We start from the raw sequence: 72,089 nt of genomic DNA, 5'->3' as shown, positions 1-72,089 counted from the left end.
TTGATATAATCCCTCTTGTTGGGATATTTACCATTTATAATAGATGCCATTTGTCCTTAAATAACAAGGGAATTAAAGTAATGCATGATGTTACATGGCATACATCAAAATAAGCAATTTTCAAAATGAAAAACAAGCTATAGCTACATGATGTATGTATGACATGACATGATATTTTTGTATTTTTCATAATAAAATATGAATGCTAAATATAAATATGATGTCATGACATATGATAGGCAAACAAAACATGGCAAGTTAGCATAAATAAAATTTACCTAGATTACCTATCTAAGTATTCTTAACCCTAGCTAACTCAAAATTTAACCCTAAATTGCCCATGATTTTCCATGAAAATGCCGAAACCCAATTTTGACATTTATTTTTCCTTTCTAAATTTGTGTCATTTTAACTTAAACAAATTTCTCAAAGTATGGCACATTTTACTCTTTCCAAGAGTAAATGAAATCAAAATAAAACTTAGATTTGCCTTTCACCTTTTAAGAAAATATCAAAATCCCAACTTGGCATTTCTTATCCTTTTCTAAATGTGTCAATTTAAATTAAGTTCAAAACCTCAAAGTTTGACACATTTCACTCTTCCAAAGAGTGAACATCTTACATTATGACCTAGATTTTTCTTTAATTACTCTAAGAAGATACCAAAATCCCAATTTGGTATTTCTTATGTTTTTTCACATTGCGCCAATTTAATTTAAACATAATTCCTTAAGATTTGCCACATGTTACTCTTTTCCAAGGGTGACAATTTGGATTAAGGTTTACATTTCCCTTAATTCCATAAGAAAATGTCGAATTCCAAATTTGGCATTACTTTTGCTTCTCTCTAGTGTGTCAATTTAAATTAGATTTAACTCCTCAAATTTTGACACATTTTACTCTTTCAAAAAGTAACACTTATCATCCTTTTCATTTTCTAAGGTTAACAATCACCTTGAAAATGCTCTCAAGTGTCAACTTTCCCAAGGTTGGGTTAACTACCTTTCCAATTGGAGTTGACACTCTCTAAACCCATCTAGGGTGTAGAGAATATGTTCCTAGGAACCCAATACCTATTGGTGCTCCTTGGATGCTCTAGGTACTCACTAGGGATGACTTCCCTAGATACCTTCCTAAGGACCTTTCTTGGCTTCTTAGAAGCCTTGGTCACTTCCACTAGGTCACTTCTAGGGTTAACTCCCTTTGTAACCTTATTTGTGACTTTATTAGGCCTTTTTGGAGCCTTAGTCACCTTTATTAGATCAACTTTAGGGATGACCTCCCTTGTGACATTCTTTGTGACTTTGTTGGACTTCTTAGAAGTCTTAGTCACATTGGTCTTGCCAAAAATACTCTTAGGGATTTCTTCCCTAGTATCTTTAACTTGACCTCTAAACCTAGGGTTGGTCCCATAATTATATGGAACCCTATGAAAGGAAGTCACATCCTTCTTGGCTTTAGGTTTGTATCCCAAACCTCTATAGCCATTGGATGACTCTTGTCTAGGTTTTCCTAGGTTATGCTCATTTTGACCCCTAAGAATATTTTCCATTCTTGTTAAGGTCCTTTCTAAATTATCAAGTCTTGTCCTCAAGACTTGATTTTCACCTCATAAATCCCTAGATTTTGGTTTTTCATTGAATCCTTGAGCATTTCTATTTTTAGGCATATATCTAAAATCCTTGGTGTTATTGCCTAAGTTGTTATTTACCTTCCTAACCTTAGGTGTGGCAAATCTAGCATGAGGAGGAATATATTTATCCTTAAGGTTATCATGCCTCCTATTCTCATGATAAATAACATTAAGATGATAAGAGTTGTTTCTAGCATGCTTTTTATCATGTGTCAACGGAATGAATTCATTAAATGATACCTTGGTTTTTACCTTGGAAGCTCCCTTCTTCTCCCACTTCTTCAAGTACGCCAATTTCATGAGCTCTCCTTTCCTTGGGCACTTTGTGTGGTAGTGACCCCACTCACCACATGTAAAGCACCTAATGTGCTTCTTTTCCTTCTTCTTCTTCCTACAACTCACATTAGTTTCTAAATTAGCTTTAGTGAGTTTAGGGTTTACCTCCTTTACCTTCTTGAGTGAAGGACACCTACTCTTGTAGTGCCCCATCTTACCACACTCAAAACATTTGATGCGGTCCTTTGTGCTCTTCTTGGTAGTTGAGGTGGAGGGTTGAGCTTCCAAGATCTCCTCTTCCTCGGATTTCTCTTCTTCCTCGTCACTTGAAGATGTGGATGATTCCACTTCTTCCTCCCTTGAAGATGTGGATGATACCTCCTCATCTTCCTTCTCCTCCTCGAATGTTGAACTTATGTCAACATTCGATTGGTCCTTCTCTTCTTGGACCAATGAGCCCTTCTCCTTGGGCTTCTCCTCTTCTTGGATTTGTGTAGGGTTCTCATGATGGACAATGATCTTTTTCCAAAGATCACATGCACTTGTGTATTCACCTACACTCAAAAGGATGTTAGAAGGTAATATATTTAACAAGATTTTTGTTACCTTCTTATCGGCCTCCGCTTGTTCCTGTTGCTCTTCGGTCCAATGCCGAGGTCGGAGGCGTTTACCCTTCTTGTCCGTAGGAGCTTCAAATGGGTCACTCAAGACAACCCATTGGTTCCAATCCATTTGGAACCATGTCTCCAACCGCTTCCTCCAATAATTGAAGTCTTCTTTGTCGTACGGAGGTGGAATTCGGATATCCCATCCGAGCGGTCCTTCGGACTCCATCTTCTTCTTCCTCTAGCTTCTTGCTCTCTTGGCGGTTAGTCCGTAGAAGAGCGCCCTCGCTCTGATACCAATTGTTAGGACCGATGTGCCCGCTAGAGGGGGGTGAATAGCGGCTCGCCCAAATCGTTCGCTTCCTACGTTGTTAGCTTGCGCAGCGGAATAATACAAAAATAAACAAGCTAAACAAAATACAAGCCAAGAAAGAATGCAAATCAAGCTACACGATCATTTACGTGGTTCGGAGATAAAGCTCCTACTCCACTGCGTGTCCGTAAGGTGGACGATCCCTATCCGTCGGTGGATTACTCCCCGGAAGACCTCCGGCTAGCTCAAACTCCTTGTGGGTGGAGAAACCTCACCACAAACTCACCAAGACCTCTTGGACACAAGGAAAACTCTTGAGCACTTATAGACTACTAATTAGACCTTAACCAAGTCTAATTTCGTCAGCTCAAACCAAGCTCCCAATCTTTGGTTTTATAGCCCGCGGGTTGAAAACCCCGCCTACCAGTCGACTGCTAAAACATGCAGTCGACTGCCCTCTGTAGAAATTTGACCATTACACCCCAACGGCTCGATTTCACACATTCTGTTCGCTGCCAGTCGACTGCCCCAGTCGACTGCTAAAACATGCAGTCGACTGCTATAGTAACGCTACAGTACTAGTACAGTAAACCCTAATTTTTGAGATTTTACCCCGAGTACATTCACTCAGCACTTGTTCTCACCCGACCAACCTAGACCTAGCCTTCTAGCCTCCTCCATCAGCTTTGCGTCCCTCGGATGTCTCCCCATCCTTCACGTCTTGCCTTCTGGAGCTTCCATCGGCCTTGTCATTATTGTCGGGTCTTTCTTTGCCAAGAGGTCGTGCCTCCGGGACTTCATCCATTGCCAAGTCATACTTGGACTTACGTTGCCAAGACTACATGCTTGGACTTACACCGCCAAGACTCATCCTTGGACTTTCCTCCTTTGCCAAGATCACACTTGGACTTACGTTGCCAAGACTACATGCTTGGACTTACACCGCCAAGACTCACCCTTGGACTTTCCTTGTTGTACCTGTATCCTGCACACTTACAATGCATATCAAATAGAACAATAAATCTAACTTAAACCTTTGCCCAAACATCAAAACCTAGGGTCACTAGATTGCTCCAACAGAAGCAAGGAAGAAGGAAGACATTAAAGGCAACGTGGTCCGAGTTATTAGAAGAGTCAGACAAAGAAGGACATGAAGAAGTGAGATTCCTTGCCCTACCGGTACAAGCTTACGTTGCCGAAACCGAGTTCGAGTCTGAAATTAGAACTGAATATGAAACCGAGTTCGAAGGAAGCCACGGATCCGCATCTAATTCAGAAGGCTCCCAAACCAATGTGAGTATCTCTTTAATTAGACCACATAACTTAATTTCTTATTTGTCGAGAAAGCTAGCTAAGTCCAATCTCCAGGTCAAATCACTCCAAGAGGAGGTCAAAGCCCTTAACCCAAGCTCCTTGACTGAATCGAGTCAGATTGGAACTTCTCTCAAGTCCAAAAGCTTGAGGAAGAAAATTCCAGCCTAAAAAGTCAAGTCAAGGAACTGAAAGATATATTGGAATGGTTCACCTTGGGTTCTAAAAATCTTGATCTGATTCTTGGAAAATAAAAAGTCATATACAATCGATCTGGACTTAGATATAAGGCTAACCATAAGTTTAGATCTTATCTATCGCTTATTAATTGAACATATAGAAGAACAGTCCAAGCATGGGTCCCAAAGTCGATCTAATCTGACTAATCAAGTTGGACTTGGTCAATATTGGATCTCGAAGGATCAAATTCATTACCTTGATAGACCTTATCGAGGCTATGATCCAGGGGAAGCCAATAAAAGAACCATTTTTATCATAAAATAAAATTTTCTGATGTTTGATTTATTACTTTTTATTATTCATGCTTAGACTAGGGTAGATAAGGACTTAGGCTCGATCTACGCTTGACTAATTAGACCTAGGATTTTTCAGGAAAAAAAAATTAAATATTCAATTTCTTTAAAAGACTTTGTCTAGAAGTGGTTGATAATCCAATACCCAAGAATGTCTAATGCCTCGCCACAGCCTAGAAGCTAATTATTAAATAAATATTTAATTGACTAACTGTTAAACCTTAGTCTAACTCAAATGTTAATCAATTCTTAGATTGGAATTTAAATTGAAGATTGAATTAACCATCTCACAAAATTATTAAGATCCCCTGATTGAAAATCTAGAAAAGAGTAAGATGGATCTAGGTTTAAAGTAGTTAACTAAACCTAAATTAATTAAATTAAAGCTAACTCAATTAAAGTTCTTAATTAATTTGAAATTCATAATTAATTAAAAATCATAATTAATTTCAAAATTTAATTAATTATAAAATCATAATTAATTTTAAAATCTAATTAATTACAAAAGTCTAATTAATTTTAAAATATAATTAATTACAAAATCTTAATTAATTTTAAAATGTAATTATTTACAAAAGTTTAATTAATTTTTAAATCATAATTAATTTTCAAATCATGATCAATTTTTAAAAATATAATTAATTTCAAATTCTAAATTTCAAACTTAATTAATTTTCAATATGTTAATGTTAATTAATTTTCAAATTATAATTAATCTTCAAAATTTTAATATTTTAATCTTCAAAATTTTCCTTTGCCTAACCCCTAGTTAGGACCTTACCCTTACCTAACCCTCTAGCTAGGACTTTGCCCGTCAAATAACCAGTCCTTCATGACCTACTTGACTTCTCTCTCACACATTGTCAAGTATCCGATCAACCTTGATCTACTTGACCTATTCTCACATATTGTCCACAATATATTGTCCAAACATTGAAACTCAAATCCAATCCACTTGAGCTTAGTCAAATTGGTCAACTTTGATGTAAGGACAATTGCACCAACAATCTTCTAACAAAAGGTTATGAATTGATTGAGATAATTGATTCAGGCTTCAACAATCATTTGAGGCCTTTTTCGCAAGAGAACAGAAAGTGCGGGAATCGATTGGGAAATCAATTAGGTAACTTTTTCTCTCACGAACAGAAGCTTCGGAATTGATTGACTTAATCAATTGGAAGTTGGTAATCGATTGTTGTAACTCACCAATCTATTAGACGGGCAAAAAAAGAGCCTTTCTGGATATTTTGAATGGTTGATCTGGCGTGACAAATAATTAGAAGTAAGACTAATCGATTGGGAGACATTTTCTAGCCTGAGAAAAACTTTAGAAAAGGGGGCTTCACAATGTTTTTAAAATGCCAATTCTTGAGAGTTTTAGAACAAAGTATTGTTGTATTTTCATCTACCAAGAGGCAATTCAAAGCAAGAAAAGAGCAAGCAATGTAAGATTTCTTATTGTAAACCCTAAAGTCATTCTCAATTGTGTTTTGTATTTACGTTCTTGTTTTTTTGGTGTATTCTTGTGTTCGAGATTATGCGAAATTTCTTCACCTCCAAAAGGAGGTTTTCATAGTGAAGCCGTGAGTAAGGAGTGTACCCCTTGGATTAGTTACCTGAAAGAGGTGGATACTGTTGAGAAACTTCGAGAGCTAGAGGGGAGTGATTAGCCCTAGTCGCTTTGTTGATGATTATTTGTAGTGAAAAACTTGAAGTAATGCTAACACTCTTGATTTTACTTAGTATCCACCTCCTTAGGGTGACTAATTTAAGGGTCTACTCTCCTCACTCATAGTACACTTTGAAAACCTCCTTCTAGGAGGTGGAGAAGTCTCGTACAAGAAAATATGAGAAATGTAACAAGAAATACAATAAGAAGAAGGAAATAAATATACCAATAAAGGACCTTTGCTTTTAATCTCTTGTTGTTGTTGATTACCTCTTGATGTTTGGAAATACAGCATCACTTTGCTTTAAGAATCACCAAGAATCAATAGTGAAGAGGTGTCAATTTGAATCTTTATGAAACCTTATATCCTGTGGATTAGGGCTCTCAATTAATTGGCTTTACCCCCAATCAATTGTCATGTCAGATCGGAGCACATTCATCCGTACAAATCTCGCAACGACTCTTTTCTTCTTCTCTCAATCAATTACCTAATTGATTAAGAGATTTTAATTGATCAGCTGATCGATTACGAAGTTCACTGTGCATCGCGAAGAACTCCCCTTAATCGATTGAGGATGCTTAAGATCCATTGTCCAATCGATCCAGCGGTTTACTGTTCTTCACGAAAAACTCCTCCCAATTAATTAGCTAATCGATTAGAGAGTGCTGAATCGATTGTCCAATCGATTCAGTACCTCTTTGTGCTCGCGATTTAGGCTCTCAATCGATTACCTAATATATTGAACTTAGGTTAATCGATTACCCATTCGATTGCCCCAATCCTAACTTACCTAATCTGAGTCTAGAGCTTCCTTACCCAACATCCGGTTAACTGTGACATGTTGAGACTTTTTATCTCGTGTCAACTTTCCGTTAGACTTCTGATCATCAAGTGCAGTCCTCCTTGACTCACTTAGATTTTCCTCTTGCCTAACCGCAGTTAGAACTTTTCTCTTGCCAACATGTGGTCCTCCTTGATCCACTTGGACTTTCCTTTGCATAATCGCACTTAGGATTTTCCTTTGCCAACGTGCATTCCTCCTTGACCTACTTAGACTTTTCATTACCTAACCATAGCTAGGATTTTCCTTTTCCAATGTGTGGTCCTCTTTGATCCACTTGGACTTCCCTTTGTCTAACCCTAGAGTTAGGACTTTGTCTTGCCTAAGCTTCAAGTTAGGAGTTTACCAGTCAAGTATCCGGTCCTTCTATGACCTACTTCACTTTTATTTCACATATCATCAAATATCCGATCAATCTTGATCTACTTAATATCTTTTATATATTTTTCAAATATATTATCTAAACATCGAAATTCAAACTCGAATCCACTGTATCTTAATCAAACTGATCAATCTTGATCTAGGGATGATTATAACAATAGTCTCCCAATAAATATCAAGTAAAATTAAAGATATTAATATTATGGAATATTTACTTTAAGTTTTTGCTATAAATCAAGTTTAAAAAAGTAAAATAAACTATTCACTTGCTGACTCATATGTGTCCTAACAAAAACTTGAGTGGAATGAATATTATCTTAAAGATAGATGGTCTAATCCTCACTACAACCTTAGGACTCACTTGAAAGAGTATTCGGAATACCCAAAATTAAGAATCTGTTGGCCAAGTCGCATAACTATATTCTAGAATAACTAGCCCTATAGCGGTGTGTAGACCACCCAAAGGGACATGTCAACTAAGTTTAATGACTATGCATCCAAGATGATGACCTTGTACATATGTACATTGTTATGCATATCGATTTTGTCCTTTAAGAACCATGATATTCGATGGGCTTAACCCCTTCAAGTGCATTAACCAAAGTCTAGACTTTTCGAATATACATGAAGTCCATCTACCATAGGTTTTATGTTTTCTTTCCATTTCTTAAAATTGATTTCTAATATCGCTTTCTTATAGGTCATAGGTTCATTATCCTCTAAGAGAAGCACATCACTATGTGAGAATATTCGAGAGACATATATCTCTTAGGCTTTCGGCGAACCCATCAAGACCCTATGTGGTCCTTGTATCTCCAAATAGTGAGTTTGCCATAATTGCTTGTGACTATTCCTCAATGCATTAAGATAGGGACGAAGTTAAGATTTAAAATTACCTGAAGTTAATCGTCGGTGTTGGTGTTCCAGTGACGATGATTGCAGTCGAGTCATGATGATAGGACGGAGTCGACGTCGCTTGTGACAGAGAGAGCAATGATGACAAAACTATTAATGGGGGATAGTAATGAATGTGATGCTGTGGTGATCAAGGAGGAAGGTAGCGACGGTAGGATTGGGGATGGTGGCTGCAACAATGTTCCACGAATACAGTGTGTTATAGGGAGAAGGTTTGCTGGGGTTATATATGCTAGTCAACTCGTGGCTAAACGCATGCGAGGAGGGACAAGAAAGGCGGCCATGCGTGCTGCTCGTGCGGCAGATAGATCAATATGTGTAGGCAAGTGAAGTAACAAATAAGGAAAAATTTAGGATTAATTAAAATTTTTGACAATCCGATAGAGAGAAATAAGGATTAAAATAAAATTATTATGAATAATATGGGTTAAAATAAAATGACGATACAACTGAAATAAAATTTAAATTATAATTTTTTAAAAATGAGTGTGGCTAGAGCTCACCCTACCCAGGTGGCATTCGCCCATTAAGACCTATTCATCACAATTCCATCGCAAGTTTTAGCAAATCGTGATGGAAAAAATTGCAATGTGTAATAACCATATGATACCTCTATCTAAAATATACCATTATAAAGATCTTCTCAGACGTCGTGAGCTACGATGGTATTCATGAGAATAAAAGTAAGAACAAGCACTTAAAGAAATTGGCGTCTACCTTATAAGATAAAATTAGTGCATTTGCACCTCCGTACACATTAAGACTATATTTGATAGGGTATAATCTATCTTGTAATATAATCAGGATTACATTACAAAGTTGATTATTTTATTTGGTTTAATTTTAAATTTGTAATGTAATGTAATTTGGATTACAAAAAGTAGTGAAGTTTTGTAATCTGAATTATAAAGCAAATACTATGTAATCCGATTACATTACGAGGTCACCGTTTAACTAAAATTTAAATACTGAATATACCCCTAGTCCATCGCGGCCGTCGTCGCCCACCATCGTCGGTCGCCGCCGCACACCGTCGTTGATCACCGCCGTTGATTGCCGCCACTGGTTGTCGGTGGCCGGCAGTTGCCAGTGGCGGCAACTGGCAGTTGCCGGTGGCGGCGGTCGGCTGTCGGCGGAGGAGGTCAACGGCGGTGACCGCTGGTTGCCGTAAGCTCCGGCGGTCGTCGGTAGAGGTTGTAGGATATTTTTATCATTTTATAATAATACGAATTACATTACTTATAAAAAATAATGGACACGAAACAAAAGAATGTAATCACCGTTTAATCAAAGATTACATACATTACATTACTAAACGTAGTAATGTAATTAAAATTACATTACATTACAAATTAAATTACATTACACCAACCAAACGTACCCTTAAGGTTTTATATGCTATTTTTGATTATTTTCGATTAACATGTCATGTTTAAGTATCATGATTGCTTGTCTTTTGTCATCTCAGGGTGGTACGGTGGTTAAGATATAGGATGTTGCCACATGAGATATTTGGGATGAAAACTCAGCGTGTCTGAGTATGCCTCTCCCCCATGTCTTGTCACTTGTACTAATAGTTAGTAGTTACTTATGATTTATCTTCTTTGTATTGGTATAGAGATAAATTGACGGGGATGTTGGGACGATCAAATCACCTTTTTGCCACATGATTACTTGTCTTTGTGTTTTAAATATCCCCATGTCTTGTCACTTGTACTAATAGTTAGTAGTTACTTATGATTTATCTTCTTTGTATTGGTATAGAGATAAATTGACGGGGATGTTGGGACGATCAAATCACCTTTTTGCCACATGATTACTTGTCTTTGTGTTTTAAATATCTATTTGCATAAAATTAAGATGATCTATATGTTAGACATACTATTTACGACAAGACCTTCAAACATATCACATTAAACATTGGATACATTATTAATCATCTAATAAGACACAGATGATAAGTGTGAGATGCTAGGATGGTTTTTTGTTAAACACATTATGGCACATAAAATCAAGCCTATCATAATCTAAGTTGAATTAGTAGCAAAGTGATGATTTGATAACACTTAGAGATAAATTTTATTATTTAATTGATTGATTAAGCAAAAGTAATTTTTTAATGAAAAACCATCCTATTATTCAATTGTGGCAGAAAATTCAAAAGAAATATAACGTTCAATTATTTAGCAAGCAATTTAAGTATTATATATGCATCTATGTGTGAATTTTGAATTTGCCTATTCTTGATGATTATTAGATCATTATATGTCACTTAGAATATTGCCACAACATGTATGGACTCATCTTTATCATTTATACCATGATTAATTTGAATTTTTGACACAATATATCAACGAGAATTGGTTTATAAGACCTAATATTGTGATAGATACAAATTGATTATCTTCCTAAGATGCTCATCAACAAGTAATGCATGCAATTAAGTGTTAAAAAGATACAATCATAGGCAAATATAAAATATCAATCATCATAAATAAAAACAAATTAAATGTTAGCATGATAGAGACAATCATGCCAATATGACAAGAGGAAGCTAAACCTTTTACAACTCTCCTTTGACAAACAACGACACAAATGAATAATAGAAGTATCAATCAGATAATATGATAGGATAAAGACAAGAAGTACACAAATGATCATCCCAAGTTATTAGGATTGTGAAGGGGCCTTGCTCTGCCTTGTATGAAGGAGTGGTTTATATATAATAGATTTGTAGTAGTGATTAACCTAACTAATTAATTGGTCATGATGATGATGCGATGATTAAGTTTTTAAGAGATTCCACTTGGCTAATTTTGATCGTCAAATGCACCATTATATATCTCAATTATCTTGTTCCACACATTTTTGCCACTTTCATAACCTCGAGTCCACCGATATCCTCTCAAGCTCCAAATCTACTTGACCCAAGCCTACAAGGCTACAGCCCTCTAATCCATCGAGCTCTCTCAAGCTCTAAGTCCATTCAATTCAACTTCTAACCCTTGAGTCCGTTGAACTCCACCCGAGGTCAATCCCTACTCAATGTTGGCCTCCTCGCCCTCAAGGCACCAATAATCTCCAAGTTAAAATTAATCATATTTGATGAAATCACATTAAATACACACCTAAATTACGTTATAATATCAAAATTATCTAAACAATATTATGAAATCTATTCAGAAATCATTTTCCTAACACCTTTAACGCTCCCACCTTCCTCAAGATCCCTGAGGATAATTTTATCAACTATCTTGACGTATGTTTTTTTAGGTGGCTGAGTGTCCAAGTAATTTAACTCTTCAAATATAATATGTCTTAAGTGAAATTTTAACTCTCATTGTTTAGGAAGTCTGTCTCATTGCTTATAGTCTTGGGGGCATCACCATGTGTTTATTGGTGCAATCGAACTCGGATCAATATTGACCATATTGATAAGTTTGGATTGATTCGAACATGAGTTTTGATGTTTGATCTATATGTGAAAGAGAAAAGTCCAAGTGGATCAAGAAAGATCGGACATTTGGTGATCGGAAGTCCAACGAAAAGTTGACGAGAGGAAAGTCAAGTGGGTCAAAGGTTGACCAAATACTTGATGATCAAAAGTCCAACGGAAAGTTAGCAAGAGGAAAGTCCAAGTAGATCAAGGAGGACTGGACACTTGATGATCGAAGTCCAACAAGGAGTTAGTAAGAAAAAAGTCTAAGTGGGGCAAGGAAGACCAGACATGCACTAAGTGATCGGAAGTCCAAAAAAAATTAGCAATAGTAAAATCCAAGTGAGTCAAGGAGGAACGTACACTTGGTATGATTGAGGAAGTCTTGGCAGGTTAAGTTTGACCGAATGCTAAGCACTAATAAAGTCCCAATAAGCCAAAGTTGATCAGATATCGGGCAATAGAAAATTTTGACAAGTCAAGGATGACCAAATATTGAGCAAAGGAAGTTTTGGTAGGTTGAGGTCAACTAAATTCCAAAAAAGATATGAATTTGGCCTTAAAAAGGTTGAAATCAAGGTTAGCAATCGATTGGTAGAAAGTGTCAACCGATTGGCAAATACTTTAAATCCCGAATTCCAAGTTTATTGTGTGGTCAATCGATTAGCTAAAGATGGTCAGTGAATAAAAGAGTTAAAAATAGATTGAGGCAATCAATTGACAATACTTGTTCCTCGAGCGAATAGAAGGATATAAAGTTGATTGAGGCAATCGATTGACATCCAACAATCGATAAGGCAATCAGTTAGAAGTGTTTTCTTGAGCAAACAAAAGGATGCAAAATCGATTGAGGCAATCGATTGACATCCAACAATCAATTGGTCAGGCGAAAAATAGATGTTCTCCAGGTTTGAATGGTCTGATCTAATGTAACAATTGATTGATGAGTAAAGTCAATTGATTGCTATATAAGCGAAAATCAGCCTAAATAACATCCATAAAGAGTGAATTTCAAGGAGGATTCTCATAACCAATTCTTAAGGGTTTTAGAGCAAAGTATTGCTACATTTCTAGACCTACAAAAATCATTTCCAAGCAACAAGAGATCAAGCAAAGCAAGGTTTTGATTGTAAAATCATTTTCAATTCTATTTGTCTTTGTATTCTCATTTCTTGTTGTATTCTTGTGCTTAAGCTTGTAAGAGGCTTCTTCGCCTCCGAAAGATTTCCGAAAAGAAGGAAGTTCTTAGTGGAAGTGGTGAGCTAGAAGTTGATCCTTGGATTAGTCTCCTAAAAAAGGCACATACTAAGTAAAATCGAAGTGTTGTGCATGTGACGTCCAAGTTGATTGAATTTCCATTGTGCATTCAACAATGAGCACAAAACGAAGCCAAGAAGTGATCGAAGTTATTCACCCCTTCCCTTTAGCTCACATGAGTCCTAACTGTTGGATCGAGACCGCGCTAGAGGGGGGGGGGAGAATAGCGCTCGTGGCTATTTCGTTACGTTTCGTAAAACTATCGGAGTAAAATACGCAGCGGAAAATGTAAATAAACACAAACACAGAGACACGGTCGTTGACTTCGTTCGGAGCCTAAGACGACTCCTACTCGAAGGCCCGCGATCCTTGATCGCTTCCGGTGGGCAACAACTATAAGCTCGATAAAAGATTACAAGTTGAAGTACAATAAACGACAATAAATAATTATACCAATGACAAAGAAATGAAGATTCGGAGCTCCTGGTCGTCGGGCACAAGTAGCAGCACTTCGGAATGTCGTTTGGAGCAGCACGTAGCACTTGAATCACTTAAGACTTGATGTTCTGAGATGCTGGTCGAAACCCCCTTATAAAGGGTGTTCAAGGCGCCTTGAAGGCTGTCCAAGGCGCCTCCATGCTGCCTAGTCTTCCGCGTGGATCAGATCTGAACTGGTCGAACTTCATCCCTTGGAGGCGCCTTATACCCTGCTCAAGGCGCCTTATACTCCCTTCAAGGCGCCTTCGATGAACTTTCGCAGCCAGCTCAGCTTTTGCACCCGAGGCGCCTCCAAGTTCCATGGAGGCGCCTCAGACACTGTTCATCCGAGGCTTTAGGTTGCTCCTTTGCACCTGCAAGATACGTTAGTCCCAAACAATATCCTGCAACACAAAGTTAGCACAATAAACATGATAAATGAAGTATAGACAGTCTCCGGACTGTCCGAGTCTGACTTCGGATTTCCTACCGGAAACCCTAGGTCGACCCGACGCCTACTATTCCCTCTACGGGGAACGCGTCCTCACCTACTCCACTCAGGAGATTTACCTGTTGCCAGTCGATCCTCCAGATCGACTGGACTTTTGCTCAGCACTCGATGCTTCCGGACTTTCTGCTGGACATCCGCTTCCCGGCTAGTCCAGACTTTCACCTGGTTCGCGACACCAGGACTTTCCACCTAGGGTTACCACCCCCTAGGACTTTTGCCTGAACCCATCGACTTGCCAAGACTTTCCGCATAGGGTTACCACCCCCTATGACCTAGGGTTACCACCCCCTAGGGTTACCACCCCCTAGGGTTTTCCCTTTGCCTAACCGCAGCTAGGACTTTTCTCCACCTAGGGTTACCACCCCCTAGGATTTTCACCTGCCTAACTGCAGTTAGGACTTTCCTGAAACACTCATTCAACATGTTAGATAACAGAGAATCTTAACTTTGAATCTCTTTGCCATTATCAAAACTTAAGTTCGATCGTCGGATGCTTCCTGCACCAACACTAACAAGTGATATCAGGGTGAGACCACTCTTCATTGGACTAATCGCTGTAAGAAGTATGAGCTAGAGGAAGAAGAAGAAATTAAAAGTTTGAGCCCTAAATATCAACATGTGAAAGGACTAATCATTGAAGGAGCTCAACTTCAAAATGAAACTCCAAGATGGCTTTGTTGGTGCGGGAAGCAACCGATGATCGAATCCAAGTTTTGATAATGGCAAAGGGATTCAAAGTTAAGATCACTTGTTTTCTAACATGCTTGAATGAGGTTTCAGGAAAGTCCTAACTGCGGTTAGACAGGTGGAAAATCCTAAGGGGTGGTAACCTTAGGTCCTAGGGGGTGGTAACCCTAGGTGGAGGAAAACCCTAAGGGGCGGCAACCTTAGGTCCTAGGGGATGGTAACCCTAGGTGGAGGAAAATCCTAAGGGGGGGGGGGGGGTAACATTAGGTCCTAGGGGATGGTAACCCTAGGTGGAGAAAACCCTTAGGGGGCGGTAACCCTAGGTTCTAGGGGGTGGTAACCCTAGGCAGAAAGTCTAGTCGGTCTGGAGGACCGGACTGGCATCAGGTAAATCTCTTGAGTGGAGTAGGTGAGGACGCGTTCCTCGTAGAGGGAATAGTAGGCGTCGGGTCAACCTAGGATTTCTGGTTGGAAATCTGAAGTCAGACCCGGACAGTCCGATGACTGTCGACTATCATTTGTTATATCGTTTCTGTGCTAACTTTGTTTTGCAGGGTATGTGTTTGAGACTAACACATTTTGCAGGAACAAAGAAGCAACTTTGACCTCGGATGAACAGTGTCTGAGGCGCCTCCATGGTGCTTGGAGGTGCCTCGGGTGCGAGCTAGTAGAAATCTGCGCAGAAGACTTGGAGGCACCTCGAACGTCGCTGGAAGCGTCTTGGACCAGGCGTTGAATGCGCCTTCAAAGGGATAAGGCGCGACCGGATCAGCGCTTTTCACCGCGGCGGACTCGGGGCTTGGAGGCACCTCGGATAGGCTTGGAGGCGCCTCTAGCACTGTATAAAAGAGGGATTCAAGCAGCACCTTTTTACGACAATTAAAAAGAGTTATTCCTCCTGTGCGCTGCTTACGTAACGACCTCGACGTGTTGTTTCAAGTTTCCGACAATCCGGAGCTTCGGTATTCTAGATTCTGTTGTTCGGTATCATTTTCATTATTACACACATTGTAACTCATATTCTGTACTATTGTTTCGAGCTTATAGTTGTTGCCCACCGGAAGCGATCAACGATCGCGGGCCTTGGAGTAGGAGTCGCCACAGGCTCCGAACCAAGTAACTCCTCATGTCTTTGTGTGTTATTTTGTCTTCTTTACTTTATTCCGCTGCTTTAACTCGTACGATTTACAAATTTGAAAATAGTGAAAGCCACGAGTACTATTCACCCCCCTCTAGCGCATCTCGATCCAACAGGCTTCAGATATGACATTCGAGCACCTCCACCTTTCATATTAGGAGGCTTTGATATTTGAAAATCAAGAATGGATAATTTCTTAATGATGAATATAGAGCAATGGTTTATTCTAATGGAAGAATCTGAAACTCCTAAAGATAAAAAGGGAGAACCTCTTCGAAAGAGCAAATGGACCGAGAAGCAAGTCAAGAGATCCGAGACTCATGATAGCGTAAACAAAATTTTGATTAATTTGTTGCCTAACAATATCATGTGCAAAATAGGTGAATATCAAGATGCCAAGGAATTGTGGACAAAATTAACAAAGCTTCATAAAGATACAATTTCAATGCAAAGTGAAGACAAATTCAAAGAGTGAGACTCTTTGGATCAAGAACAAGAGGACTCGGAAGTTGAGAAGTATTCAACATCTAAGGAAAAATTGAAGAAGTATCCATTTCAAGGATTGAGGGGGAGTATGAGTCATTGACACTGGAACGAGAAGAAGTCTCTACATCCGGAACCAATGAAGAAAAAATATGTCACCTCTACGAGTGAAGGTATAATAATTTTAATTGTTAAAAATAAAAATCATATTATTTACTTCGAGTGTAAGGAAAAACGACACTACAAGAGAAAGTGTCCTAAAATAATGAAAAAGAATGTTCAAGTGACATCTAAGGTGAAAAAGGACCAAGAAAAGCTAGCCCCATAATATGAAAGGATAAAGAGCACATTCTATGCTTTTTGTGCTATAAAAAAGGACATTATCAAAATTAATGTTCAAAGAGGAGACTTTCAAAGAAAAATAAAGGAGAAAGTTCAAATCAAGGGGAGCTTCTAAGAGCAAACCTAAAGTACCATTAGTTAATGGTATTTCTTTATATCATAATAACAAGTATGCTAGAAATAAGTTTTATGATTTTAGTGTTTATTATCATGAAAATAGAAAGCATGAAAATTCTAAGAATAACTACCGATTATATCATGCTAGAACAACCATATCTAAAGACAAAAAGGTAGAAAATGATCTAGATAATGTGTCCCTGGTGCACAATATGTAACCTAAGGTTTTGATATATGACTAATGTTAAAGTTAAGTTAATTGTAAATTTGTAATCTAACTAGTTGTGTCAAGTATGCAAGTGCAGGATACTTGGCAGGTGTTAAAGTCCTGGTTGTCAACTAGGTAGTGATCAAGTCCTAGTGGATCTAGGCATAAGTTAAGTCTTGGTTGGGACCAAATAGACAAATTTCTAGTGGAAGCTAGATGAATCAAGTCCAAGTGGCTAAGACTTGGCAGACAAATTTCTAGCTAGAAGCTAGGTGAATCAAGTCCAAGTGATTAAAACATGACAGATAAATTCCTAGCTGGAAGCTAGGTGAATCAAGTCCAAGTAATTAAGGCTTGACAGATAAAACTCCTATCTAGAACTAGGTAAATCAAAACTAAGTGATTAAAGCTTGGCAAATAAAATTCTTAGCTAGGTGCTAGGTGACTTAAGTTTAAGTGTATGGAATCAGCTAGAGGATGATTGCTTGGAAAAAAAAGTCTAAGTGAGTCGAAATAGTTGGAGGCTAGTTGCTTGGCACAAGTCCAAGTGTGTGGAATTAGCAGGAGACTGATTGCTTGATAATATCAAACTAGACGGGGTAATCTAGTCAAGTAAATGTGAGTAACTTAATATTCTATATCATAGTCATTACGTGTAACAACTGTAGGAAAGCATGCTCGACGATTCCAAGCAACCAGATGGAGTCTGGAAGCGATTAACTTGTGATAACTCTCGACGAAGGGATTTGAGAGGATCTAGACGAGCGTATGGGTCCAGGCGACCGGGTATAATGGGCAACTAAGCAACTTTCAGGCGACCATGAAGCAATGTTATCAGCAACCCGAACATAATGGTCAAGATGAAGTTTGGCCCATGCCCAGGCGATTGGGTGGTACACGAACAATTGGGAAGCTTCATTAATGTTATCTTATGTATAGAAGTTACAACCACCTCAGCACTTGTACATGCAACCGAGAGGGATACAAGCGACTGAGAGAGTACTATATAAAGAGTTTCAAGATAGAGCTTTCAAATCATTCCTTGCTTAATTATCTAGTTCTGTCTAGTGCTCTTTTCACTTTTTATGTTGTTACATGCGCCTCATTATGCAAGGTTTTTTCACCTAGAAGAAATTATAAACAAGAATTAATTTTTTTAAACTATTGCTTGTATTCTTAAACCTATTCACCCCCCTTTCCCCCTTTAGCGTCGATCTCGATCCTATAATTTGGTATCAAATGGGTTGAGCTGATAGAAACTAGGAAAGCTTGGATAATTGCATGTCTAGGCTAGGTTTCCCTACCTAGTGTTTCGAGTCAAGTGGAATTAGAAGCAATTATTCTACCTCACTTTAAACCAGTTAGACCAAAGTTTTATATTAAAGTCAATTTATCTCATGATTCTTAAAAAGACTTTGTCTAGAAAGTGGTTGACCTTGTGTTTCAGCATGACTTGGAAGTCAATTTTTGAAACTTTTACTAAACTTACCCAAAGCAAAACTTGAATATAATCTAGGTCGAAATTTATACTCATAATAAGGGACAAACAATTAAATTAATTAATAATCTCAGCATAGCCCATACTTAAATCCAAACCCTAATTATAACTATACCAAACATAAACCAAACTCATATCTTGTCCTAAGCCTTAATACAACTTGAATAAATACTTCTTTGTAGATATGTCTTTGCAGGAAGGATTCAGCACAATTCACCCGTTGCTTTTCAATGGTGATAATTTCTCCTATTGAAAAAAAATAGAATGGAATACTATCTGATGAATGATATAGAAAATTATTTTATCATCAAGATAAGCTTTAAGCTGCCCAAAACTCTAGATGACACACCAATTCTTTTTAAAAACTAGACAAGTGATGATAAGAAAATGACTCAAGTCAATGTTAGAGTCATAGCTACATTGAAATGCATGCCAACATAGGAACAACTGACCAAAGTTGACCAATTTAGCAATGCTAAAAAACTTTGAGAGAAAATAATTAAATTACATGAAGGTTCAGCTGACTCAAGAATGGCTAAAAAGGACTTATTACTAAGTCAACTCCAAAACATCTAGATGAAAGAAGGCAAAACGGTAAGTCAGCTACACAACCTCTTTAAAAAGATACTAAACGACATCCATGGAATTGATAAACATGGTAGACAACCGTGATTTAATCAAGTATACACTTAAGGCATTTCCAATGACCACCATGTGGGCATCTATGGTTGATGCGTATAAAGTGTCTAAGGCTACTATTAAACTAGATGAATTCTTTTGTAATTTTGAACTGTATCAATAACCTAATCTTGATCAGAATGAGAAGGGTATAACTTTAATTGCAGAAAAATCCAAACCAAGATCCAAATCTAAAGAAGAGACCGAATCAGAAATTGAACCCGAATCAACATCCGACGAAGATGATATCTTTTTAAAAGACACAAACTTGGTTAAAAGTACGATCCAACAGAAGAAATTCACTCGAACATTTATGAAAAAGGAGATTCTGAAGAAGGAAGTTAGGTTAATAAGTTAGCTTAACATAAACATATTATCAAACATAAAAAAGGGAGAGATTATTGGTGTAATTAACCTCAGATCAAGGTTGGCCATGTTGACCAAATTCAGGTCGACCTAAGCTTGGGTTTTGATGCTTGATCAATATGTGAAAGAGAAAAGTCCAAGTGGATCAAGGAGGACCGGACACTTGGTGATCGAAAATCTAACGGGAAGTTAGCAAGAGGAAAGTCTAAGTGGATCAAGGAGGACCGAACACTTGGTGATCGAAAATCTAACGGGAAGTTAGCAAGAGGAAATTCCAAGTTAGTCAAAGGTTAACTTGACACTTAGTGATAGAAAGTCCAATGGAAAGTTGGTATAAAGAAAGTCCAAGTGGATCAAGGAGAACCATCCACTTGGTGATCGGAAGTTCAATGAGAAGTTAATAAAAGGAAATTCTAAGTGAATGTGCTGAAATTTCGTTCTGTTTAAATTTCCCTGTATAAAAATTGTACAAGTACAGAACTTTTCTTAACAATCTGCATGTTCGATCAGACATGTGTTTGATCAATCAAGCAAGTTCTTGACGGATCAAAGCACACCTTGATCGAAATATAAAATCGCTGACCTCTTGTATTGGTATTCAAAATTGATACAAAGAAAACTAAACTAATTACGTAACGGAATTAAAGAACTAGTTGTATCTTTCCTTTGTAGCTAAAGATCTCTTGATCTTCTGTTGTATTCCTCTCTTCTTCTTGGACGTCGTGTGAACGACAATCTACCAAGATAACAAACACCCTTCCTTTCGTTGTTTCCAAATCACAAACCACCAAGAGAATAACTAGGATGGGGTACCTTCTTCTCTTCTTCTTATTTTCCAAGCCGCCGCCCACCAATGAAAGCAAGAGCCGCCGACCCTAGCAAGGAGGAGGAGCCACCGACCTTAGCAAGGTGGAGGAACCGCCAGCTCTATCAAGGTGGAGGTTGCACCGACCCTAACAAGGGATGAAGGTGGCGCTGACACTAGGAAAGGAGGGAGGTGACGCCGTCCCTAGGAAAGGAGGGAGGTGGCGCCGACCCTAGGAAAGAAGGTGGCGCCGAAAACCAAAAACACACCTCCTTTGGATGGGTGGATGCGAGATTTTATATAGAGGCTACAACATGGACCTAGAGGAGGAATTGGTTTAGGCCTCCTGATGAGCTTGTGCTTTCTGTGTTTGGCCCGAACACCCAACTCAAGTTCATCAATAATAACTCATACCACTAAAGGGTTATTATTGAACTACCGCACCAATCCCATATTATAATATGGGCTTCTTCTTATCATGAGTGCGTTAATATCCCTGTGTTTAAAATATCGTATGTCCGTTAACTAAATGAGTTACTGACAACTCAATTAATTAACATCTGATTCCAAGAGTAGTACCACTCAACTTTATTATCATGCCGGACTAAGTCCACCTGCAGGATTTATATGATAATCCTTATGAGCTCCTCAAGATGGCATCATCAGCCTAAATAATTAAAACACAGATTTCTTCTATAATAAATAACACACTATATAAATAGTATTATCTTCCAACTCATCGGGTCTATTGATTTAACGAATAAATCTCATCCATTGATAAGTTAAAGAAATAAATACTAAGTATACGTGCTTGTTATTATATAGGGATTAAGAGAATGCACATCCATAATATCAGAGGTTCTGTTCTTTTATGTAGTCAGTATAAATCGAACAACCTCAAATGGTCCTGCTCAATACACACATAGTGTACTAGTATAATTTTATAATTAAGACAGACTAATACCAAATTACACTATAATCGTTCAATGGTTTATCCCAATGCATCTTGGTTGTGAGCTACTATTTATAATTTATAAGGAACCAATAACATGATCTTCTGTGTGACACCACACACCATGCTATCTATAATATAAATTAAATGGACAACTGTTGACATATATAAAATGCAAACATTTGCCAAAGTGATTCTCATTTCAAAATATTTCAAAAACAGATGTTCATACTGTTGGTGCGGTTAGCACTAACGATTTAACCCAGGTTTTGATGAATGACAAATCAGGTTAAGTTAGTTTGTTATTGTCTGACACTTTGATCAAGTGTGCAGGAGAAGTCCAGACAGGTCGACGGGCTGACCGGATGTCTGGCACGAAGTCCAGCTAAGTCGACGGGCTGACTGGATAGCTGGCAAGAAGTCCAAGCGGGTCGACGGGCTGACCGGACGCTTGGCGAGAAGTCCAGCTAGGTCGACGGGCTGACCGGATAGCTGGCGAGAAGTCCAAGCGGGTCGACGGGCTGACCGGACGCTTGGCGAGAAGTCCAGCTAGGTCGACGGGCTGACCGGATAGTTGGCGAGAAGTCCAGACGGGACGAAGGGTTGACCGGACGTCTGGCAGGTAAGTAAGGTAAGTCACTGGAGGGGAGTGACTGCGAGGACGCGTTCCCGGGAAGGAAACATTAGGCGTCGATCCGGCTTAGATCCATTTCGGATATCTAAGTCGAGATCGTGACTAGATTCCGGTCTCGGAAAGACGGAATCTAAGTCATACTATTTTTGCTAATTCATACTCACTTTGCTTTTGCTAACAATCTGTGTTGCAGGGTAAATTTGCCTCCGGACTAACGTTTTGCAGGACGGATTCTGCGGGAAAATAGGGTCCGGGCGCCCGGAAGGGATCCGAGCGGATCCGAGCGCCCGGGAGGGAAATTTCATCCTGATCGCGCGTCGCCACGTGGAGCTCGCTGGTTGGACTTGCGACGTCTCACCAGGGCGCCCGGAAGGCATCCAGGGCGCCCCGAGCCTCATATAAAAGAAGGGTCAGAGGAGAGCTTCAGAACAACAACGAAAGGAAAAGTCTTCCACTGCTCTGCACTTCTGCGACGCTAACAAAGCTCCGACACTACGCTCCTTTCTTGTCTTTATTGTCGGTATTTGCTTTTCATTTTCATTAGCATTCATTGTACTATTTTTTGTAATCATTATTTCGAACTGCTAGTGAATTGCCCAACGAAAGTACTCACGGAGTACGGGCCTTCGAGTAGGAGTCGTCACAGGCTCCGAACGAAGTAAAAACAACTGTGTCTATTTTACTTTTCCGCTGCGTTTATACTCTAAATTTTCGAATCGATATTCACCCCCCCTCTATCGAATCTAACGGTCCTACAAGTGGTATCAGAGCAGGTACCGCTCTGATTTGGTGCAACCACCAATCAGGCAAAGGGGGGACTTTTTGAAAGAAAAATTAGATATCGTTTGACTTTTAAATAAAACCTTACGCCTTTCGTTTTTTTCCCTCCAAAACTGTTTTTGAAAAACACATCATCATCTTTTCACCGTTGCTTAGTATTGATAAAATATTACATTTTCAAAATTTTGGAATAATATTTTTTTATTAATATTTTAATAATATTTTATTATTTTTTTTTCAAAAATAGTGAAATATTATTTTTTCAGCACTGCTAATCCAAGACCAAGTCTTGGGATTTTTTTTCTATTTCTCTGTGTGCAAGAATAATGACTCTTCAAGAAGGACGGAACCCCCACGAACCACCACCATACGATCAAGATTTCAACTATTAGAAGCGATTAATGGAATGCTTCTTAGGAAGCGTAAACTTTGATTATTGGCTGATATTGAGAAAACATTCTCAGAACTCAGAACTAAACACAAATGTAAGTAAAATCATTTGTAATGTTTTACCTAACAATGTTTTATGCAGAGTAAAAAAGTACAAAGATGCACATGAGCTTTGGACCCAATTGATCAAACTTCACGAGGAGCCGATGGAGCTTGAGGATCAAGTAAAAATCGAATCTGAACTCGGGTTAGATCCAATCGAAAAGCCTACTGAATTAGGGGTTGCGCTCAAGGTTAGTGATATTTACCAAAATACCCCTGCTGATAGTAGTTTAGAAAATATGAGCATTGATCTGGTTATTTCTGAAAATATATGTGAAAACAATGTAGTTGACAATAATTACAAAAATACCCCTAAGATATTATCTGATAAAACAAATCCAATTAATATAAAAAATTCAAACTTGAACCTAAACAAATCTGAAAACTCAAATGATAGAGAGGACAAGGTGAATATTGATCTAGATAAAATTAATAAATTATTTAATAATCTAGACAATATTAATCTAGAAAATCCTATCCAAACCCAAGATAATTTAATTAATAAAAAATTAAATTTTAATGATAAGAATAATCTAATAAATTCCACTAATTATATCAACTTAAAAAATAAAGAAAATATAAGAATAAAATCAAACACTTTGATAAAATCAAAACTAAATTTAACAAAATTAAAATTAAATGTTAAGAATAACATATTAAATAAAGATAATCTGAAAAATTCAAAATTAACAATTAATAAAAGGTTAAAAGATAAACCTTTAAGGAAATATAATTCAAACAATTTAATTAATTCAAATTTAAAAATGAATAAAAACTTAAACTTTAAAAATAAGCTATTAAAGAAAAATAATTCAATTAACCTAATAAAAGTGAAAATGAAAGAAAATTTTAAATACATTCTCTTAAAGAAAGATAATTTGACTAATTTAATTAATTCAAAATTAAAAACTTGAATCTAAATTACAAATTAAACATTAAATTTTAACCAAAACTTAACTATAATAAACCCAGGACTAAAAACTAAATTTATGGCCAATAATTCAGGGGGAGGCTCCAGAATAGCTGGCACCTCCAAAAACTAACCTACCCGACAGGGTAACCCTAACCAACCTACCCGAAAAGGGTAACCCCAACCAACCTACCCGACAGGGTAATTAGGACTAGTTAAAGAGGGTTTAAGTTTAACTTGAATCATGGTACTGGTGAAGTTTTTTGATGATAGTACGATGGGGAAGCTTGAGCATCGCATGTCTAGAAAGATATGACTTCAATCTGGTGCATTTGGCCAAGTGGAACCGACCGAAGCTACCTTTAAATGGATCCTAACTAGTTAGACCAAGGTTTAATACTAAGCTCCGTGGATAGGACTATTCGGAAAACCTCGAAAGGTTGGTTACTTCTAATGACGTCCAAGTGACTCACCAAGCTTAGAAGTTTATCCGAAGAATGCCTATTTGTTGAGACCAAAGCTAAACCTGAATCTAACACAAGTTAAACCAAACTCTGTAATTAAACCTAATTCATCTCACAAAATTATAAGATTCTCTAATTGATAATCTAGATCGGGTGAGATGAATAAGGATTAAATTAATTAATTTTCAAACGAAATTAAAATTAATTAAAATTAAATTTTGAATCTCAAATTCAAATTGAATTAAATTAATTAAAATTAAATTTTGAATTTCAAATTAAATTAAAATTAAATTTTGAATTTCAAATTAAATTAAAATTAATTAAAATTAAATTTTGAATTTCAAATTCAAATTAAATTAAAATTAATTAAAATTAAATTTTGAATTTCAAATTAAAATTAAATTTCGAATTTCAAATTAAATTTTGAATTTCAAAGTAAATTAAAATTAAATTAAATTAAAATTAATTTTTTTAAAAAAAAACTATTTTACAAATTAAACTTAATTTTTTTTTAACTTAAAAATTTATTTTAAAACTTAATTTTTTTTAACTTAAAAATTATTTTAAACTCTTTTAAAAATCATTTTAAAAACTTTAAAAATTCTTTTAAAAATTATTTTAAAACATTTTAAAATTTTTTTTAAAACTCTTTTAAAAATCATTTTAAAAACTTTTAGAAATTCTTTTAAAAATTCTTTAAAACATTTTAAAAATTATTTTAAAAACTCTTTTAAAAATCATTTTAAAAACTTTTAAAAATTATTTTAAAACATTTTAAAAATTATTTTAAAAACTCTTTTAAAAAATCATTTTAAAAACTTTAAAAAAATCTTTTAAAACATTTTAAAAATTATTTTAAAAACTCTTTTAAAAATCATTTTAAAAAACTTTTAAAAATTATTTTAAAACATTTTTAAAATTATTTTAAAAAACTCTTTTAAAAATCATTTTAAAAACTTTTAAAAATTATTTTTAAACATTTTAAAAATTATTTTAAAAACTCTTTTAAAAATCATTTTAAAAACTTTTAAAAATTATTTTAAAAATTATTTTAAAAAACTCTTTTAAAAATCATTTTAAAAACTTTTAAAAATTATTTTAAAACATTTTAAAAATTATTTTAAAAACTCTTTTAAAAATCATTTAAAAAAAAAACTTTAAAAAATTCTTTTAAAAACATTTTAAAAATTATTTTAAAAAACTCTTTTAAAAATCATTTTAAAAACTTTAAAATTTCTTTTAAAAAATTCTTTTAAAACCTTTTAAAAATTATTGTTATTTTAAAAATTATTTTAACTTAAAAATTATTGTTATTTTAAAAATTATTTTAACTTAAAAATTATTTTAACTTAAAAATTATTTTAACTTAAAAATTATTTTAACTTATTTTAATATAAAAATTATATTTTTAAAATTATTTTAACTTAAAAATTATTTTTTTAAAAAAAAAAAATTAAAAATCATTTAAAAAAATATTTTAAAAAACATTTTAAAACTATCTAAAAATTTTGTATCATTTTGAAAAATTCTTCTTATTTTTTTCACTATAATGAAATTTTGTTAACTTAAAAATAGTAATAATAAATTATTTCTATAGATTATTTTCACTTTAAAATTATTATTTTGACTTTAAACTCATTTTTAATCTTAAACATCATTTTAACCTTAAAATTAATTTTTAATTTGACTTAACTAAAAATTAAATCTTAAATTAAAACTTAATATTGAAATTACAATTAAAATTTAAAAATTTAACTTAAACTTAAAACTTAAACCTAAATTAATCACTAATATTAATTTAAATCCAAAATCAAAACTGAATTGAACGTATGTTAATTAAATAATTATAAAAATCATTTTAAAATCTTGTTAGAAATCCCTTAAAAATAATAATAATTATAATTCTTTTAAATTCATTTAAAACTTAGACACCTAACTTAAAAGCTTAAATTCCGTTAACTTTAACTTTAAACTTAATTATGTAATTAATAAGTAGAACTTAACTATTTAAGTTTAACTTTATTTGAGAGCTAAGCTTGATTTGATTAGAACCTAGGTTTAACCTTAGTAAAAATATTAAAATTACTCTAACTCATTTTTTTATCAACCTTTAAAATATTAATTTTTATAAAGTTTGACTTAAATTGAACCTTCCTTAACCTTGTTTAATAACGAGTTTAACTTCAAATTACTACCAACTTTAAACTAAGTTAATCCAACTTAAAAGGAAGTAAATGAAAAGTTAAATTATAACTAACACCTTCATCAATTAATACAAAATTTAGATTATATTAAATTATTGAATCAAGCAAAATTTAATCAATAAATTATTAATATTGATTAATTATTAAATTAATAACAACTTATCTTATTTAACATAACACTAAAGGTTAACTCATTTCAACTGAATCTAACGTTAATTACGTTTAGTCAAATTTAAATGAACAATTTTATAAAGATAATTATACAATCGCCTAAAACACTTAGGTACGAAAATATGTTACGGTTGTAAAATTTTATATTAAGGGGGAGTAATAAATAAGGAGGATTAATAAATTAAAGGAGTATCAAATTCAGGGGGAGGTTTTTAATTATCTCCTTAAGTGTTATTTTTTAATTTTCTCTTTAAAATCTCTCTAGAAAATTCTACCTCAATTTTTTTTCTACTTTGAATATATTTAGCAAATATTTTCAAAATTTTATGTCAGGTTCAGGGGGAGATATAAAACTAATTCAGTTTTTCAAATTGAATTTTAAACTTAATTTTGAAAATCAAAGTTTAAAAATCAATCGTCAAAATCAACTTGTTTAAAATTATGAAATTTTTTAAAAGTCAACTCAAAATTGTCTGTTTTAAAATCACAAACTTTTTATCCTTTTTACTTAGTCTGTGAAAACTAACTCTTATAAAATAAGTTGTTTTTAAGAATTGAGTTTTACTTTTTATTGAAAATTGAATCTTTTACAAACTTAGTGTTGAAAAATAAATTTCAATCAGTTTTGAAAAATAGATTTTTCAAACTTAATTTTGGAATTTTGATTTTGAAAACTTATGTTTGAAAAGCGTTTCAAAGTTGAAACCTGTTTTGAAAATTTAAACCTTGATCTTGAAATTTAGAACTTATACACTTATGCTTGAAAATTTGACTATTTTTTTAACTTGCTGTTAAAAATTATACTTTTATCAGCATCTTTGAATTTTTGAATTAAACTTGTTATTACTCTACACTATGCTTGTTTACCCCTGCTTATTTTTTGATGAATGCCAAAGGGGGAGGGTTAGGTGGTTAAGTTAGCTAAACCAATTTGAAAATACTAACTAACTTAAAAACCACATAAATGCATGTTGTTACTTGCATATGTTTTCACTAACTTAACCAGGTTGTCATTCCATCAAAAAGGGGGAGATTGTTGGTGCGGTTAGCACTAACGATTTAACCCAGGTTTTGATGAATGACAAATCAGGTTAAGTTAGTTTGTTATTGTCTGACACTTTGATCAAGTGTGCAGGAGAAGTCCAGACAGGTCGACGGGCTGACCGGATGTCTGGCACGAAGTCCAGCTAAGTCGACGGGCTGACTGGATAGCTGGAAAGAAGTCCAAGCGGGTCGAAGGGCTGACCGGACGCTTGGCGAGAAGTCCAGCTAGGTCGACGGGCTGACCGGATAGCTGGCGAGAAGTCCAAGCGGGTCGACGGGCTGACACGAAGTCCAGCTAGGTCGACGGGCTGACCGGATAGTTGGCGAGAAGTCCAGACGGGTTGAAGGGTTGACCGGACGTCTGGCAGGTAAGTAAGGTAAGTCACTGGAGGGGAGTGACTGCGAGGACGCGTTCCCGGGAAGGGAACATTAGGCGTCGATCCGGCTTAGATCCATTTCGGATATCTAAGTCGAGATCGTGACTAGATTCCGATCTCGGAAAGACGGAATCTAAGTCATACTATTTTTGCTAATTCATACTCACTTTGCTTTTGCTAACAATCTGTGTTGCAGGGTAAATTTGCCTCCGGACTAACGTTTTGCAGGACGGATTCTGCGGGAAAACAGGGTCCGGGCGCCCGAAAGGAATCCGGGCGCCCGGAAGGGATCCGAGCGCCCGGGAGGGAAATTTCATCCTGATCGCGCGTCGCCACGTGGAGCTCGCTGGTTGGACTTGCGACGTCTCACCAGGGCGCCCGGAAGGCATCCAGGGCGCCCGGAAGGCATCCAGGGCGCCCCGAGCCTCATATAAAAGAAGGGTCAGAGGAGAGCTTCAGAATAACAACGAAAGGAAAAGTCTTCCACTGCTCTGCACTTCTGCGACGCTAACAAAGCTCCGACACTACGCTCCTTTCTTGTCTTTATTGTCGGTATTTGCTTTTCATTTTCATTAGCATTCATTGTACTATTTTTTGTAATCATTATTTCGAACTGCTAGTGAATTGCCCAACGAAAGTACTCACGGAGTACGGGCCTTCGAGTAGGAGTCGTCACAGGCTCCGAACGAAGTAAAAATAACTGTGTCTATTTTACTTTTCCGCTGCGTTTATACTCTAAATTTTCGAATCGATATTCACCCCCCCCCCCTCTATCGAATCTAACGGTCCTACACATACAAAAGCTAGACTTATAGTATACATCCAAATACTAAGTGGGTCAAGGAGGGCTGGAAAATTGGTGATCGAAAGTTGTCCAACAAAAAGTTGGCAAAGAGGAAAGTTTAAGTGGGTCAAGGAGGACTGAACACTTGGCATGATTAAGGAAGTCCTGACAGGTGAAGGTTAATCGGATGCTAGACAATGATAAATTCCCAATAGGTCAAGGTTGATTGAATATTAGGTAACAAAAAATCTTGACAGATCAAGGGTGATCAGATGTTAAGCAAAGGAAGTCTAGGTAGATTGAGGTCAATCAGATACCAAAAAAGATATGGATTCAACCTTAAAAATGTTGAAATCAGGGTTAGCAATCGACTGGTAGGAAGTGTTAATCGATTGACAAACCCTAAACCTAGAATTCCATGTTTGTTATATGGTCAATCGATTGAGGAGTTGGCAAATTAGATGGTCAGCGAACAAAAGGGTTCAAAATTGATTAGCTTACAACAATTGATTGAGATAATCAATTGGCTTACAACAATCGATTGACAATGTTTTCTCGAGACAACAGAAGGATACAAAATCAATTAAGGGTGATCCTGTCCGAACGATGAGTCGACGGACGCTGGGGACGTGGCGCTCTCCTCTATCTCCAAATAACTGCACCAATTTCTGGCGAACCTGCAAGGAAGTCGGGCCGGGAAGGGGTTCCCGACGATGACCCTCCGACGCTCAAGTCAGGTCAAAGGAAACTATGAAGTGGCTTCGAATCTCAGAGAATGCGTTCCTCCGGCGAAGTGTGAGGACCCTTATATAGAGCTGTGAGGAGACTTATGCACACATATCGAGGCGTACACGTGTCCCCTTACCATACCCCAGTATGTGCTTGCCAGAGGAGCTTGCCTGACACCATACTGCTACAGTCCGAGCATCTCTCTGATGGGACGGCAGAACCTTCTGTCGTAAGATTCTGCGTATGGCTTGGTCGTCGAACATGCTCATTGTCAGAAGATGTTCCTCGATGTCCCCTTGTCCTTTTGTCCTTTCTCCCCCCGCGCCGAGCGTCCTGCCGCTCGGCAGTCGCCTTACGTCCGACCGGACGCAAGTACCAGTACGCTCGGGAGATTCCCGGTTATGTGCTCGGCTGAGACTGTTCACGGCATTGCTGCCTTATGCCTCGACCGAGCGGGCCACCCGCTCGGCCCGGCGACCTTGTTCACCATGAGCGTCGGAAACCTGACTCCCCGCCGGGTTGTCTTTGATTCTGTTCTAACCCGTTCGGCTGGTTGACCCGACCCTTATCCGATCAGCTGAACCTCATATTGCCCTTGGACTTTTGACCTCTACGTGTCATTGACTTCCCTCAAAGGGGGGTCCCCCGTCCTTACTGCCGGATCAAAGGGAATCGACTGACATCCAGGAATCGATTAAGGCAATCGATTGGAAGTGTTTTCTCGAGTGAATAGAAATATGTGAAATCGATTGAGGTCAATTCACATCCAATAATCATGGTGTGACTCACCAATCGATTGGTCAGGCGAAAAAGAGTCATTCTATAGGTTTCAATATTCGGATCTGACGTGACAATAGATTAGTATGTAAGATCAATCGATTGCTGGTCGAAAATCAGCCCAAACAACATCCATATAAAGGGGATTTTGAGGAGGATTCTCGTAGCAAGTTCTTGGGGGTTTTATAACAAAGTACTACTACTTTTTCGAACCAACAAAATGCATTTCCAAGCAATAAGAGATCATGTAAAGTAGGTTTTGATTGTAAAGTCATTTTCAATTTCGTTTGTCTTTGCATTCTCATTTCTTGTTATATTCTTGTGTTCAATCTCGTAAGAGGATTCTCTGTCTCCAGAAGGTTTCGAGAACAAGTAAGTTCTTAGTGGAAGTGGTGACATATGAGTGACACTTGGAATAGTTGTCTCTAGGAGGTGGATACCAAGTAAAATGCAAGTGTTGTGCATGTGGCGTCCAAGTTGATTGAAGTTTCGTTGCACATTCAATGGCAAGCACAAAGCGAAGCCGAGAAATGATTGAAGTTATTCACCTCCCCTTCTAACAATATTTCCACTAATTCTAGTGGTAATTGGTCTGATCCTACGGAAGTTTTTTATTAGCTATCAAAATAAATCGGGAAGTGCAAATAGATCATGATTGATGATTCAATGTCATAAAATTTTCAAATTCTCCATGTGTCTTCATTGGAGTAAAAAAAAGGTGATATTGTTTATCCTAAGTGACCTAATATCATTGGCCTCATGATAAAATACAGGTACATAAATCATGAGAGATATTTTGCTCTAGCGTAGTGACCCTTTACATGGAAAGGTCAGACACCCAATAAGGTATTTTGCACTCGTTGAGAATTGACCCCAAGTCATATTGGAGCAAACACTCATGTAGGTACCAATTGCGCCAATCCATTAGTGTAGGATCAAGACGTGCTAGAGGGGGGAGGGTAAATAGTACTCGTGACTTTCACATTCATTTTTTGAAAAACACTCGCGTAAGAGTTCGTGCAGCGAAAATAAAGGAATAAACAAAAACAATGACACAAGTTGGTTTTATTTGGTTTGGAGCATGTGATGACTCCTACTTTAAGGCACACACTCGTTGAGTGTTTACTTTGGACAATTTACTATCAGATCATAAAATTACAAAGATAAGTACAATTACAATGTAATTAGAGATTAGGTAATATCAATGAAATTATACCGACAACTTAGAGAGTTGGAGGTGCGAGCTTTCGGTCATCGGAGCAACGTTATGACTTCGTGGACTTGTCTTTGGAATAGTGTGCAAGAGCAGAAGATGTTCGAATTGTTGTTCTCGAAATTGTTGGTCGAACCCCTTTTTATAGCCGAGTTGAACTTGATCCAAATCCTCTGATCTCGGGATCACTATTTGACTCGACATTGATCGATCGACCGATCTCCCTGATCGATCGACTGATCCTACCTGAATCCTCTCAGCTTTTCGTCCAGATGCCATTGCTCGGATAAGAGTGTTCGTTCGGTCGATTGATCATGTCGTTCAATTGATCGATCCGTCGATGATCCTCGACTTATCTGGTCAGATCAACCCGACTCAATCAAGTTGCTGCTTATCTACTGTTCGGTCGACTGATCCCGACGTTCGGTCGATCGATCCCTTGGTCAAAGCTCGGTTGTGAGCTGATCTGATCTCCGAGGTTCGGTCGACTGATACCGAAGTTCAATTGACCGAACAAGGTAAATTGCAACCCTAGAAAATGTTAGTCTTCTTGCAAAACAGAGTTATAATAATATGCAAACAATATATAAAAATTAACTTTTGACAGCTTCTAGGCTGTCCAGTCATAACTTTGAGTTTCGCTGAAACTCTAGGTCGGACAAATGCCTAATATTCTCTCTTTGAGAAACGCGTCCTCACCTACTCCTCCTAGGAGAAATTACCTTTTGCTAGACCGGTCCTCCGGGGCATTTGGATTTTTGCTTAGCGCCCGAGACTTCAGGACTTTATGCTGAAAGTCTGATCCACGACCTGTCCAAACTTCACCTGATGTCCGCGACCTTCGGGATTTTCACCTAGAGTCCTCGATTCTAGGATTTCGCCCAACATCCTCGACTAGCCAAGACTTTCCCCAGTCCCCCGGACCAGGACTTTATTGCCTAACCGTGGATAGGATATTCCATAACCGAGGATTACCTCCCCTTAGGACCTAGGTTTCCCTCCCCTAGAATTTTCTACCTGAGTAGGATCTATTAGGACTTTTGCCTAAGAACACTTAGAGCTTTCCTATAAGTTCTGTCACATTTGTTAAATCATAAGACATCTTAACTTTTAAGCTCTTTACTATTATTAAAACTCAGGTTCGATCGTCTGGTGCTCCCTGCACCAACAATTAAGGCTTCTCCATATGTCTTTATTGGGCAAAAGGCGATTAGGCTAGCCTCCAGTGCCCCATCAGCTTGCCCCAAGATCATCACGAGGGAGATAAATCACGGTGACTGAGAGGTAAGATGGATGGAAAAATGAGTTATGTCGAAATATAGGGCTTTATGCCCCATCAACCCTGAGATTCAACCCTTCTCGATGTGTCCTCATGATGAACCAGGTAACACCGAACCTGGGATGATTGGTTTGACCCTATAGAAGTTTTCCACTGGCCATCAGGATAAATCGAGAAGTACTCATGGCGAGTGACCAAGAAGCCCAGTATCTTGTGGTTGCACGTCCTATTTAGAAGAAATTTTTTACAAATGTACTATAACTGAGAATCGAATTATAGATATTTCAATGATAATTTGATGTTTTCCTGCTGCATTATAACCTAGGGTTCCTCCACGTGTCTTAATGACCCTATTACTGAGGGATGTATACATTAAAATGTAAGTTGTAAAAATAAAATAAATAAAATTTGTAAATTTAATGAAAGAATAAACTAAAAGGTTAAAAAAATATATATTGTTGGACTATAGATTTGATCCTATAAATTTTTTTCACATATTATTATATTAAATCAAAAAACGCTCATGATGAGCGACACATAAGTCTAATAGCCCATAGTTATCATCTTAAAAGAAAAATCGTTATAAATATATTGAATCACATATACTGAATAATAATTTGACACCATTTTGTTACACCATAGCCGGCGATAATAAAATAAAAGGTTAGAAATTATGCACAAAGTGCAAGAGGAGCATGCAGGGACGGTTGACAAACTTGTGTGTCTTGACATAATAAGGTTAAAATTGTAATTTGGTGTGATGGTAAGAGATACATTTGTCAAATAATAAGGTTCAATTTCAACTTGATATATCTAGATTGAATTATTGACAAAATTGGACCGCCATATCCGGAGCCATTCCGCTTTATAAATTTACTTGAGGGGGTATAATATGAGATTAAACCGTCTAATCTATATCTCAAGTCGGGCCGGTAAAAAATAAAAAATAAAAAATAAAAAATAAAAAGTAAAAAGGTTAAAATTGTTAGCTTTTTGTTGACAAAATCCCATCCAAAATCAACCGTCGTTGTAGGCGCCATTGATGAACCCCGACGAGCTTGAATACATTGAGTTACAGCCTTAAGAATCACTCTCTTTTGTTTCCTCTTGCCTTCTCCTCCCTCTCTGTGACTCAGCAGTAGCCCAGGAAAAAAAAAAATTAACGTAATATCAAAGTTGGGCTATCAATTTAGTCCATGAAAATTTTTCATCCTACAAATTACTAAATTAGAAAACATTTATTGGGACAACATCTGCACACCTTATTCAGAGAATTTTTTTTTATAAATATATTATAATTAAAAATCAAATTGTCAACGTAGATTACACCTTTCCATTGTATCGTAATATGAAAAAATAATCCCCGAGGGCATAGTATCGTGGTAGGACATCTAAATTGTCTCCCAGGTATCCACGGTTCGAACCTCAGCTACGACGTATTTGTAGAAATTTTTTCTCTAAACGAGGGGCGTAATCAAAGGATGCTGGACTTCTGGGTTGACTGCCGCGTGCGCTTCCTTGGTGACCGGTGGGAAACTTCCGTGGGACCGGGCCGGTCACCCCCAGAGATAGTCAATGAGGCTAATTGGGATTATCATTTTTTGTAATATGAAAAAATAGATCAGGTAAAGTTGGAGCATAGATCTCCTGTACCACTTTTTTATGATCCAGGGGATGTGTCATTCGTATTTACGGTCGAATCGTGATCGTGATCCGGTCACAAATGGTTGCGATCTCTTCTTGGGTTCACCATCCCCATCATGTTATAGTTTTTGTTATGAGCGTGCGGTCGGAGGCCTCCGGTGATGGATAAGTGGCCAAATTACAGGACATCGAGCGAAGGTGTCCTTCGGGCGGCCTCCGACCGTCCGCTCCGAACAAAAACTATAACTTGGTGGAGACGGTGAACCCAAGAAGGGATCGCAATCATTTGCGGCCGGATCACGACCACGATCCGATCACAAAATCAAGTGACACATCCTCTGAATCATAAAAAGTGGTCCAAAAAATCTTATCTCGTAAAATTAATAATAGATAACTTGACTCACCCAAGACTTGATACACGAAAGAGGTATTTATTTATTTATCGTCCCCTCGGAGCGGTGTGATGGTTAAGACATGGGGTGTTACCACATGAGGTCTTGGAGTCGAAACTCGGCGTGACCGAGCATAACCTCCCTTATGTCTTGGCCATTTGCACTAATGGCTAGTAGCCACCCGTGATTTACCTCCTCCGTGTTAGCCTAGGGACGAATTGATGGGGACATTGGGGGCGAACGAATCACTTTTTATCACACGAAAGAGGTATTTATCTCAATTATAATGAGATTTGAATCTCATAACTTAAATTAACAGTACTTCATACGCGGTCTACTAGACCATTTTGAGAGAATAAAATAAAATAGATCAGGTAAAAGTTTAGGAAAAGGGAGGGAGAGAGAGGAAATGGCTGATCCGGATGCACGCGCCAACACCAAAAACACCTTGAGAGAATCCGAATCGAAACCAGACCGCACGCAGACAAAAAGAACACTCCGCATGGATCGTTCCTCTCCCCCCATGGAGTCACGGGCACTGGCACCAATTCCCCTCCTTGCTTTTGGCTCCTTCCTATTCCCACAATAAACTATCAAGTCCATTCCAAGCCGACAGACCAAAAGCGCTGCGTGATTTCAACAAATGCTGCCGCTACATCACCACCCCCCATCCTATTGCGTCTTGGCCACAAAGCCCCCATGGCTCCAGCTGCTCAGTTACCGTTCCTCTTCCTCTTCGCCTTGTGCCAGCTCCCGCTGCGAGCTCAGGCGGCGGCGAAGGCGGTTCCGGTGGTGGGCAACATCTCCAAGGTGGACGACTCCGAGCTGTTCCATATCTACTATGGCCAGAGCTTCAAGGTCATCAAGAACAGCGTCGATGGCAAAAGCTATCTTCTTATGCAGGTCAGATTAGTTACCTTCCCTGCTCCCCTAACCTTTTTTTTGCTGCCTCTGCTAATTTCTAACATCTTCAATGGTTGCTTCTTCCGCTTTGGGATTTGATGAATGGGGCACATGAAGAGTAATTCGAGGATGGCTGCGAGAACAAAGTACTGCACTGGAAGGATCAAATCCTTCGTCGTTCCACTTTCAAATTATTCTGTTGACACGACGAAATTTCCAGGTACTTGTTTTATGTCATATAGCTTTTTCACCAGTGAAGAAACACTAATTATTTCTCACACTGTACCTTTGCAGTGTCATTCTTTGAGGTAAGAACTGTTGCCGTGCAAGTGACAAAATCATCTATGAAATTCACAATCTTGTTCAGAAGTCTAGACATTTGCCTCCACTGTCTGTGTTTCTTCCTTTCTAATTCATGTAACTTGTAGTTGCTGGGCCTCCTGGAGAGCTTCAAGGGAATGACATCAGATCAAATTACTTCTCAGTGTTTACTCAAATCTTACATTAGTGGTGGTATCCAACTAGTTAGAAAGACAGACATGCAACAACTGACTCAATTCTCTGCACATTTCATCAGCAATGTAGACCAACAGCAAGCCTGCAATTTTGCTGCTTTTGTACCTCTAGATGAAAGAACTCCATTACAGGTACTGCAAATCATATAAAATATCAGTGCAAGAGATGTAAACTGTCCTTGTGTTTGCTTAGAAATAAATAAAAACTTCTAATTGAGTTTGTTGGTTTTTTATATGGGTGTCTTAAGAGAGCTGAATGGATTAAGTACCTAGCAACCTTTACAAACTCAGAAGTCAGAGCAAATTCAGTTTATGATGCTGTAAGGCCAGAACAACTATTCAATTATGACATTTTTGCCAATAATATAAGACACCTCATTCTTGAATTTGAGAAAAAATATGTCTGATTAAGGTCTTGACTTATAATTTTGCACCGTTTTGTCATCTAGAGAATATCTGTCACAGCTTTAACTAGTCAAATATTGCAGGTTAAAGAAAATTACATGTGCTTAAAAAAAGCTGCTGCAAACCTTACATCCAAATTCAAGCCCATTGTAGCATGGGTGGTGTATAACCAGGTCTTTCTTAAGTGCTGTTTTAGTGCATTTTGGTCAAATTTATAGCATGATGCTAGCACTTTTTATTGGACTTGTATCGATCAGTTTCTGTACCTGTGCAGGGAGTATGGTCATTTTCTAAAGAAAGTTTCGAATCAGAGGTTAGGAATTTCACAGCTCTTGTAAACTCATATGATTGAAGTGTGCAGACTATATACTTATTTTATATATTACAATGAAGTTTGTAAGGGATGCAGGAGGAGAGAACATTGATGACACTATCAGCGAAAATAGTTACAATGTTTCAGATCCAGACGATATGGACAATTTCCATGCGATCCTTTGTGTAAGCTTTAATCACAAGATTCTTTTGGTGCCTCAAAATTCTTTGTTTCAATGCCTACTACTGATCATTTACTCGATTTTGTATTCATACCATTCTTAAACAATGTGAAAATAATGAACATTTTTTTTTGCTTTCTTCTTCGACTAACTTCATGATGTGTATCACCACCAAATGAAGTACTTCAAGAATTGAATGATTATATTCCTTGATGTTTTCAGACAGTGGATGTTGTGATCGATCAGACATATGTAGCACAGCCTGAAGTGTACAAGTTGTCAACATTTCTTGAGAACATGGACGTTGAAGATGACTCCCGTTTCGCCTTTCTGACCAACCAAAGGGTATGGAGATATGATAAGAGAGTTTACAACTCTGCTGTTCTCGGTAAGTCTATCCAAAGTGAATACATCAGGGTGGCTTTGAAGAATTCATCACCATCGATATCATGTCAATTGTCATATGTTAAGATTATGACGATCGAAACCAACTGGACTATAAATTTTACTCGACTGAATTGGCTTAGTATTATCTTAGTACAAAATTAACACAAAGCTGAAAGTCTGATTGCAATTTTTGGAACTGATTCTATTCAAAAACCTAATTATCCTTGATATATATGGATGCAAATTTCGAACCATCATCTGTTACTTCAAACTAATACGACATTTGTAATGGCATCAAAGTTCAGAGTTTCACAATTTTTAGTTCTCTTCATTCTAAATTTCATAACATGTTTTGTATGTTCCAAGACTGGTTTGATGGAGCCATCTCGCAGCCGCAGTTGGTTTTAGCAGACCTAATTGAGGCCTTCTTCCCAACAGGCAACTACAACACAACCTACTTCAGAAACATTGCCAAGGTTTACCTCGAACTATTTTACTGTCTATTTATTATTTAGATTGCACATTCAACAACATTTCTTCTCCTTGGTCAGGATGAAGGAGTCATCACCATGGATCCAGAGTTATGTGACAGAAATCCTTCCACGCCCATGGACCCTGTTATTGTACCTTGCCAATGATGTAATCTGTAGCTCCTCATGGCTGAAATGCAGCATCTCCTGGAGTTTAGAACTTGACATCTAATGCGAAATTGTTGATTGCAATTTTCAATTTTGTATTAACATATTCTCACTGTTGCTAATTACTCAATCATTGACGTCGGAACATGTTTGAGTTGCTTCTCCCTCAGAAACAAGAATAACTGGTAAATTTGTTGTGTATTAGAGATATATTGCTATCATTGGAGAATTTATCCATGTTTGAGTGGTTCTGAGTCACAGGAACAAGGTTGAATAACTAGTTTATTAGTCAAGAAATTAACTATGCACCCCAAACAATATAAAATCTGGCAGATATTGTTCACAATATTTTTTTCCTGAAAATGGTAAGTACGAACAAAGTATTTCATTCAGAATTCATTGGTAACTTGAACCCTAAAGCAACTTCATATTTGAACATTAAAAGAACAAGGGGTTCATGAAAGTAAACATTAAAAGAACAAGGGGTTCATGAAAGTAAAGCATGTAAGAAAAGGAGGATTTCCTAAAGTTTATTTGCGGCTCAATATAATGTGCAAATGTTGCGAGTATAACCCTCCATAAAACCAATGTTAGCTTCTTAGACTTTGAGAATCTTGCTCAATTTTACAAATCTATTATGTGATGATCAATTTAACTATGTCTTAGGGACTACAATGCTATGCTAGTGATGTTTAGATTGTTTATTGTGTTGGAATGATTAAAGGGGATTCTTATAGAAAGAAGGAGATGCTTAGGCCATTCATGAAAAAGACAATAAGCCTCTTAATTTAAATTCATTTAGGTCCTATTTCAAAATTGATCTAGGACCAATTAAAATTCAATTACTATTTGAGATGGTTAATTTAGCCTAATTTGTGCTTTGTACTAAACTTTTCTTCTTCATTTTTTAAGAAATGGAATTGTTGATCAACTAGCGATTTTTGCGTGAGTGTCACATTTGACTTAGATGCATTTGATGCGTTTGCATGATTTCTACGTAGTTTTGGTTGAATATAATATAACATTCATTAAGTGATCAACAATTAACCGTGGAAAATAAATTATCCTTATTCAACTTTCATTGCGGTTAATGGATTAACGAATCCAACTCGATAAATTTCATCAAATTGCCAAATTTTTAACACTTAGCAAACTCATTGCAAATATCTCGATCACCTCCAGCACGTTATTATTATCTAATAACTCAACCGCAAATCTATTGGTGGTAGACTCTTACAATGATAAAATTTCTAAATGGATATATTCAAATTATGCTTTCATAATATTATTTTTTAAAATAATGATTAGATTTATTATTATTATAAATTAATAATTTTCTCATTTAAAGTGTTATGCTTTAGAATAAATTATTAGATTTATTATTAATAATTCTGACATCGATAAAAGAGCCATACTAGCTAGCCTATGAGACAAATAATAAAATTAATTAATCAAATTGCTTAGATTATTAAAGGTCGATCTACGCCCCGGAGCGGGATATGATGATATGGTAGGACATTCAGATTGTCATATAGACATGCACGGTTCAATCTAAAGGGAGAGGGCGTAATCAAAGAATACTAGACTTGTAGGTTGATCATCGCATGTATTTTTCGATTTACCCAGATGATCAATAAAAAAGTTTTTATGGGATCAAATCGATCGTTTCCGATATAATCAATGAGACTAATTAAAATTATCATTTTTTTTAATTAAAGATCGATCCACCAAAATGAGATCTCATATTTTCTTTTAATTTCTTATTTAATAGGGCGCGAGGTCCTATTAACTCGGTATCAAATAAAATTTGCCCATCACCACTTGTTATTCTTACATTATTTCCCCTCCACCATAATCGTGATAATACTTCCTGCAGTGAGTAAAACTTTTAACTTTACCTCAGTTGCAGTTGCAGATGGTCATGATCAGCAAGTTAATCTTTGCACATTGTTACAATTTAATTTTAAAAGGCTTATTTTATAATTTCCTTATTTTTTATTAGAAGAAATTGGTCTATTCTAACATTTAAATTTATTTATTATTAAAAGGAAGAAACAAATTGATTAAAGTTAAGAAAAATTTGTTTTGAAGGACAACCAAATAGAGAAGATTCAAATTATCCCTTCAAAATATTATCACATTTAAATTTATTTATTATTAAAAAGAAGAAACAAATAGATTAAAGTTAGGAAACAATTGTTTTGAAGAACAACCAAATTGAGAAGATTCAAATTATCCCTTTAAAATATTATCCCATTTAAATTTATTTATTATTAAAAATTAATAATTTTCTATTTCAAAATATTATATCATTCAATTTATTATTACTAATAAATCAGATGCATTAGGTAGTAAAAAATAAAATTAATTCATTTAATTTCTTTGGCTATTAGGTCCTGATCTTCCCCTCCAGTGTTTCCTAAGTAGGACATCACGCAGGGAATCGTATCGATCGAAGTCGGTGGAAGCACGAGCCGACGGTGACGATGCCGAAGAAGATGGGCGTGAACACGAAGGCAGAGGAGGCGAGAGCCCGCCGGAGCGCCGCTGAAGCGGATCGCAAGGAACGGGAGACCAAGGAGAAAGAGGAGAAGTACTGGCGGGATGCGGAGGGTTCCAAATCCCGTGCTTCAAAGAAGCGGGAGGACGAGGCGGAGAAGCGTGCGGAAGCAGCCGCTCGCCGCGCCGAGACCCGCAGGATCGCAGAGCAGGAGCAACGTGATCTGGAGGCCGCTGGACGCCGGCCCGACCAAAAGGCTTCCCGCGTCTCGATTCCGGTCCCCAAGGTCACTGAGGCCCAACTCCAGCGCCGCCGCGAGGAGGAACAACAGCGCATCCTTCAGACCTCTGAGGTCGCCAAGAAACGCCAGACCCGAACCGCCGACGAGGAGGAGTACCACCGGATCGTGATGGTGGAGAATACCAATCGCGATGACTCTATCATCGAAGCCCATAACGTAGACGAGGCGATTGCGAAGATGGTTCTTTCGGAGCCCGCTTTACCTGCTGATCGTCATCCAGAGAGGAGGCTCAAGGCTTCGTTCAAGGTATTCGTTCCTCTTTCTGTTGTGATTTTGACAAGATTTGCAGAAAATTTAGCAAATTTTCATGTGACACTAGGTAGCTGTGTGAAGTTTTGACAAACTTGATGTGCGTTTTTGGATGCGTATTTATTGTTAGTTAGGGCTGTAAATAACTCAAAGTTCCCTTGCAAGTGTGATGTTTAGCTTGATAAGGGTTTTATGTTTGTTCAATATGCACAAGGTCAATTAATGAACGAGTTTGAACAATTTATTAAACTAAATGAACAAACTTAAACACATATGTGTTAAGTTTTCAGCTTGTTAATGTTTGTGAAGAAAGATTGTGCATTGTTCATGAAGAATGTCCATGAACATGCTTGTGAACTATGTCCATCAATAAAACTCTTATTAAACATATAAATAAAAACAACTCTCAAAACGAACAAACAAGCTTGTAATATCTAGCTTACTAACAACTAAACAAGCTTAAAAATACAAAAATTTTAAATAATAAAAAAAGCTTGAAGTAAGAGCTTGATAATATCTAAATGCACCAAGCTTAAGTCAAACCTAAGCCAAACTCAAGCTAACAAAAAGAAAAAAAGAAAAAATCAAGCTAAGTTTGAACAACCGTTTTAGTTACTTGGTAAATTTTAAGCTCGACTTGGCTTGTTTATCTTATCAAAGAAGCTTGAACAATACAAAACTTGTTTTGACTTGCTCATTTACAACCTTATTGGTAGTCATGTTCTTTTTTCCTTAGATTCCATTTTCCTTAGTGGATTTAAGATATCATCACGTTAATTACTTGGAAAGGCTGCAACTAGTCTCTGTTTCTAGTCTTAATTTCAGAAGTATCATTTGCTTTCCGAATTGGACATACTTGAATCTACTCAAATGATTTCTTCCTTGGGATGGAATGGGATCCATTTGTTGCTATGACAATTTCGTTGACGGATACTCACCAACATAGAGCATGCAAATGATAGCTAAAGAAGCATATTTTATTTATAAATTGTTTATGTACATATTGAAGAAGGAGAGCCTTGGCGCAAGTAAAGTTGCTGCCGTGTGACCTAGTGGTCACGAGTTCAAGTCGCGGAAACAATCTCTTGCAATGCAGGGTAAGGCTACGTATAATAGACTCTTCCACCCGCATTAGTGGAAGCTTTGTGCATCGATTTGCAAGCCCTTAGGGCATAACACAGACGGTGGGCGCATGACATCTCTGGCGTAATGTCCAGGGGTCGATTCTGAGGAACTAACGACCTGGGGTTTACCCCACCATGCGCCTGATGCCTGTGTACCTGCATGTACCTCCCTTCATATCCGTGGGGCCGACACTAGGGGGCCGTTAATGTAGCGGATCTACATTTTTTTTTTGCATCGATTTGCTTTTTTTTTTTTTTTTTTTTTCTTTTTGTTCCTATTGAAAAGAAGGGGAGCTTTGGTGTAACGGTAAGGTTGCTACCGTGTGATCTGAGGTCATAGGTTTGAGTATCGGAAATAACCTCTTGCAAAGCAAGGTAAATCTGTGTACAATAGACCCTTCTTCGGGACCTACATTGGTGGGAGCTTTGTGCATGCATCAGGTTGCCCTTTTGTACGTATTGTAGAACAATTAACTAGCACCTATACTATGAGAGAATAATGTGCAAAAAGAAAAGAAAACAAGCAAGGTCTTTGAAGATTAACATGAAAAATCTCCTTGAGATGCAATAACCAAATGCATGTTCACAAGAGGTAAATTTTTAGGCAAAAGCAAAAAAGGAATGCAACAGTATGTATGATAGCAAAAAGGGTTAGTTGCATGGTAACATGTAATGAATAAATATAACAAATTATGTAGTAAGAGTAGTCTTTTTATGATGCACCATGTTACATTATTTTAGTTAGTTTTATTTTTTTGAGCAAACATGAGCCTGATGAACTTGTGGGTGACCCCTACACTTTAAAGCAATCAAGAGGTACACAATATATGCTTAATATCTAATGTATACCAGTTCAACACTTACTAGAGACTGAATGAGATTACTGGTAATATGATGCTTGTGGTTGCAAGTCATCAAGCTAGTCTAGGCCCTAATCAAGCATCCATTTTATTTGTTCCATTTGGCATATTTAATCATGTTTTCTGTTATATCAAATAATCATTCTATTGGTTCTAGTTAGCATCTTAAATGTTATATTCCATAGTACGTAATCAATAGTAAAGAGAATAGTATTAATATTAGTCATATGCAATGAAAGTTAAGCAATTAATAAGCTTAAGGAAAATATGCATAGCATGTAACTTGCTGTTTGAACAATTGGTAAACATAATATATATATGAAAGAAGTATATCATGGATAAAGTGAACCTTCTTAAAACCTTAAGAAGGTTAAACTTGTTTTTTCATCAAGGTTTCTAAATAAGATACCACCTGACGTAGTCAAGGCAAAGAAAGGTTTTCAACCCAATAGTTATTTAGAGTCAGCCCATTGTAGGAATAGATATTGTAGCAACAAATATATTTTAGAGTAGCTCGTTAATAGGTAGGCACAGGTCCTATTAAACACCACACTATTGACTAACGTTAAGGAATTGACCCCAATTATTTTAGTTAAAATCATTAAATGATGAGCCTTAGAATCTTGTCTTCTCCACCAATATTTATTATCATAACTCTCCTTTTAATAGAAGTGACAATCTAGTTGGGTTGTCAAGACCTAGCTTGATTCGGTCTAGTTTGGGTTAGGCTTGACACATGGTCTAATAGGGGTTGGGTCATGCTGAGCCTGATATGATTCTTGGGCCAAGCCAGGTAGAGGTCACTCGACCCATGGGCTGAGTTGGGCATGGTTTGATCACAGGTCGTGTTGAGCACGTCATGTTCCTAGGCTGAACATAGCCTCCATGTTGAGCCTAATCCACAAATTTTAAAAATATATATTTTTTTTGAGAATGATAAAAAAAAAATTAAAATGAAATTGGAAGATAATTTAAAAATTATAAAAAGTTTAAAATATATTATTAATTTTATATTTATTTTCCCCTTTTTTGTATATTATTTTATTTAAAAAAAAGCCTGGTTGGGCCTAGGCTAGCTTGAACTCATGCCAGGCGTTACGTGTCGATTACTGCCGAGCTCTGCCTAACATGTCACCTGAGGAGGTTGACTGATCTTGGTTAGCCTGTTTTGCTACCTCTACTTTTAACAACTCCTTCCATGGAGCATCACTTGACGACAATTATAGCAACTTAAACTCTTCGATTAGGTAAACATATCTAACTTGTCAACCGCACTCATTTTTGTACAAGAATCAAGAGGTTCAATTAAGTTTTAAAAATTCTTGCTATAATCCTCATTCTATTATTCAAGCAGATAGAGATCATCCTTTTTGATTTCCCCCTCTTTTAAAGCTCTAGAAAAACACCAAGATTTTTCAATTTTGGGCTACAATGACAAAATGCATGAATCATAACTCCTTAAATCCTAGGCCATTATGGAAACACCTCTATTTGATGGAGTAAGACCCAAAACCCAGAGAGAAGGATCCTACCTCTTTACGCACTTGATTCACTGCTGAAACACTGATTAATTCCTGACTATAAGAACACTATTGTTGTTATCCACATGGTTAATGCAGACATAAGATGGAGTTCACATTTTTTAACATTTTTTTAATATTAGCTTCATAGTCTTTTTAATCAAGTGGTTGTACCGTCATATTCCTACTCTTATTGGTTGTTTATGTATACATCTATTTCTCTGAATTACCATCTTGTGCATTGTCAATTCTCGTGTGGGATCAACATCAATTGTGTTACTAGTATTAGAACTTGAGTGTATCTAATGAATTTTCCTTAATTATAAGATTACTTCTTTCGGTGGATTTCCCTCTGTCCTTATCATATAATCTACCCTACTTTATAACAGTCATTACTTTCAATGGTGTTGTGGTAATTTATGGGAGTTAGTTCAAGTAAATTATAGCTTGAATTGTAGAGACAAGATTTACAAATTTTAAAATTATGATAAATAAAACTAAGGTAATGTATGAAATGTAACATTACAATGCTAAGGTTTGGTTTCTTTGGATGGTTTAAAAGGAGAAGATGGGGGAACAGAAAGAAAACAAAACAAAATGAATATGAGTGATCCATAATCGGTGTGCTAATTAGTGATTCTTTTTGTCTCCCCCTTTCCCCTCTTCTATTTTTCCACTCTAGTAAGCCAAGCCTAAATGGTGAAGGCATAGATAAAGGATAGATAGAATATTCTTATAAGAGGTTTAGATATATTGATGCAATTGAGTTAGGATTGTGTGAACCCAACCACACTTTTTGAAAGGTCAGTGATGAGATAAACTTGTGAGTGATCAAGCTAAGAAAATGAGGCAACAAATCCTAGTTAAATGGCTATATCAAATAATTGTATAATAACACTGATATTATTAGAGATCTGTATTATTTTATAATGACTAATAGTTAAACATATAATCATTTACCTTAATACTTTGATAAAATATATTATAATTATAATCAATATTGATGGTTTCAAAGTAATTATTCGAGATTCATAATTATTCTTTCTTATATTGTAATTAGATCGTATTGAACTTTTAATTCAGTTGATCTTTAAGTTTTATCTTAGCTTATTGTAATATCACGAACCATGATGGAATGTTCATTGTTTGTACAGGTTCACTAATATATACATATAGTACAAATACAAACTCACATCTTGTTTATGTTGTAAGTAGGAATGTTAAATTGAGATGTGTGCACATTACGGTATATGAAAACTACTTAATGTTAGAACTCACTGGCATATATTATATAATATATACATATATCTAGTTAAGACAACATAGATATATTGATGAGGCTCAATAATTATTTTACTAGGTAGTACGGTGTTATAACCTAATCTTACAATCTGAATTCCTAATCCCTCTTATAATGCAGGTAAGAAAGAAAGTTTTGATGTATTTTCTCCTTCCCTATTCCCCCCTACCTCTCTTGTAACTCCTTCCAATGTCCGTCCTTCATAAACCATCTCTTTATGACCTTTACACTTGCTAGTTCTCAACACATGATATGTTTTCACTTGCTTTGTCTTTTTATTGCCAACTTTTGAGCTTGCATGGCAACCATAGCACCACTATCTGCCATCCATTCGTCTCATGTTTTTCCCATGTGTGTAATTTCAACTATATTTGAGTGTGACTATATTTAAACTTGGTCATTAGAAAGAAAAAGAGATTTCAGTAAAAATTGTAATCGAGCATGAAATTCTATGTTCATGCATGTTTACCAATTAGATTGTCCTTATTAAGTTAGCTAAAATTATGTCCAAGAAACTCATCTTATTCATTTGTATATGTAATAGATAATTTAGAGTCTTAAAATTTGTAAAGCATTAAAAAAAGTTATAGTAGCATGCATATGTTGCACATGTATTTCATATTTGTATGTACATGCATTATAAAATTTTTATATATCTGAATAAACAGACTAAATAAACAAGATCATGAATGGGCTTGTTTTTCTATTCATGAAATGTTCGTGCCCTGTCAACTGATTTATCCTCTAGCAACTGATTTAATCTTCCAGAATCATGCCTTGTAACAATCACCTTTTGCATCTTGAATGGACAATAAAGGTTATTGTGCAATTAAGTTACCTAGTAAGTTTCCTCATAGATACTTGATTCATTGAAAATTGGTAGGAGAGAGTGATAAACAGAATATAGGAGCGACCAGACTAATTCTCTTTGCCTATTAGAGTGACCCATCTGCTAGAGTAGGGCTACAGATATGGTAAACAAAAACCAAACATATGCTTCTAACCTCCTGAATTTCAACTCCAGAGTTTGTACCCATAGACAGAGAGTATGAGAACGCTAAAGTTGTAAAACCAAGACATTGAGATTGAAGTTAGTTCTGAGCAAATTTGAAAGGATTCTTCGTAGCAGAAGCAGAGGAAGGTGTAGCATGCCTAGACTTGAAAGAGGAAAGATTCATGTCCATTGCAATTTGCAAGATGCATGTTGATTGCCAAGTTACTAGGGATAAAGTGACCAAGTAGGCTTGGCCAAAGATAGTAGATTCATAAAAAATTATAGCACATATAGAACAACGGTTAGATCTGCTATATTATATGGAGTTGAATATTGGGCTATGAAGTGAGCACACGAGCAGAAGATGGAAGTCACAGAGATGAAAATATTAAGGTGAATGTGTGGGCATACGAGGATGGACAAATAAGAACTGAAAACATTAGAAAAAAAAGTCAAGGTTGAAAACTCTAAGAGACACATCTAAGATAGTATGGATATGTACTTAGGTGATCAATAAATGCCTCAGTTAGACTATGTGAGACTTTATTGAGGAAAAGGAAGACAAATAAAAAGACTTGGTTAGCAATGATAAAATAGGAAAAAATTTGATTTAAATAAAAATGATGATATAGGCTTAGGAGAATTCATATAGTCGATCCCACATAAAAGTTGGTTGTTGTTGTTGTTGTATAGAACAGGAGAAAGAGGTAAACATGAAATAGGATTGACCTGCAAGATTGATATTGGTAGGAAACAATAATATTGTGAGGCTAGAGATGAGAGAAACATTACCAAATATTAGGCTATGAAGTGAGCACACAAGGAGAAGATGAGAGTCGATGAGAATGTTAAGATAGATGTGTGGATATATGAGGATGGACATAGAAGAAATGAGAACATTAGGAAAAAAAAAACAGGGTTGCACGGGGAAAACTCTTAGAGACACGTCTATGATAGCATGAACACGTGTACTTAGGCGACTAATAAATCTCAAGTTACGCTGTGTGAGACCGTAACAAATACATATTAATTGAGGAAAAGGGAAATAAAAAAAGACTTGGTGAGCAATGATAAAAAAAAAATTGATTTAAATACAAATGATGATATAGGCTTATGAGGATTCATATAGTCAACCCCACTTAATATGATAAATACTTGGTTGTTGTTGTAGTATAGAACAGGGATTGATCTGATTAATGCCCTTTGCAAATGAGAGTGACCTATCTGCTAGACTAATGTTGGTAGGAAACGATATTAGTGTGAGGCTAGAGATGAGAGAAACATTACCAAATATATGCTTAAAAATTTCTGAATTTTAAAATCCAGATTTTTGAACAATAGACATGCATTTGGCAACTATTAAAAGTACCATGAACTAAAAATGGCACAGACTGAGATAGTAGTTTACTGTACTGGAAGATTAACTTGCAAGATGACAAGTTGTCGAAGAAGCCAAGACTTTAGGATTGAAGCTGGCTCTGCTATGAGAAAATCTGGAGTACTCTTCACTGGACTAACAGAGGTAAATATAGCATACCTAACTTAATATCCACGATCTCAAGTCGATGCTGAATTGACACTGAATGGATGTACTGGAACATAGTTGCATCTTAAGAAGCTTGAGTTGAGAGGTTCAAAAGGCCATTTTCAGATCAGGAAGCTGGAGAATAACCCTACTTAGCCAGCAGAAGCTAGAGCTGCTGGAATCTTAGAAATGTAGACATAGCAGACAGGAAGGAGAAGAAATGTTGTGTCAAGCAGATGCTGTTGGAATCTAGAGATGTAAACTTAGCAAATGGAAGGAGAAGATAGAGCTGAGAACCAAAGCATATCTACAGGGAAGAGATGAGGATTCAGATTGTCACGCCTTAGGAATGTAAATTCCTGTCTCAGTAACTAGCAATAATCACTGAAAACTAGCAGGATTTCTGCTACAAAAATCTTCAAGATTTTGCTGAGAGCAAGATTGTGAGCAGAAATTTGTGGCGGACTCCATGACTCCTCGAGTCACTGGAAGTGTACTGGGAATAGCTCACGTCCATGCAGATTTGGAAAATTAGAAGCCTCAGGAGATCGTAATGAGGTAGATGGGCAGTTCCAATATGATGTTGTAATCTGGAAAATTAACAGGCTTGTTTTTTTGGCAGTCCCGTCTACCTATATATAATGTTTTAAATTTACACCCCTGTGATTTGTATATTAACAAATAGATCCTTGACTATTTACAATTATGTCCCTAAACATTACAAGGAAAGTGATGGGGATAGGAATTTAGGAAACAGATAATTTGTCAGTTTATTTAGTCATTAGCATAGTGTGATCCCTTGTCTAATGCCTAGATATAGGCATCTATTATACTATGTCATTTACTCCATAATTCCAGTACTTCTGCATCTGTTAGGTATTTCTAATGATATTACCGTAAGGAATATTGCTCAAATATCTTATGTGGGTTTTGCTCTCTACTTGCTATACACCAAGATTTTCATGGAAGCAGGGCTAAATAATTTTTAGCTATTATGCTTGTACTAAGTTATATTTTCTTGATTTTAAATCTGAAATCCAGCATTTCATTTTTATAAACATAAAACATTGGTTTCTATGAAAATGTTTAATTACCTTTATCGATATCAAAATTCAAGATATGTACCATTTTAACCTGTAGAATCACATATATAATGCCACCTTGAAAGTTATAATGATAGTGGTGTCCATGCTCAACAAAGGCTTTTGCTTACCCTTAAGAACTGTAATTTGTAATTAAGGCATAGTTCAATTGATTTAATATATAAATATAGCACAACCTTTTAATGTTTTCTTGAATCTTCCGCAAACTTTCATTTTTCTTTTATCTAGCACAACATTCATAGACCATGTTGAAATCTAGCATGTGTTCCATCCATCCACCATTAGAATGTTGATGTAACACTCACGTGACATTAGGCCAATTCTCCATCCACTGTTAGAATGCTGATGTAGCACTCACATGGCATTTGGTATCTGTATCACCTTATGGACAAAGATAGTTTCAGTGATGTTCACTACAATATATAGAAACTTTTGATCTTGATGAAAAAAAGACTTAAGCACATGTGTGCTAAATTGGCCTAATGCCATATTAGTGCCATGTCAACTTTTTAGGTAGTCAGATGAAATTTTAATGGCTGCCAGATTCTTACATGATTTGAAAAAAATAAAAGGCTGTGCTAAATTTGAGAAAAAGTCAAAAGATTGTGCTAGTTTTATGTATTAATCCTAGTTCACTTCCAAGTGAATCCTTCATAAGTAATTCAAGTTCTATATTGTCGTATGATTTTCCACATGTTTGAGCTGTAATTGTTTATTAGATTCTAACCAATGACTCTTTTTTTCTGTCAGCTATCTATATTGTTATGATTATTACTATTTTTGTATTTGCATGTTGTTTAGTCTCAATAATTCCAATGGTATATTATTAATGCATTTTATTAAGACACTGCCACTTTGTAAGGTGCTTTATTCTTGAGACAGTGACCAGATTTCCGTTGCTTTTTTGTCATCAAAACCTTCCTCATGCATGAAAAACTAGTCATCTCTGATGGATAAGTTTTGTCATTACATGCTAAATAGGAAATTATATTTCTGATATTGTTTGCATATGTAATGAAATCAGGTTATGGTATTTGTTGGAGAGGCTTTACTTGTTCAGGAGCTTTTCGTTTGATTAGTTTCCTTTTAGTGTTTCTTGTTATTTGTCCTTAAATGTGTGTTGATATAGGCATTCGAAGAAGAGGAGCTTCCCAAATTGAAGGAAGAGAAACCAGGCCTGACCTTTAATCAGTACAGGGATATGATATGGAAGCTTTGGAAGAAATCCCCTGACAACCCCCTCAACCAGGTATGTTTGCAGAGAAATATTTTCTAAATTTTCCATGCCCAACATTTTACACAGATGATTTAGGTATTGATCTACAGTATGTTTTAATGTTCTTAACAAGATGAAGTACAGTTTTTATGAACTAGGCTCATAAAGATCTAGATTAATCATTAACCAAACTTGACCTTATAATTGACACCAGTAAGGTTTTTTTTGTAAGTCTGTGGTTGTATACTTCAATGCAGATGATATGCAGCCTTGAACTAGCTAATACAGCTGTGAAAGCATTAGTGAAATGATTCAACATGGCTTTGGCAGTATTTTAATATTAGAATAACATTATAATGTGATGTAAGTATTAAAGAGTCATAGTGATATGATATTGTAGGTTTTTTCACCTACTTTACTTCTATCGAGACCAAATATGTTTTCAGGAATCACGATGTATGATTATAGGAATGAGAACGAAGATAATGTAAGTTGATTTACGAGTATTGTAGTGTTTTATGCTCTACGGCACTAAAAGCCAGTGATTCCAGTTGACCTTAGTTGTTTCTTCCTATTATTTCCTGTAATTAAGTCTTAATTTCTAGTGTTAATCTTTCCTTAATTAGCAAAAAACTAACTTGTTTTCTTTAGTAAACAATTATTTACATATAGCATGGATATGGTGCGTCTGTGTGCACAAACACACCACGCATGTGTCCTCACACTTGCACACATGTACGTGTGAGCAAGTGGGTAGGTAGGTAGACGGGCAGGCTAGTGAGTGGGTGCATGTATGTTGTGCTGGTACCTTTTTTTTTTTTTTTTTAATTCATTGGCCGCAAAGGTGAAACCGTCATCTCGGCGGCCCCTCCAGGGCGACCCTCCACCCTCTAAAAGGGAGGTAAATTACAAGGGTGTTGCCCAGCAACAGCAGGGCATGCAAAGGAGGAGTTGAGGCAACCAATGGGGCATTCCAGACACGTTGAGAATCGATCTTAAGCCTATTGATAGCAACACCCTTGCATTAATTAACTGTGCGACTACTTGTTTTTTATTCATGGTGGCAAAAGGCGATTTGCTCGCCTAGTGCCTCCGTCAGCCTGTTCTTAGGCCAATACAGAAGACGTAAATCATGGATGACTATTTTTTTTTATTATTCATCATTTTATTTGAAGTGGAAAAAGAGTCTTCAGTTGTTATTGTTTCTTCTCTCTTTTCAATACAAGATACGGTAACTTATTTTTGGTTCGTCTTTTAAATTTCAGGTCACAAAGGAAAATCAAAAAGTTAGTTGTCAATGATATAATGTCCATTTGCATTGACATATTGCTCTTTTTGGAAAGCATTCTCGTGTAATTCGTTCTTTGGCAGAGTTGCCATTGATAATAATTTTTTAATGCAGACTGGCGTTGCTGGTGCTGCTGACTGACGTTGAGCTATTTTTATTTAAAGAATACAGGTTACTTTTGTTCTCGCCCTCAGTTTCTTGTGCTTTCTTGTGTTTTTCTAATACTCGAATCACAAAGGATGCTTGTTCATTGCTAGGTACGGATTATTTATTTCCTTCATCTGATATCTGAATCGTTCTAGAAGCTCATTATGGATGTAATTTGCTGGTAAAATGCAGTGCCGGTAATGCAATCTGCTCGTTTATGGAGAGATCGGTAGATTTATAAGCTACAAGACCCCACTAGTACTTATTTTCTCCACAGCCACTCAGAAATTGTCTAACTCTTGATATTAAGTGCTAAGATGAGAATGCAGCCTTTTGAATTATGTAAAATATCGCAGTGTCGAGCCATTGTGCCAATACTGCGTTACATGTGCGAACTTTTTTATTCATCCTGTTTGTGGTTTTTTACATGATCTTGATACAAATGAGTTTTGCTTGGAAGCTTTTAGTTGCTCGCAGCAGCTGCAGCCGAATTGCAACCATCCGAATTATAGGAGGCGGCAGTTGTAATTGTTGTCGCATAAAAGTAGGTGATTCTTGGAATTCTCTTATCATGCAACTATCAGGAAGCTAGAAATCTAAATGCGACACGTTCTAAGATGATAATTAAATAGGCAATTTTAGTCACATCAATTATTCCTCTCCTATTTAGTTTTGCAAAGTGTTTTCTAGAATTTGATACAGTCTATGCTTTTGATCTCCCTAACCTTCATGTCTTGATTCCCTTCGTATTTCATCATCAAAAGCCGAGGGTTTTTAGTATTTCACTAACATTTTGATGGTGGTTTTACGACACTATTAAATATAATATTTTATTATATGGAGTTACGCTCCAATGTCATCCCTAGCAGGTTTGGTGAGCTGAGCAGCCCAAAAAACAAACAAAAGTCAAATCCAATCCATTTAAACTGATCTTCTGGTCTCTTTGTCTTAGTCCGCTTTTAGACCAGGATAAAAAGATTGGTAGAAGATAATGACTCTCATCTGTTAACAGATGGAGATTTATTACTCCACACTAATGTAAAGATTAGATCATAAATTGATCCAGTTTTTTACAGACTAGAGGATCCGTGTAGGTACAATCAGTTAAGTCAATTGAGTTAATCTAGTAAAATAGATTAAGTTAATTAAATATATTAAATAGACAAGTAGAGCATACTGTGTGGCTCCAGTAAAGGCAAAGCAGATATTCCATAACAAATAAGATAATTCATACAAGTGAAAAGAATCATACAAATAAATGAGTTGATTATAAATAAAAGTATTTCAGTACACTAGTTATAGGATTTTATTATTGCTTCGTTTCATTCCACTGGTTGTTGCAGGATCGAAAAAAAATAATGCTAGATTGGTAAATAGTATTTATAGTTTTTTCTTATTTTTACTAAATATGAAAAAGCTTTTCGGAGTGCAATTATCCGGTGAAGAGTGCAATTATTGGAGCAATGTTGTGAAAAGCTTTTCGGAGTAGCACGTAAGCACGGAAGTCATAAAAAATTGATTTATCAATATGTTGATCGAGCCATTCTTTTATAAGTTCATCCAGGCATCTCTATTCAGCACGATCTAATTCCGATCTATCCTCGTCATAACTTATTTTGACCTAGGTGCCTCTATTCTTCCAAGTGCCTCTATCCTTACATGCGCCTCTTTTCTTCCAGGCACCTCAACAGCTGACATGACACTAATCATATGAGACTTTGTTCTTCGAGGCATTATTCTGTCTTAGGCGTCTGGATCCCTTTTAGGCACCTCAGTTCCAGGCACCTGGACTACCTTGGTTCAGAAATCATCACAAAATTAGTACAACAAATATATGGAATGCAATAAGGTCAATCCAGTTTGGATTGTCTGGTCATAACTTTTAAGGTGCGTTTGGTTCAAGTTATCATGTATAATCTTGGTTATGTGATTATCTGGTAATCACATAACCAAGGTTATGAGAAATAAAACATAACCAAATGTTGTTTGGTTCAACCTAGGTAATGCAACAAAAACTTGTTTGTTTGAAGATTTTAATGAATACCTTAATTTAATATTTTACCGTATTACCCTCAGTTACAAAATCAACTATACATATTATTATTATTATTATTATTATTTATTTTTTTATGTTTTTTTTACTTTTCTTTATCTTGTATATTTTTTTTTACTTTTTTAATGTGTTTTTTTTATTTTTTTTAATGTTTTTATATTTTTTATATTATTAATATTTATATTTTTTTACATTTTTTTAATTTTAAATTTTATTTATTTTATTTTTTTAATTTTTTAATTTTTAAAATTTTTATTTTTTTTTAAAATTTTAAAAATTTTAAAAATTATTTATTTTTAAAAATTTTAAAATATTTTTTATATTTTTTAATATTTTTTCTCTTTTTTCCATGTTTTTTCCTTATCGGAGGGTATTTTTGGTAAAAAAATTCGTTAACCCCGGAATTAAGAAAAACCTTAGGGTGCATTTGGTTTGCACCGTTTTCATTTTCATTTTCTGGAAAACGCGCGTTTTCTAGAAAACAGAAAATGATTTTTTGTCATTCTCTATTTTTCTAGAAAACGATAGCCAAATTTTTAGAAAACGCGCGCGAAAAATGCAAACCAAACACCGTTTTTCAGAAAACGCGCGTTTTCCAGAAAATGAAAAAAGAAAACGCGCGTACCAAACGCCCCCTTAGTTTTCTGAGGTTTTCTGATTCCGGGCTGCATGACCCTTTTGCTGACGTGTCAACCATGGAACATTACTCGGGAATCATTGAATACCCAAACCAAACAAGATTTTTGTTGATAACCTTGGATGGATAACCAAGGTTATCAAGAATAACCCCGAATCAAACGCACCCTTAGGTTTCCCGTGAAATCCTAGGTTGAACTGATGCTTACTGTTCCCTCAACAGGGAATGCATCTTCATCTACTTTTCTCAAGAGAGTTTACCTTTTGTCAAATACATGTTTGGACTTTTGTTTAGCATCTGACGTCTGATTCTGAATCCGCCTAGACTTATGTTTGATGTCCTTAATCTGTCAAGTTTTTTGTCCAGTCCATCCGACCAGGATTTCATGCCCAATCCCTTGACTAGGACTTCGTACCAAATTCTCTCGACCAAAACTTCGTGTCCAATCCCTTAACCAGGATATCGTTCCCAATCCCTTGACGAAGACTTCGTTGCCTAAGTTCCTGGAACGCCTAGTCCTCCTAAATTAGAGGAGTTTCCCCATTTTTCAGGCACCTCTTGGGACCTTTAGTCTTCTTGGATCAAGATAAATAGGAAGAAGACTGTCACCTAAGATGTACGTTTTTTTAAGCACTGAAATGAATACGATGACGTTAATGAAAATATTAGAGGAATATGTTAGGCATCTAGGAAGCGTTTCAGCACCGAGCTAAATGATGTTACAGAGTTCTGGATTAATCAAGACCAATCTGGATGAGATGGAGAAGAAGACCAGGCTATCCATCTGGATTAATGCACGAGACGAGAGTCATCGGCTGGGAGCATTTGATCGAGGCTCTCTTGCATCAGAAAGTTTCAATTATGTTCCATAACAACCAACATTTCAAAGGTAAGACCGAACCAGCGGAACCATTGGGTCAACGAGCATCTTGTACGCCCTTTTGCATCACTGCTGATGGAGAAGACCATCCATGTTCGTTCTATCAGCCTTCCATCCAGAGTTCATCCGTCTCAACAAACTGTCAAGAAAGGGCTGCAAAAATTAAAGACTTGATTAGAATTTTCAGCTTCAGCAAAATCCTCCGTGACAATCTGCAGTGGATTGGCATTAGGGGTGCAAATGGATCAAGACGTTCGTGGGAATAGCTCGGCCAAAACTAAACTTGAGCTCAATTTTTTTTTTTTTTTTTTTTGATAAAAGGTAAATTATGTATATGGAGCGAAAAGAACGTACAGCAACCTATGGCACATATGTCCTCGTTCGTCATATCCGAACCATCGCCAGATCGGAACGAAAAATCCATAAGGCCGCTAAATGATACAATGCAGCACAAGGCTAGGCATTGGTATCGCAACACTAGGTTGATGCACGCAGACACCAACCGTCATCACATGTACACAGGATCTAGGGCACAAGCCCAACTAGACAACCATACAAACAAGTAATACTCCTACTAATGACTGTATCAACGTAGCCTCCACTGTGTCCTCCATGGCTCTCCATCTCCGCAAGCAGATGCCAGCTAACCTCCACGCCTAAGACACAAACTAACCCAGCAGCTCCTCACATGTCAACTCCGGGATGAGGAGTTGCCACTGAATCCAATGTGCCCTCAGCCCCTGCCGTACTACTGTCGTTGGGATCTTCAAGAATCTGCTGGTCACCGGAAGAAACTGCTGTCGGCAATACTCTGTGAAAACATGCCTTCCTACCGGCCAATGAGCACCATGGCCGCACCAAACCATTGCCCTTCACTCCCGGTCTCCGCAACCACAGCGAGACATCCGGTGAACTGATCGACAGGCGCTCTCTCTGATGTACGCCAAGAAATCGTCCCTTGCAATCATCGGCACAATCCTCGATACCGCCAGTTGATTTGTAACGAAGGGCACTCCTCGCTGTTCACCTTATCGCTGCTTGTCACCTTTGGTCCCCAGCTCCCAGACTATTAGCCAACATTGCTTGCCTCCATATCGAACCAAGTCTCCAACAGCGGCAAATAATTCTGAGAAAAGGCAGAAGCATCACAACAAATGCTGAAATTAGACTACAGTACCGTGACCAATCTGAGTTCATGTTTGAGTTGCCGTGTCAACTCTCCTTCAACTGTGGATTCAAAATTGTATTGCCATGTCATCACTGAGGTTGAATTTAAATTCAACATTTGACTTTCCATGCAAACTCTGTCTTGACCGAATTCAAATTTGTGTTGCCATGTTGCTGGCAACAAGTTTGACTGAATTCGGATTTAACTCTGAACTGCCATGCAAGCTTTGTTGACTGTGAGAATCAAATTGAAAAGTCACGCAAGCTTTGACCGAAGTTAAATTTGAAATGCAGCTTGGACTGAATTTGACTCTGAACTCGAGCTCAAAATTGATTGAACTCGAAGTTAACCGAGCTCGAGCCGGTTTGATTAGAAACCGAGCCGAGCTCGAGCCAAATTATTACTAGCTAGTGACTTATCGAGTCAAACAAACTAATAATAATATACATTTATATATATTTTTATAATATATAATATATTAAGTTTTTTATTAAAAAAAATCGAGCCCAAGCTTATAATTAAATATCGAGCTCGAGCTCAATTCTATAGGCTCGAGTGAGCTCGGGCTTGAGTCAAGCCGGTATAAATCGAGCTAAGCTTGAGCCTAAACTAGTTCGAACTCGGCTCGATTCGTTTACAGCCCTAACATGCCAAAAGCAAAACCCAGCTGAAACCAGTTAAAGACAATTGTCAATATGAATATGCAAAGTGTTACCGAAGCATTTCAGACTAAAGTGAACTCAATCAATTAGGTATCTACTTTACTATCGAAATCATTCCACTTACTGAATTTCTCTTAGTCAACCTATTCATTGTGTCATTATAATACAGCATAGAAAGTGAGAGAATTTCAGATTCTCAAAGGCCCCTTGTGCATGACAACATTTCAAAGATCAGATACCTAAACAACTCATTTTCCTAGGAAGGTCAAACCAATCAAAACATGAAGTTGCAAGGCAGTCACCTAAATACCAGGAATAACTAAGAGAGCATCTAACAGGTGCATCATTTTTTCTTGTGCTTGCGCCTAGATGAGTTTCATCAAGAAGACAACATTGGAACTACCAGACCATGAATTACATTTAGTAACAACTGAGACAATATAACAAGACCTTCAAGCATTGTAAATGTCAATGATTAAAAGAATATTTTAGCATCATGCACATGAATGAGAGTCCATATCAGACTCCTACCTTCTGTCTTCCAAAGAAAAATACACAAGGATGCAATTTATAATCTATATAATAAGAAAAGATTGGTTTCGAGCTCAAGATTTTGTCACTTTCAGCAACTTTACTTGAACGCTTATCTTACAACAAAACTATTTTTATTATCATGTTGTTCCATAATACATACCTGATACCACACCACATAGACAAGGTAATTGCGTAAACAAATGTTCATAGAGCACCCAATAGATAGAAAATAAATTCAGCAATCAATGAAGAAAAAAATATAAAACATTTCACGTGCTCTTTCTCCCCTGTGACAATTGTAGCAGTTCCTTTGCCATTGATGAAAAATTCTCTGCTCCGTTTTGCATCATTGATGTTCGCAATCCAATATCCTGAAAATGAGATACATGAACTCACGTAACTTTTCAAATTTTCAACGGTTAGAAGAAAAGAACAAAATTGTCCTGAGAGAAGGAAATCACACCTTTAACTTAGCAACATTCTCCCTTAACTTGCCTTCTGCTTCCTTTGCAGTACTTGCCTCCTGATAGAAAGCACAAAAATGGAAAATAGTAGGTTTATGACTTTTGAAAAAAGGAAGAACAGAAGAATAGTTCACTAAATGGATCTGGAATATTGACTATACTTACATCATTAGTTGTATATCGATACTTTTGTTTGACTCGATCAACAGCACTGATGTCCTTTTCCTCCTCGGATTTATCTTTTGGTGAGTTCAACTTTTCCTCTATACTTGATTTCAGCTTTCCTGCAATTCCATGAATCAGTGGTCCAAGACTAAAAACCATATTGGCAATTTTGAATATCATGTTCAAATAAATCCAGAATAAATAAAACGGAGGACAGTAGGTAAACCATTTAATGACCTTTGAGAGAGAAAAATTTCTTGCTTAACTTCTGTTTACTCAAAACAGCAATGTTTGGGCCCTTCTGCTTTTCTTCAGTCTCTTCTAGGTCTATATCATCTTCAGAAATAAAACAAGAAAAAAATGTATTTCAATAAAAGTCTAACCCAACTTAAAAAATAGAGAAAAATGATGGCATCAACCTATATCCAACTCGATGTCTTCTTTGGTTACGGCAGAAGCATTCCTTGTCCCATCAGATTCTGGAAAATTAGCAGTTGAAAATATAGCTGAGAGTTCTTCAGTAGCAGTGAAGCCATCAGCTGGATCACTTTCATGGCTGTGCTTTGTCTTGTTTCCTTTCATGTCTCTGATGATCATGTTAAGTATTCCCTGGAAACCAGGATCCTTCATTCTGAGTATTCATTAGTACTACAACTTAACAGGCGCTTTATTAGTTTTACCTTTCTCTTCTCCTTTTGGGGGTTCTTCGAGCTAGAAAATTCTTCTCGTGGAGCAGGATCGTCCGAATATACCTTGGTTATGCATTCCAAGTGTCTGGCAGCAATTAAATAAAATTAGTGCTTCAAAAGAGAAAAGATAAAACACCTAGTGAAGTTGGAAAGAGGTCTTTCCACGGTAGTAAAACATGTTAGATAGAAATACTGAATGGAAAAGGATTCAGTAGCAGTAAAGTTATGATTTTCCAGAGCACTGACAACAGAATAATAATAAAATAATTATTGAACTAGTTTCACTTTGTTCATACAGTTATTGTAGCATTGTAGCTAACAATAAACCTCTGGATTATGAAATAATTCCAACATCCTCTACACTATATTAGAAAACAAAAATGAATTGAAAGCTATCACTTTTTACACAACAGGTAATCTTTACTAACTTTAACAGAGTTACAGAAAGAAAGGAAGAGATTAATAAAGGCATTTTGACAGCTCGCCTAATAATACTATACCTGTAAACTTCCTTTTGAGACAAAACTGAAAGAAAGAGCATTGCTTGATCTCTATCAATCTGGGGAACATGCAAAAAGCTCAGAAACTATTAGAAGAGTTTCAATTAAGTAAAAGTTCGACACTAAATAGTCAGTCTTGCTCACCAGAAGAGCTTCTCCTTCAGAGGAAATGGAAAATAAAGTATAAGCATTTGGAGGTGAATTTGGTGCTGCATAAATTAAGCCTTTCAGGTTAATCTCATTTAAGATTGCTAAATCTGGAAGGGACCTGAAATATAGAAATTTCAAACTTCAGGTATATCTTTTAACTTGATACTTTCAATGGAAGCATATTGGCCTAACTGAGTGCCAACCACTATAGCAAATTCACTTCAAGTTACAGTAAACTTTACTGGATTTTACGCAATGTTATAGATACCGCAAAAATAGAAACACCTTATTTCCATCTTTCCACAAGCAAAGATAAGCACCAGCCCAACCCCCATTGAAGGGCCATGTATGATTGATGCATAGGAACATATGCCATCCAGTCTTTTCTTAACACATAAGTCTTTAATCCCCTGAAATACAAAGAGTTAGGAACTAAACAAGCATTCTTACTCAAGGAACTGAAGAGTAGAACGAATTATATTGTTACCTCAACTGTGTGATTTAAGTCATACAGACGTATGGCATCTCTAGAGCAAAGTAATATTAGTGGTTGCCTTTGCATTGACACCTTTGAGTAACTCTCATTGCTTGCATCTTGGTAATCTGTAGTCCGAGCTCCATCTGATGATACATCTAATTCATTAGACGATTGCAGAAATACTGGACTATTAGTAGTCATCACGATGGACTTCACCATAAATTTGCTTCAAGGTGAAAGAACACGATGGAACACTGGTACAACAATAATAAGTTATTGTTTAGAGTGCATACCCAATACATGAAGCAATAAAGCTTTAGAAGGTTTTTTAGGTTGCAGTGGCTTAGCAATTAACAGATTCCCTGAATCCTTTTCAAGAGGCAAAATGGATGAATCTTCCGTCCCTACCAACAATATCTTCTTTACTATGCCATTTTGGGCAGAACTCCCAAAATGCAAAGAGGCGATACCACTATTTAGTTGACTGGAGACTTGTTTTTGATATAAAACAGTGGTTTCTTCCAGCTGGATTACTGATACCTGGAAGACACAACATGTTGGACAGTTCATCAAACAAACAAGTGCATTATCTGGCAGAAAAAGAGGGGGGAAGCAGCAACTGTCTTTAGTGCTTTCTGTTCCATACCTTTTAGTTAGATTGATGAAAATTACACACTCAAATGTTTCAGGGATTCTTATAAAAGAAAATGAGATCCATTGAAAAACCACTGTTGATATTCGGTGAGAATTAATCTCGATGCACTTTCAATTATTATTTTTTGAGGGTTCCAGGATTTTTTTTTGTGAATTAGGACCATAAAGTATCTAAGTTTATTGTATTTGTCTTCTAAGATTGTGTGAATAACACAGGTTGGTTTAAAGATTAAATAGGAAATGCTTTCTTAGCCAATGATCTCACATGGTCATGTTAAATATAACTATGTGATCCATATGAGAATTGTGCGTGTTTGAAAAATTCTAAATTTGATTGCCTTTTTCTGCCAATTGTGATTCCTCAAGAAACTTAGGTGTAATTGTCTAGATCTTTTATAGTTTATCTTTTGTTGGTGTCTATAATAGTACTAGATGGGGTTGGAGACTATTCTAGCACTGCTCACTAGATCCCCTCATTTCAAGCTATATACTTGTAGATTCGAATCTAGAGCCTCAACAATGCTGCATCTCCACCTGGTGGAATCTTCATCTCCCATGGTAGAATAGTGTAAATACACACAAGAGACAAGAGAAATCTAACAAAGTGCAGTGTACGCCAACTCCATGGAGAGAATTCAACTCTACATAAATTCTTAAAAAGCAAAGGGGCTCCTCTCCTAAATGGATATTCATTTTGGGAATAGACTTAGGCACTTAGCTCAATTTGATTAAAGAAAATTTCATTGCTAATATGGAATCTTACATTTACTTTTAATTTTGCTCCAATAGAACTTAAGTCATTTATCTTTTTCTTTTATTTCTTCGTCTCTTTCGTCCTTCCATCTTCAATTTATGACCGACACCATACACTTAAACATCAACACCATACTAAAATAATATTGTTCCAATCAAACACCAAAACATTGACATGGCTTGAGATTTCAAACCTTGCTTTTTACAACTTTTTCATTTCCAAAACCTTGTTAATGGAAAAGCTAGGAGGTTGTTTCTAAGATTACAGGTGGTGCAAAGGAATGTGTCCAACCTGCACTAAAGTCTGATTAAAGTTGGAAAATTTTCTAGTTTAACAAATTATCCCGTAAGGAAGCTTTTTTCTATTTGTCTTATTTGAATAATTTTCTTCCTTATGTTAAACTACATAATTTGTTGTCAAATGATGATGTTAAATTTCAACTACATTGAAATACAAAAAGGGAAAGAGTAAGCTTTTAGGTAAAACCCAGGGATTTTATATATGAAATCCCTTTTTTGCTAATATTGTTGGGTAAATCTACACTAAATATGACTAAAGAGTAAGCAGAACATAACCAAATGGTCACTAAATCAAAATTTGATAAGCTACTCAAACCAACAGTCTGAGCATCCCATCTTTATTTACAATTGATTTCAATTGCAGGTGATGAAAAGAGTTGGAAACTAACATAGGCTAAATGTTTGTGACACTTGGCAAAAATTCCATTATCTGTAGAGTACTTACATATCCTTTGTCAGTGCCCACAGCAAGATGTTTGAATTCCAAATCAGTACTGATAGATGTAATTGCTCCCTTGAGTTTAACACACTGAACAGTATAGTTGTCACCTGGTTTTGCTGATTTACCATAAAAAACATGTTTAAAGAAGAAAGGATATTTTTTGGCGCAATCCAATGATAGGTTATTATTATAAATCGTCTATTGCGCTTAGTGAAGCAAATTGCTAGTCCAACTAGTTAGGATGCAATGCATTTTGGTAATAAAGTTAAAATCATTTAGATGAAGTGATAATTGCTAAATCTAGCATGAACAAATTTTAGCAAATCTAACTTAAACAAACATTTAATAAACCCAACGTCTACTTTTCATTTTGTTGTAAAACTAGCCATAAAGTTGCAATCAAATTTTACATTAGTTTGAAGCTAGTTCCACATGATATCACATATCACAGACACCACAATTGAATTTTTCTGATGACCATACATCTTTATTTAGGTCAATTTACAATCAAGTTACTGGATCAATGAAATTACTAATATATTATGTTTAAAGTGTTGAAATAGGCATGTAAATTAAATAAGGTCAAAAATCATACTGAGACTACTTAGGAAAAGCAAAATAACCCACAAGATATCTATTTTTTGGGGAAAAAAAATCATGTATGAAAACGAAGGATTTTTTTAATTTAAATTTCTTTTTGCACATATAAACTCTTGACAGCCTAGCAAAGGTGCTAAAGCATGAGAGATATAATTTAAACTCCAAATGGGTTCCTATAATTTAACCAAAATTAAATATACGAAGTATGATTACCTTGTAGAAAGGAAAAGATGTTTTCTGAGGTGGGATGCTCTTTTTTGAAGAAGAAAATGCGAATCTGAAAAAACCAACAAGCTTAATGCATAAACATATAATTTCACATACTTGCCTCAAACTACTTAGTTTATGTGTCGATGAAAAAGCAGCTAACCAATCCACTTTGATCTCCAGACACAAGGACACGTGAAGAGGCATCAAAATGAAGTGATGTAAGTGGAGCAGTAGATGCATAATTTTCACTAGGCTGACAAGAAAATGAATAGGAAGAGTTTGCTGAAATAGTTGATACTAGTTTTGCATCCATACTCAGTTTCAATTAAATTTGACAAAAAAAAAACCTGCTGTTTGATAGAAAATATTGGAAGCAGAAGGGGGCATGATGCATCCCAAAAGTTAACAGTGCCATCAACATGTCCAGTAATCAAGAGGTTTTTGGCTTTTTCAAATCCACTAAGATGTGCAGAACTCTGAAAACTTCCATCTTTTTCCTTCATGTTTGTTGAGAATAGAGAATAGTGTTTGTTGGCCAGGAATACTTGGTCCTATACATCATATAGATATTGAAATGCTAACAAAAAGATATGATGGTGTATTAAATAGACATGGAAATTCAACGTGATCTGTTAGAAAAAAAAAGTAAAAAATAAAAAATAAAAACCTACCTCATAAATAAGATTTGATGCACCTTTATAGAGTTTGGCTGCACTGATTCCTGAGTCACCATATGGTAGTTTTACAGTTATCTGCTTAGGAAGACTCGGTGTTGATTTTGATTGACATTGTGACAAATAATGTTCTATCTCTGAATCATCATACAGACACAAGGAGCCCGATCTTAGCAAGAGAACAAGAGTAGTTTGATTGCTTTTTCTATGGTTGCTGAAGCATGAAATGGTTTCCATTGCTAAACAAGGTTCACTCAATGGAAGCATCAACTTGATTGTTCGACTTTGAAAATTGCTATTGAGAATCATGACCTATACAATTGGCAAAACAAATGAAAAACTTGTGAAAGGAAAATTTTAGTGACTTAGGAAAAATGAAAAGAAATTACCAAGCCTACAATGGTCGTGTTATGGAGCTAAATATTAAATAAAAAGAGATAAAAGGAACTACCTAAGGTATCAAAATCTGAACCATTACTTCTGACATGGTAGGAGAATCATTTGTGACATCAATCCATGTAAAGAAAATAATTTGAAGAAACTAAATTGAAAATAAATTCCAGATTGGTACATCTGCGATAAAAGGAAAAAAAATTGAATTTTTTTCAAGATTTGAGCATCTGCAATAAATCAAATATTTGATTTTTGTTATTTGATAATTATCATTTTTATTTTGGCCATAAATATAGAATAATATAATGGCTATTAAGATTTGTCTATTTTCTTTATTTAGAATATTCTGTTTTCGAATTAAGAATATAAAAGAAATTCAGAGTATCTAATGAACTTTGAAGTAATTCGATTTCTAATTTAAATTCATACATCTCTGTATGAGAATTTTATTTTCTAGGTGAGGTTATTTACTTCTTCATTTCATCGTCTCCGTCCCAAGTTCTTACGTGGTTCAATGTTTCAATTTTGGTGCTACATCAATTTGTATCAGATTAAGTGGTTCAGTTTTGATATTAGTCATCTCAATTATCCATCATCCTCAAACGTTGATTCCATCCCTATCCAGGATTCTTTCACAATCTGAGACCTAAAATTTGCAAAAAAAATTGATTATTTTTTCAGTTGATAAATAAAATTGCTCGCATTTATTTGATTTTTCTCGTAATTTCATACATATCATTACCTTATTCATAAAAAAAATATTTCTTATTTAGTTTAATTATCATCTATAAAAAAAATATATTTTCTATCTATTTAAGTTATCATCCATCAAATGAAACATTTTCATTTATTTTAGTTATCATCCATCAAAAACTTGTGGCTATGATGACATAGCTAAGTGGCTCACTACGTGGTAAATTTGCAAAAATAAGCAAGGGTCTGCCCTGCTTGGCTTCCTTATTTATCTCTATGATTGTAGGGCCAGCCGTGTGGGGTGCCCGGGGTCAAACCTTTTGTAGAAATTAGTTTAATTACTTGTGCTTTCATGTTAACCATTTATCATATTTTTTTTGCATCTTACTCAATTTATCATTTAATTTTATTTTATAACTATCATGATTTGTCAATATTTAGATTTACTTGATGAGAGAAAGCAACACACCTATCACAAAATATATGCGAGATTTAAATTTTAAGAGCGTGACCTATATAAATAGTGAACTTAGCGACTACAATGGTTATTTGCTAAATTTAGGAATGGCATGTTATATAAGATCACATTGTCCCATGTCCAAAGAAGAATCTAATTATTTTTGTAAACCAAGTGTTAGAACAAATACCCTTATATTTAATGGTTGTTTAACATTGAAAATTACTTTGACCAACATAATTTACCCTCTACTGAACATGTGTGATTTATTAAATTCACATTTAGTGGACCTACTAAAAATTAGGAGAAGAACCCATTCTACATTGGTATTAAATAAAAAGACAATTAATGAAAAGATATGGTCCATTAAATTTTAGAAAAGATAGACTATAAGGGTATGACTACAACAACATGTAAGTACATTTAAATCAAACAACTAATAATCAAGTCAAGGCATGCTCCCCACCTAGCTTATGAGTTATGAGGCAATACTATAATAATCAAGTTGCCAAGCACATAGTTATAACTATATTATAGAGAGAATAAAATATATACAAACTAATTGTCACTTGATCAAGGGTATTAAGTTACAATATTGAATATATACATAAGAAGAGAGGACTACAGATGTTACGTAAACCTATTTTTTTTCAATTCTCCTAACAAGTTCAATAAATACACTATAGACATAAAAGGATTGTTTCTAAAGTTTTATCTATTGTTTTATAAAATGGGTATGACAGAAACAACTCCTTCATATTGAGCCACACATTGGTTAGTTATTTAACATATTTATGCAATTGTTAGTTGCTATTTTGACATTAACTTGAAGGAAGAGCCTTTAGTTTCCACATTTGAAGTTGTTAATAAGGGAATAAGAACAAATCTTTCTCTGGATGTGTTTTTCCTCTTCCTCTAAACGTGCCTATATAGAGAGTCAAAAAGCTATGATCTGTAGGTCTAGCTGCACTCAGTAATATGTTAGTATAACATCAATTGTTCACATGCTCCTCATAGTCACTAATTCTAAGCAGAAGAACCAGCAGTAAAAAAAATTTCAATAACAGGAAACTAGTCTCTGGAATATTAAAGGCCAGAAACTCTCTACCTGAAAGGAATGAGAAGAACCTACAGCATTGAAACCATTAATGTACAATCGGCCTGACATTTCATCATGAGCACACCACCTTAAAGAAACTATTGGAACCTTGTCCATCTTATACCCTAGATTGAGCTTAAGAAGAGGAACATTTTGAGAAGCATGCAAGTCGTTTTGATTATTAGATGCTTCACTGTTGCAGTCTGAAATCACAGGAACCCCCCAAAGAAAAATATCTCCACTGCTATACCCAACCACAACTTTACTTCCAATGTCACAAGCCCACGATGCTGATATCGCTATCTTAGGCTCATGTGATGAATATTGTGAGCTTCCACCAACAACATATATAACTTTACTTTCTTGGAATCCCCATAGAGTAATGAGTCCATCTCTAAAGATAATAAGAATCCTGCACAGAAGTTAATGCTAGAAGTTATATGACTCCAAGACAACAGTCTCAACTCTTAGTATTGAATGTAATTCATTGGTGAATATTACATGTTAAAATGAAATATCTGAAATCACAGAATGATTTTGGTTCCGCTCAAACACAAAAACTGAAATCATGCTTTAAATGCACTTATACACTGCAGATTAGTGTCAGAGAGAGAAAGTAGAATTTTACCTCCTGTTCTCAGCCATCGGCTGTGGGGACGCAAGTACAACAGCTGTATCAGAGTTTGTTGAGGCACCTAACATAGTAACAATTAAACCTATTCAATAGTCTTTTCGAACCAAAAGAATACCCATGATCCTTTTCATGTATTTCCTACGTGGGACTTTGATTGTATTCCCAACAGAGTCGTGATTTTATATAAGTTAGGAGAGTGAATACAAACTTTAGTGAAGACAAGGAGATGCATAATTGCAACTTCCTTTAGTTCAACCTACATAATGGAGATTCAAGAGTTTGACATCACATCAAGCTGCTGCAGTGATGCGTAATCATTGTTGTTAGTTCAACTGTAGTAAACTATATAACCTGAGAAATTCTGCTATCACATGCATCTTGGAGGAATGAATTTCATTTTTTACTTTGAATTCAAAGGAAAATAGAGAATGGTAAAAAAGAAGTTTGAATTCAAACAAAGGAAAATCAACATATGCAAAGGGAGGAAGAGGAATATAGTATTGTGACAATTTGAGTTATGTACTTGATTCACTTGTAGAAATTATCAAATCAAATAGTCTACTGTTGTAGTAAAATATACTCAATTTTGGCATTTCTATAGTTTTCCAGCTTACGGTAACAAATTCATTATTTAGCCGAATATAAACCTACTAACTGTGATTATTGTTCTTTATGGGACAACTAAAAGAACAAGAAGAGAAAGGGCAGTAAAGGAAAGAATGAAAAGGGCATCAGGGCATGGTACATACCATGGGACTTTCATTATTTAGTCAAATATAAACTACTAATTGTGATTATTGTTCTTTAAGGGACAATTAAAAGAACAAGAGAAAAAAAGGTCAGTAAAGGAAAGAACTAAAAGGGCATGACACATACCATGGGACTCTGATAATGGAATTTTATATGGCATTTGAACCAAACTCTGTGATGCATGATCAAGCATTAAAATAGTGATGCTTCCAAGGCAGTCGCCAATGTAACTAGTTAAACAGGAAATTAAATGTCATCAGAAACTGAATTAACTAGTACCTCTTTTAACATTAAAAATATTTAACATAATATCTACTTACATAAAGGAACTTTGTTTCACCACAACAAAGGATGTAATCTCTTCATTGAATTTGTGAATATGGCAGACTTGTTTTTTGTCGATGCTCCACACCTAATAGTTAACTTTTTAGAAGGTAATGGAGTGTTTGAAGTTACAATTCCTGACACTTATTCTAGAGATAATTTTACTTGAAATTAAAGAATCAAAAGGGGGAAAGTGAATAAATTCATGTTAAATCCACACAAACAAGACATGAAAGGAAAATAGAAGACACTATATTTACTCAAAAAAGTAAATCATGCTTCAATCTCTACCCTACCTTGAAGTTAAAAGGGAGATGTGATGATGACAAAGATGTACTACTAAGACATGCATATGGACTCCTTATTATTATGAAATCAATTTCGTCAAGTGTTTCCCAAAATTTCTACATATTAGCCTCTCTTTCAGGATTTATTCGAAACTTCCACAGGATTCAGGTCAGTGATCAAATAATAAAAAAAATAACTCCTTAAGAACATTTCAAGCACTTACCTCTATATGATTCTGAAATGTCACATTAAAAAGGAGTCCTTGATTCTCCATAAACTGCCAAAAATACGAAGATATATCAATAGATTCATATCAAAGAATAAAGAATGCAATAACAGGACGACTAAAAAAATTACAAATGCAGAAGCGAGAAGGCATATGACAAGGCAACAACCAGGATAACAACCTAAGAAGGAGAGGAGGGAGTGGGATTAGTGAACGAGAACCTGCAAGAACTTGGAGGGGGCGGCGGCCTCCGACTGGAGCAGAGCTTGAGTGTTGTCTTTGCCAAACAACTTGATGACTCCATTCCTACAAACATCAGAAAGCAGCACAGTAAGCAAGAAGAGTTGCTGCGAGCAAAAACAAAGTTGTAGGCAGACGCCGAGAGAAGAGAGCCTCCTCTTCGTCACCTCGTGGAGACGGCCAGTATGCGTTGAATGGGGTCATAGGCGAGCGTGGTGGAATCTGGCGGGATGCCATAGTGGAAATTCGTGCGCGGCTTCACATCTTCAGCTTTTAGGCCATTGATGCCATCTCCCACGTTATTCTGCAAATTAGCAAGAATTTACTGAATAATTAATATAATCAAATTAGCACACGCATGTTAACTGTTTTTGATTAATATTAATAATTAGAATTACAAACTGTTTATAATATCTCATTAACCTTAAATTTTATTTCATATTATTAAATTTTAAGTAATTTTATCATAATTTAATGATATTTAGAATTTTGTTAATCTAATCTTATCATAATTTATGTATCAAATTAAAATGGCAGAAATTTTTTTACTATAATTTAATATTGTCATACTATCAGCTAATATATTTGAATTACTAGTTTTTAAAAATAAAAAGCTAGTTTTATTATCGACGTCTATGTTTTAAGAAAATTTAAAATCAAATCAAATCAAACGAAAAAATATTCAAATTATTTTATATATTTTTTAATGGTTGATTAATTATAAAATAAAATATTAAATTATAATTAGTTAACTAATGACGCTCTTAAATGCACTCGTGTATTGTATACCCTACCATCCACGTCAGCTTTTCACCCTTCCAACTTTCCTATGAACTCTTGTGGGCCCTATCAACATAACGTTTTCTTCTTGCAGTCATAAAGTCGACCATATCTTGACCGAGACGTCGTTTTGATTAAAATACTTGGTCGGCGATTTCGGTGATCCACCTGGAGCTCTCTCCCCTTCCGCAATGGCAGGGTTTTAATTACAGGTATAACTACGAACCAAAATTAGTTCCTTTCCAATAAAATACGAATCATCATCCTACCGGCGATCGAGGAACCGCCCGATTCCTCCAAATTCACAAATCATTAACCTAATGGCAGATTGTTCTCATGTAGACTAAGAACAAAACAAAACGACCTCGGAATCAGTGAGGCCCACATGGATTGCTACCGCGTCGTCGCCGCGCGGTGTTTTCGATGAAAACGATTTGATTTTTACTCGACCAGAAGCCAAAACCCTCGCCGAATCGAGTTGAGAGATGACAAATTTGAAATCCGAAACCAGCAAACCCGTAAAAAAAGGAAAAGTGGAGGGAAAGTAGATCGGAAGAAGAAGAAGCAGAAGAATTCCAGAATGAGGAAAGGGTTACCTTTCTAGTGGCCTTCTCCACAAGCTTCCTGACGAACATGGTCGAATGTGCTCGTCTCTCCTCCTCCTCCTCCTCCTCCGCAAAAGAAACAAACGAGGGTTCCTTATTACTCTTCAATGAGGAAAACAGAGAATCGACGCCAATGGAGGGCTTCTTCGTGGACGAGACGATCGAAAAGGTAGGAGAGGCCGAAAGGGTGCGACACGAGAGGTGGGAGTTTGGAACAGTTAGGAGTCCATTAAAATAACAGAGGGGAGTGACAAGTGGACGGGCACGTGTCGGTGTCGCATACGGTATATGAGAGCCGGTACATTGTTTCGATCAGATGCGCGGCTATGGACACCGGAGTTCTGTGGGAGCCAATCAATACAAAGGCCGACGCGCAGAAAGACAACGGCGTTTTCCGTCACGAAACGGATTCGTGTCCGTCACGACCGAGGGTAGATTCGAATCTGTTTCCTCGTAAATTCAAACTAAAACGCACTCCGATATCTATTTTACAGCTAAAAAAAAGAAAAACAAAATAAGTACATAAGGGCATATTGGTAATTTGATTGGAAACTTTTAGAAATAATAGTTTACTAAATCATACGTTTAAGTGACTTTACTAAATGTTATAAAGTCATGACCCCAGAGGATTTTTTTTTTAAAAAAAAAAATTCTATTAAAAAAAGAATGTGAAGTATTTTGAAATTTTAGACCTCCAAAATACAATCAACTAATTGGATGTAGATCCTATTCTAAGATTGGATACATCAAATCAAATTGTTAGATCATTATGCGACTAAAGGGATTGAATT

The 72,089-nt window shown here is 36.1% G+C and overlaps 3 protein-coding genes across 8 annotated transcripts; 2 read left to right on the top strand and 1 right to left on the bottom strand.

The window, feature by feature from the left end:
- The first annotated feature begins 35,870 nt into the window (after nucleotides 1-35,870).
- Nucleotides 35,871-38,879, top strand: LOC121989320. Of its 2 annotated transcripts, XM_042543290.1 has the most exons (11): nucleotides 35,874-36,230; nucleotides 36,348-36,450; nucleotides 36,525-36,538; nucleotides 36,659-36,877; nucleotides 36,994-37,065; nucleotides 37,234-37,323; nucleotides 37,425-37,463; nucleotides 37,544-37,648; nucleotides 37,867-38,032; nucleotides 38,398-38,507; nucleotides 38,583-38,879. In XM_042543290.1, exons 1-11 carry the CDS (start codon nucleotides 36,027-36,029, stop codon nucleotides 38,667-38,669), a joined length of 1,209 nt encoding a protein of 402 aa, XP_042399224.1. In that variant the 5' UTR covers nucleotides 35,874-36,026; the 3' UTR covers nucleotides 38,670-38,879. The 2 variants fall into 2 exon arrangements, with proteins under 2 accessions (XP_042399225.1, XP_042399224.1); XM_042543291.1 differs by lacking the exon at nucleotides 36,994-37,065 and having other exon boundaries at nucleotides 35,871-36,230.
- A 2,178-nt stretch (nucleotides 38,880-41,057) lies between these two features.
- On the top strand, nucleotides 41,058-53,224 carry LOC121989319 (coiled-coil domain-containing protein 124-like). Of its 5 annotated transcripts, none has more exons than XR_006114226.1 (5): nucleotides 41,058-41,716; nucleotides 51,275-51,394; nucleotides 52,627-52,647; nucleotides 52,764-52,906; nucleotides 52,989-53,224. XR_006114226.1 is itself a non-coding variant. In XM_042543286.1 (5 exons), the coding sequence occupies exons 1-4, from the start codon at nucleotides 41,156-41,158 to the stop codon at nucleotides 52,788-52,790; spliced, it is 729 nt and encodes a 242-aa protein (XP_042399220.1). In that variant the 5' UTR covers nucleotides 41,059-41,155; the 3' UTR covers nucleotides 52,791-52,820; nucleotides 52,989-53,224. The 5 variants fall into 5 exon arrangements, 4 of the variants coding, with proteins under 4 accessions (XP_042399220.1, XP_042399219.1, XP_042399221.1 ...); XM_042543286.1 differs by having other exon boundaries at nucleotides 41,059-41,716; nucleotides 52,764-52,820; XM_042543285.1 differs by having other exon boundaries at nucleotides 41,059-41,716; nucleotides 52,764-52,820; nucleotides 52,907-53,224.
- Nucleotides 53,225-58,839: 5,615 nt separating this feature from the next.
- LOC121989318 lies at nucleotides 58,840-71,517 on the bottom strand. Its single transcript, XM_042543284.1, has 24 exons — nucleotides 71,290-71,517; nucleotides 70,081-70,217; nucleotides 69,895-69,979; nucleotides 69,671-69,724; nucleotides 69,156-69,247; nucleotides 68,962-69,065; nucleotides 68,080-68,146; nucleotides 67,461-67,863; nucleotides 64,807-65,121; nucleotides 64,483-64,686; nucleotides 64,296-64,388; nucleotides 64,139-64,202; nucleotides 63,329-63,441; nucleotides 61,470-61,716; nucleotides 61,186-61,319; nucleotides 60,984-61,108; nucleotides 60,693-60,816; nucleotides 60,549-60,607; nucleotides 60,040-60,133; nucleotides 59,779-59,968; nucleotides 59,597-59,695; nucleotides 59,360-59,478; nucleotides 59,194-59,253; nucleotides 58,840-59,101 (listed from the first exon to the last, which is right to left on the bottom strand). The coding sequence occupies exons 1-24, from the start codon at nucleotides 71,326-71,328 to the stop codon at nucleotides 59,000-59,002; spliced, it is 3,123 nt and encodes a 1,040-aa protein (XP_042399218.1). The 5' UTR covers nucleotides 71,329-71,517; the 3' UTR covers nucleotides 58,840-58,999.
- Between the last annotated feature and the right edge of the window lie 572 nt (nucleotides 71,518-72,089).

The sequence above is a fragment of the Zingiber officinale genome, chromosome 6B, assembly GCF_018446385.1.
Source record: "Zingiber officinale cultivar Zhangliang chromosome 6B, Zo_v1.1, whole genome shotgun sequence".
NCBI classification, from domain to species: Eukaryota; Viridiplantae; Streptophyta; class Magnoliopsida; order Zingiberales; family Zingiberaceae; genus Zingiber; species Zingiber officinale.
The sequence above is the reverse complement of the archived record's forward strand: the minus strand, read 5'-3'. Positions and strand labels throughout refer to the sequence as shown.

Excerpts from the sequence above, each read along its gene's own strand:
- LOC121989320 (XM_042543290.1), top strand. The coding sequence starts at position 36,027 with ATGGCTCCAGCTGCTCAGTTACCGTTCCTCTTCCTCTTCGCCTTGTGC. Across the intron at positions 37,066-37,233 it reads CAAATTCAGTTTATGATGCT|GTTAAAGAAAATTACATGTG; the intron begins GTAAGGCCAGAA and ends CAAATATTGCAG. Across the intron at positions 37,324-37,424 it reads CATGGGTGGTGTATAACCAG|GGAGTATGGTCATTTTCTAA; the intron begins GTCTTTCTTAAG and ends GTACCTGTGCAG.
- LOC121989319 (XM_042543286.1), top strand. The coding sequence starts at position 41,156 with ATGCCGAAGAAGATGGGCGTGAACACGAAGGCAGAGGAGGCGAGAGCC. Across the intron at positions 41,717-51,274 it reads GGCTCAAGGCTTCGTTCAAG|GCATTCGAAGAAGAGGAGCT; the intron begins GTATTCGTTCCT and ends GTGTTGATATAG. Across the intron at positions 52,648-52,763 it reads TCACAAAGGAAAATCAAAAA|ACTGGCGTTGCTGGTGCTGC; the intron begins GTTAGTTGTCAA and ends TTTTTAATGCAG.
- LOC121989318 (XM_042543284.1), bottom strand. The coding sequence starts at position 71,328 with ATGTTCGTCAGGAAGCTTGTGGAGAAGGCCACTAGAAAG. Across the intron at positions 70,218-71,289 it reads TGGAGAAGGCCACTAGAAAG|AATAACGTGGGAGATGGCAT; the intron begins GTAACCCTTTCC and ends GCTAATTTGCAG. Across the intron at positions 61,109-61,185 it reads ACTTAAATCACACAGTTGAG|GGGATTAAAGACTTATGTGT; the intron begins GTAACAATATAA and ends TTTGTATTTCAG.